The sequence below is a fragment of the Phoenix dactylifera genome, chromosome 2, assembly GCF_051530095.1.
Source record: "Phoenix dactylifera cultivar Ajwa chromosome 2, Ajwa_hap1_PhDact_Kaust_v1.1, whole genome shotgun sequence".
In the NCBI taxonomy this organism is placed as follows: domain Eukaryota; kingdom Viridiplantae; phylum Streptophyta; class Magnoliopsida; order Arecales; family Arecaceae; genus Phoenix; species Phoenix dactylifera.
Window position 1 is genome coordinate 15866675 of NC_143191.1, and position 71614 is coordinate 15938288.

The window sequence follows — 71614 nt, forward strand, 5'->3', positions numbered from 1 at the left end:
CAGCAAAAGGAGTATCATGGAAGTGCTGGATCAATACCTGCCATAAGGTTGAATCGGTGGGCATGCGGATCAACCCGTGGTCCAGAATCAACCCATCTCGGTCCTCCATGTCACGCCCCCGCCTCTGCGAGGCACGTGAGGCACCTAGTGCTCACGTGGGGGCCATATGAGGGGAGAACATGGGGCTCCCCTGCCAGATATTGTCCGGTTCTAGGGCTTCATGCAAACGTCCTTCACCCCTCCCCGGTTTTGTTTTCCACCCAAAACGCGTCTGCAGAATTTGGAGACACCCGCCTCATATGCCCAGGCTCGCTCTGGAACGAGTCTTTCCGATGTGGGACTATTGGGCCTCACACTCCATCTCGGGGTGACTGCTCGGGTCTGCTGCCAACTCCCTCTGGATCTATACTAGGTCCGGATCCCGGCATGTGGCAGTCCTCAAGTTTGAAATAAAAAGGAAAACCGGCGAAGTCAAAGCCGCTAACTCGCCGGACTCGGGTTGGCGCGATAGTGCATCTGCCACTCGATTTTCTGCGCCCTTTTTGTACACCATCTCATAGTCATAGCCGAGAAGCTTCGACACCCATCTCTGCTGGGCTGGAGTATGTATGCGCTGCTCAAGAAAAAATGGGAGGCTCTGTTGATCAGTCTGAACGATAAATCGGCGGTCGATAAGGTACGGCCTCCACTTTGTGACTGCATGGATGACCGCCATCATCTTCCTCTCATATGTGGACAGCGAGCGGGTCCTAGGGGACAACGCCTTGCTCATAAAAGCAATTGGCCGTCCCTCCTGCATCAAAACAGCACCAATGCCGGCACCGGAAGCATCGCACTCGACTACAAACGGTTTGGCGAAATCGGGTAGCGCCAAAAACGGGGCTGTCGTCATGGCTTCCTTGAGCTTCTCGAACGCTTCCGTCACTGCCTCGATCCATCTAAACTCATCCTTTCGCAGTAGCAGGGTCAGTGGCGCGGCGATCTTTCCATATCCCTCCACAAACCGGCGGTAATAACCGGTTAGGCCCAAAAATCCTCGCAGCTCCTTTTGGTTCTTGGGCAGCGGCCACTCAGTCATGCAATGTATCTTTGCTTGGTCTGGCTCCACACCTGCAGCAGAGATGACATGGCCTAGGTACTTGACCTTCGGCTCGGCCCATAGGTACTTGGATCGCTTCACCTTCAATTGATTTCTGCGCAGAATTTTAAGCACTTCCTCCAAGTGCTCTAGGTGCTCCTGCCATGAACGACTGTAAACCAGTATGTCATCGAAGAATACAAGGACATACCGTCGTAGTAATGGTCTGAATATGTCATTCATGAGCCCCTGAAATGTCGCTGGTGCATTGGTGAGGCCGAACGGCATCACCCGGAACTCATAATGGCCATCGTGTGTCCGAAACGCCGTCTTGTGCACATCTTCGGGCCTGACACGGATTTGGTGGTATCCGGCACAGAGATCAAGTTTGCTGAAGTAGGCCGCACCAGCAAGCTCATCCAACAGCTCCTTTATGACTGGAATCGGATACCGGTCCTTAACGGTGATCGCGTTAAGTGCCCGGTAGTCGACGCAGAATCGCCACATCCCGTCCTTCTTGTGTACCAGCAGCACTGGCGATGAATATTTGCTTCTACTAGGCTGAACTTCTACTGGGCTGAATGACGCCGCTCTCCAACATCTCTCGTACCATCTTTGAGATCTCCTCCTTCTGAATGTGCGGGTAGCGGTAAGGCCTCACATTCGCCGGTTCCGCTTCCGGTACAATCTCTATGTGATGATCATGCTCCCTCTCAGGTGGAAGGTCATGAGGCTCCTCAAATAAATCAGCGAACCCCTGTAAGAGATCAGCCAAATCAGTAGATATACCTGCCTCCGTCGTGGTCTCCGTCAACAGAGGTAAGAGCTGCATCAAGTAGCTGCGTGCGCCGGGTCCGGGCAAGCCGACTAGGGGCTGAAGTGCAGCTTTTGGACTAAGCCGAATGCCATCCAATCTAACTCGCCGTCCGCTCCGTCTGAAAGTCACCCACATCTCGGCGATGTCGAATGTAACCGGGCCAAGACTCTGCAGCCACTGCATACCAAGGACCAAATCAGCTCCTCGTAATGCCAACGGGTAGAGATCGAGCTTGAATTGGCTGCCCTGGAACGTCAAAGTGATGCCTCGGCATATGCCCTCCGCCCTCAACGTGGTTCCATCATCCAATGCCACATCGAAGCCCAATGTCGGCTCTGCTATGAGACCGATTTGTTTGACGAGCCTCTCGTCCAAAAAATTGTGGGTGCTGCCCGTATCTATGAGGATACGCACCACACGTCGTTTGATCATGCCGTCCACGCGTAGCGTTTTCGGTGTCGCTGATCCGGAGTAGGCATGCAATGAAATATGAGGTGGCACGTCCTCTTCCTCGGCCTCTAAATCTTGGGGCTCGTCCTCAGCAATCTCATCACCATCTTTAGCCACGGCCTCGTCCTCCAATCCTTCGATCAATATCACCGCTCCGACGGGCCGCGCACACCGGTGTCCCGGTGTAAACTTCTCGTCGCAGCGAAAACATAGGCCTTTTGCTTGACGTTCCTCCACTTGTGCCGGTGTCAAGGTCCTCTCCGGTGGACGCTCAACCCTCTTGATGTCACCTGACAAGCGAAGAGGGGTCCTCGGCCCTGTGTTGGCTGCTGCAGCCGTCGGCGCTCTCGGCTGGCCGATGGAGCCCCCTGCGGTTTGGCCAGCCCGGGGGTTGGTCCAGCTGCCCCATGCCGCTGCTCGAGTGGTCTTGATCTTCTCTTCCACCATCAGGGCCAAGGCAAAGGCATCCTCCAGCGATTGTGGCTGCAAAGTCCTCACCTCGGCTTGAATGTCGATACGAAGTCCTCCGAGGTATACGTTTTTCAGCGCGGAGTTGCTCCATCCCACCACTCGGTTGCTGATCCTCTCAAACTCCTCTTAAAAGGATCTAATAGTAGTCTTTTGGGTGACCCTTGATAGCATAGACTGGAAGTCATCGTACTCGGTAGGGCCGAAATGCCGACAAATTGCTGCAGAAAAATCCTCCCAACCGTCGAAAGGTCGGGCTCGGTCGGCGGTTTGAAACCATCGCAGGGCGGTCTCTTCTAGGTGGAAAGATGAGATCAGTACCTTTTGGTCCTCCACTGTGCCATGGTAGTGAAAGAACCGCTCAGCTCGATACACCCAATCGAGAGGATCGCCGTCTTTAAACTTGGGAAATTTTAGCCTAAGAGTCAGTCCGTGATTTCCTCCCTCTCGATCTCCATTACGGTCCCGATCTTGTTCATATCCTCGGCGTGGGTACTCCCCCACACGCTGGTTCCTCATCTGAAAATTCTGGATGGGATCATCCTCCATATCCGACCCGTCGTCGATGCCAATCGGGCTCATCTCCCGAGCCCTAGCGCGTGCGCCAATCGGTATGAGCTCGGGTCGGGGTCTAGGTTGATCTTCTCCTTGGTCCAGCTGCATCTCCTCTGGTGGGTTGGGAAGGAGAGGCTCACGAGGAGGGGGTCCCCTCCGTCCTGGTCGTCCACAGGTAGGGGCCGGAGATTCCATCCGGGTTCGACGCGGAGCTTCCCCCGGTGGAGTTTCTTGCCGCTGATTTAGCAATAGTTGCAACATCATCTCGATATGGCGTTGTGTGGTATCCATCTTCTCCATCAATTGCTGTTGGCTCTGCTGCATAGTTGTTTGATTCCCACGCAAGAACTCCAAGAGACGGTCGGTGGAATCAAGATCGGGTCTCAGGTTCGCCGAGGCCGCGGGTGATCGCGAGCCTTCTTGATGTGGGTCGACGCCCTTTGAAGATGCCGCTTCTTGCTGCTTCGAGGTTGTAGAGCGGGTGTTCACCATCTTCCAAGGCCAAGGATTGAACTGCTCTGATACCAAATTGATGCGATCCGATAGAATTTGATTTGTATCCCAAGATTCTTGATTTGTAGGAGGGTGGTTCCGACCTGATTGCGGACATGACTCCTGAAGATCTGTCCGTCAGATCGATCTTAATTTTGGATATGTTGTAGGTCTCCGTGTTAGCTTTCCAGCGGTAGGTCGTAGTCTAGAGAGAACGTCGGGATCTCAAGATATCAGCCTCCAACTGACGACTGCGCAGGGGAGGACGGGTTGATAATCCAACGGGATGGAGTTGTTTGTAGAGGCTGGTAGGGATCAAGGAGGAGAGGAAGAAGAGGGAGAAGGTGGCTGGCCTCTCGGGACAGAGGCGGTGCAGCCGGACGAAGGAGGGGGCGGCGGCCTTGGACAGCGGCCTAGGGAGAGGGGGAAGGCGTCGCAAGAAGAGAGGAGAGAAGGAAAGAGAGCTAGGGCAAAAGCCTTTCAATTAATTTTTGCATACTGAAATAGGTGCTCACCACATCTATTTATAGGTGGCTACCTGACCCCTTAACTTGACTTGATCTAATTTAATTCAAGAAACAACTAAACCCAAAGCGACTCTAATAAAGACCAAGTCGGCTAGCCCGAGTAAGGCTATGCTGAAATAAAATTAACATCAAGGACTCAAAAGCAAAAATAACCAAATGATTTAGTCCGAGGCGGTCTAGTGGATCCAACCGCATCATGTTTCTTATAGGTTCTAATCCCCGAAGGTTAAATCTCTTTTGGGGTTCTTCATAGAGTAATCTTCAGAGCCTATTCGATGGGCATTCGAAGATTAGTTGGGTGTTAGATTAATTAAGTTTAGAACTTAATTAATAATCTCATTTCAGATCTGAAATTGTTCATGCAATGATTTTAGCATAATCGTTTGAACGATTCCGGCATATTGATCCTGAATACTTGTAGTGGTACTTTGAAATTTGATTTCTTATGCATGCTAGAATTAAAATGTTTAATTCGGTTTTTCCGCATTTCAAAATTAAAAGAACTACTTGTGGCTTGATCCTTCTTGAGAAGGGGTACGTAGGCAACCCGAATAAGTACAGCCATTGATTTTGAAAAATTTTAAATTTCAGCATGCTATCACTACTAGCATGATAGGTTCGCTTTCACTTTCTTGGACTCCAAATCAAGTAACTAAAGGAAGGCATTTTCATTAACCAATCCAAATGCATAAAGAATTTGCTTAAAGGTTTGAAATGAAAAATGCAAAACCAATTGGAACCCTAATGAGTCCATCAACTAAGATAAACAAAGATGAAAATAGTAAGCCCATAGATGATAGAAAATATCGAGGTATGATTGGCTCTTTACTCTATTTAACTGCTTGTAGATAGGATATTATATTTATTATTTGTATGTGTGCTAGATTTCATTCACGTCCAAAAGAATCTCACATGATTGCCGTGAAATGTATTTTTTGATATTTATTGGACACTCAAAACTTAGAATTGTGGTATCCTAAAAATGTTTCTTTTGATCTTATTGGTTTCTCCGATGCGGATTTTGCGAGTTGTAAAATTGATCGAAAAAGTACTAGTGGCTCTTGTTAATTTTTTGGACATTCTCTAGTATCTTGGTTTAGTAAAAAAACAAAATTCGATAGCTTTATCTACGTTCGAAGCTGAATATATTGCCACCTGTAGTTGTTGTGCTCAAATTTTATGGATGAAACAACAATTAGAAAATTATGAATTTCATTTCTCTCATATTCCTATTAAATATGATAATATTAGTGCAATTAATTTAACTAAAAATCCTATTCAACATTCTAGAACCAAACATATTGAAATTAAACATCATTTTATAAGAGATTATGTTCAAAAAGGGGATATTGAACTTAAATTTATTAGTATTGATTATCAATTGGCGGATATTTTTACAAAACCTCTTAGCGAAGAAATATTTTGTTATATTAGGAGAGAACTCGGTATGTCCAATCCTTGTGAAAAATGATATTTTTTTATCCTATATATATAGATAGGGGGAGATATTGTGCATAACTTTGAGTCTTATCAATCTCTCTATATCTTGATGAATTAGAATTCATGTTATTCTCTTTTCATGTGCTAAAATGCAATAATTTAGGGTGAGAATAAATGTCATCAAATAAGATTGATTCATGAACAATTATTTGATTTACTTTGCTCTCACATCTATATTTTTTTAGATTTGATATTTCTTTTTGTTGATGCCAAAAGGGAGAGAAGATATATGATTAATACCAAGAGATACTATTTAAACATAATAATAATAATAATATATAAGTTTGCATCTATTGTTTGTCATCATCAAAAAGGGGAAGATTGTTAATTTTATGGTTTCAATGGTTTACTATTTGATTTTGATGATAACAAACAAGTGAATTTAGTTCATTATTATGATTATAGCAAACAAATAAAAATTAGGAATTGAGATTTCTTTTGAAGGCAAATGCTAGAATTCTAAATACGTATTAGTATTTTCAGCATAACTTTTTATTAAAATATAATATTAATACAATTCTTGATGATCTAGAAAGAAGTCATATTTATATAAAACTTTTATATTCAATATATTTTTAAATTTGAACTTTAGCTATGAATAATAGAGTCTACAATCTATTTATCCATAGCTGTAATTCAGGCTAATATATGTTTACTCTTTTAGCTGTATCTTTTCAACCAAATATCTTTTTGAAATTATTCTTATCAGATTGCAAAGTTATTTAAAGGGATACAGCTTTTATATTAAATATATTTTCAAATTTGAACGTTAGTTGTGAGTAATAGGGTCTGCAATTTATCTATCTGTAGCTATAATTTAGGCTGACATATGTTTACTCCTTTAGCTGTAAATTTTTAACCAAATATTCTTTTGAAATAATTATTATTAGGTTGGACAGATAACTTAAACATATACAACTTTCATATTAAATATATTTTCAAATTTGAATGTTAACTATGAGTAATAGGGTCTGTAATTTATCTATCTATAGATGTAATTCAGGTTGACATATGTTTACTCTTTTAGCTATAACTTTTCAACAAAATGTCCTTTTGAGATTATTCTTATCATGTTAGAAAGATAACTTAAAGGGCTACAACTTTGTCTGTAGACACTAAGTCAAATTCAGCTTTTTGATTTATCAAAAAGGTGCTGCAAAGTAGGAAACCAAATCTGACCCAAATCTGCCTACATTAAATGTGTTGAAAAAGGATTTCCAAAGCTTCAAATTATTTCAAACAGAAAAATGGCTTCTTAGGCTTATAAAAGGAGGTTCATACCTCATATTGCAGCAAAAGGAAAAAATAAAAGAAGAGATTTCCATAGAGAATTGAAGAGAAATTAAGAGAGTATTATGCTTACAAGTAAAAAAGCCTTTCTTGTTGAAAAATTGAGTGTAGTGCTTTCATTCTTATTATTTTGATTAAGTATTGTAAGAGAGTTGTTGAATTCTTGTTAGCTTGAGTGATAGAGAGGATTGCTTGGGAGGATCATACTCTAGATAAAAAAAGAAGTGTTTAAGGGAGTAGATCAACCAAGGGTTAGCTCGGATATCACCAAGTGTAAAGGTTGCTTACACGAAGTCAAGAGGTTTGTAAAGCTTTGGATAAGCATAGTGGATTAAATCTTGAGTTGGAGTCTCGGAGAGTGGATGTAGGCTCACAAAGAGACCGAACCACTATAAATCATCGCATATTATTTTTTTTTTTCACTCTTTATTTTTTCATACTTAGTTGCATATTTGTGATTATTACTTACTATACTTGTTGCATCTAGTTTATTTCATTAGATTTAAAAACTTGAGGAGATTTAATTTTATTTTTGCAAAATTTTATAAACCCAATTCACCTTCCCTCTTGGGTTGCCTACTTGGGCCAACAGACTCGAACTTGTTATTATTTTGCTATTTTCTATCTTTCTTCTACAATCATTGTGGAGTTAGCTATCTCAGTTCGGGGCTTATCTTGTTTGATGACAGGGGTCAACGTAATATTTTCAAGGGTTGACTCATCAACGGATTGAGATTTACTACCTTTTGTCTTTCCACTATGGTCATTCAAGGGTTGACTCACTTGTTTCTGGGGTCGACTTTTCTTTGACTAGAGTTGGCTCATATTTCTCAGAGGTCGACTCGCCAATGTATTAAAATTTCTAGCTCTCTGTCTTTTCTCCAAGGCTATTCAAGAGCCGACTCATTTATTTCTAGGGTCGGCTCATGTTAGGCTGGAGTCGGCTCGTATTTTTCATGGGTCAAGTCGCCAATATGATAAATTTTACAGCTTTTTGTCTGTCTTCTGAGACTATTCTAGGGTCGACTCAAGATTTGCTGGAGTCGACTTGCAAAAGCTTATCAATCAGTAACAGTGTGCCAGGGTCAACTCATTGCAAACTGAGGGTTGAATCTTCAGAAAGCTCAAAACAAAATTTTATGTATTTGCATGTGAGCTTCCAAGAATTACTTTGAGGTCTTTTTGGAGTTGTATTTCTTGTTGTAGAGCTTCAAATAAATAATCTTTATTAGAGAGTTATTGAAGGCTTTCTTTTTGATTTTCTGAAATCAATCAAGCATACTCGAGGTAATAGATTAGCAATCCATTTACTCAATTATTTTGCATCATCAAAATCAACCCTTTAGGGTCAATAGATCCAAACTTTCAGTCCTCCCCAAAAACAACCTAATATTGATTAGGACCTCTATTCTATGAGATTACAAGGCTAAGGAGTGACCTCGAAGGTTTGAACTTCCGGTCCTCCACGAGAAGGCTCGGATGGGAAGACGCACACCTGGCCTAATCAACCAAGTGCTAGCTATCCAATAACCCAATCGATTGAAGATCTGACAAGTCGAATTCCTATAACCCAACCTCTTCAGGCTAGAAATGGAGAACCTGGGATTAGAAACCGACCTCAAGCGATGACTTCGGAAAGACTTCAAGTCCAGTACCTCGGCCTAATAGTACTGAGAGCAAGGGAAAAGGTCTGAGCTAACCACAAACACTTTGAGCCTCCCAAAGCCTACTCCTAAAGGCACTTTGGGCTCACTAAACCGAGCTCAATGACCACAAGATGATCTGAAATACTTGGGTACAAAATCAAACACTCGGACACCACAAAAGAAATAAGGTGCGAGCAGAAATAAATTTGCTTTAATTAATATTCAAAATGTTCGATTGCAGAATAGGTTAACTTGGAGATTGAACAGACTTCATTACAAAAAAAGAAGGTCAAGCTTGTCATTCTACATGATTGACAAGAAAAGAACCTACAACAAGACCAAGGAGATTAAGCACAATAAGAAGAAAAATTATAGGAGTCTTGAAGGCCTACTCTTTGGGGCTTGGGAGAGGAAGCTCGATCACAGCATCCGAAGGCGGAAGCTCTACAACATTTTTTTCTTACTCCTACTCTCTAGCACCATCCTCTTTCTCTTCAGCGTCATTGTCACCATCCACTCTAGAAGGGCTGAGGCTGCTGAGGTCGACCTTGGGGAAGAACTTTGCCACTTTGTTTTTCATTCGTTGTAGCCCTAAACAAGTCAACCATGTTGTCAGTGAGCTTTGCATGATACTCCATCAAGGCCTTGTACTCGAAGGGCCTTCTCCTCACCCATGGCAACTTGATGGTTGGCTGCCTATAGCTCTTGCTCAGCTTCAGCAGCTCGGAGCTCAGCCATCTCCACCTGGCCTTCTACAACCTCTAGTTTGCCCTTTGCGGCCTTCATCTTGGCCTGCAGCTCAGTTGCTTCCGATTGGCCTCGTGCTTCAACTTGTACAGCACCGACTCAAGCTTCATAGCCCGACAAGAGATTGCTACATAGTATTTTGTTGCCCAGAGGTGCAGCCCAAGGGGGGGGGGGGGGGGTGAATTGGGTCTCTAAAAAAAATTATTAACGTCGTATGGAGAGTATGAGTTACTAATATCTTATAGATTCAGCAGCGGAAATGAGATTGCACAAATATGACAGTAAATAAAAGTTAGAAATGTAGTAAGGAATATGCAGAGGAAAGAAAGAGAAGAATCGCAATCACAAACACCAAGGTTTATAGTGGTTCGGTGCACTCCCAGCACCTACGTCCACTCCTCAAGCCTAGCTTGAGATTTTCACTATAACCCAGCAGATTACAGCTTGATTGTTTTTCGGGCTCACAATCAAAAATTCAGTTGGTTTTCTCAGGCAACCAACCGAAAGCCTTTTGTTTTTTGGGATCACAAACAACCCAGTTGATTTTCAGACAAACCAACCAAAAACTTTACACCGTTTATTTTTCCGGGCTCACAAACAACCCAGTTGGTTTTCAGATGAACCAACCAAAACTATCACCCTTGCTGAATACACCTGATTCAGCAACTCCAATCAAGGCTTGGAAGAGCCTTTACAAGTTTCAAATCAATGAAACTGTTACAGCAGCAATTAATCCAACTAAAAGAATGCTGTAACTTGAGAACTTAAAGCTTCAGAGCATATAAAAAATAAAACAATGAAAGCAAAAAGCTGAAGCCGATGAAGTAGTTTGCTGTGGAAGGATGTTCCAATGTCTGAACAGTAGCTCTTCACGATGCAGTGAGAAACTTCGACGGATCTCGTCACAAGAGAAAGTTTATGATTACAGTGCTGGTGAGGAAGATGAACTGTTAAGCTTTTCTTCTCTTTTTCTCAGCGGAAACTTTTTGTTTTCAATGGAATCTGTTTTCTTTCCTTGTTGTTTCCATTCTGAGGTTTCCTCCTATTTATAGACAAATTCTTCGGCAGGATTTGAATTCCTTTCTTCTCGTTCTGATGAGAATCTTTTTCTGTTACAGAAGAAGACAAAAATCATTCACAGCTTCCCGTTGTGGTCCCAGCAGTACAAGGGTCGACTCATGTATCTCAGGGGTCGACTCATGTTCTTTCTGGATCGGCACTTCAAATTGTGGAGAGAGCTTTTGCTGTGTCAACTTCAAAGGGTCGACTCTTAATTCTTAAGGGTCGGCTCATCTTCATCAGGAGTCGCCTCTTTAAACACAAGGGTCGGCTCACGCTTTAGTTTTTCGGCCGGCGCTGAGACTAAGCATGGGTCGACTCTTCAAATGCAAGGGTCGACTCTTCAATTTCGGAGGTCGACTTATTTTGAACAAGGGTCGACTCTTCAAGCTTTTCTCGGGCGATAAAAAACTTTCTGTTTACTACACAAGGGTCGACTCATGTTTTGCGGGGGTCGACTCTTTGACTGTGTTCCTTGAATAAAACTTATTAGAATCAACTTAAACTTGTCCTTTTTGCTTAGAAGTTGACTCAAGTCTTTCAAACAGAAAACTTTAGACTTCTTCTCTGATCTCCATGGACTAGATTAAGATCAATTCCTTTTAGAACATGTCCAATGAGATATTTGCGAAGAACTTAAGATTTTGCAGTGCTTCAATGAACACAAGGGTAACTATTATCAGAAGAAACTTCAACCAACCAATAAAAAAAACTTCTTACAAGATGCGAACCTATGGCACATCTTCTCAATAATCAGATGGAGAAAGACAGCTTTTAATGGGTGTAAGAGAAGAAGCTAAACATCAAAAATAAAACAAAAACTTTTCAAAGTTTCAAACAACCAAGTTTTCTTTTTTTTATCTTTCCTTTCCTTCCGAAATAGCGGATGCCAGCCATTAATTACAGAGAGGACTGAGAGTAGAAATGGAGCAGCTTTGTTCAGCTTAGTTTGGCTCTCACAATTACATCATCCATGATGGAATTAATTCTCCTCCTTCTGATCCCAAAGAGGCCCCATATTCTGTTCTTGAATAGTCTGGTAATAATGGTGCACGAGATCATGAGGCATCATAATTATTATGAGGCTTTTTTTTTGTTTTCAGGGATAAAACAGCAGATTAAAAAAAAAAACTAAAACAACATAATTATACACCCTCAACTGGTGAACAAATTTTCCTACAGGATTCTAAATGCATAATCTAGGAAAGTCATTAGATATGTTCACAGCAAGCAGTTATGCAGCTTAACGGAGAGTATGAGGATCACTTACCTCAGACGACGGCGATGTCGACGGCGGCGGAGTAGCTAGGGCTCGCGCGGGATGGAGGTGAGATGTCGGCGCGCAGCTAGGGCATCGACCGACAGAGGATGAGGAGACGGGGCCGGGCGAGCGTTAAAGACAAGAAACAAAAAAAAGAGTTGGAGGAGGAGGAGGAGGAGTAGGAGGCTTACCTCAGACGACGGCGAGGTCGACGGCGGCGGAAAAGCGGAATCTTCGATCGCAGATCGGGGCTAGGGATGGAGGTGAGATCAGTTAGAGGACGAGGAGGAGGAGGAGGAGGATGAGGAGAAGAAGGAGGCTTACCTCAGATGAGGGCGAGGTCGACGGCAGCGGGGAAGTCGGCGATGGTGGTGAGAAGTCGGCCGGGTGATGGAGCTAGGGCATCGAGCGATAGAAAATGAGGAGAGGGGGCCGGGCGAGCGGTTGGGGGGTTTTATGTTTTCTAACGACGCTTTTTAGCGTCGTCGTTTCTAAAAGTTTTAACGACGCTTTAGAGCGTCGTTGTTTCTGGAGATTAACCGACGCTAGGAAAAAGCGTCGGCAAAGGTTGGGTCGAGCCAAACTTTACCGATGCTTTACCCTAGCGTCGGGAAAAGAAAGTCGCCAAAACCCACATTTGTTGTAGTGATTCTTCTGATTTTCTTGACTTATAAAACTTCACAATTAAGCCAATATCATTAGTACACAACATGATCTCAAGTATTTTGTGATCATCAAAATTCATCCTTTAGGGTTGACATATTCATATACCAAAGCTATTACGTTGGCCTTCTACAAATAAAGATAAGGTTAGTGAAAGAATCAAGGTTCTAAAAAAACTAAAGGGCCACAACATAGAAACAAACCTTGACGACCATCCTGAATGCCATGCAAAGGAAGGTGTCAGTTGTACAATTTGATAGTTTTGACCCTATCCTCAAGGAGGACAATCCTTTAGTCCAACTCTCAGGCAACTCGAAGAGTTTGCCAACTTGATGTTGTTGAGCTTCACCGACCAACCAGGCTCATGCACCTTGGCCTTCGGCATGTTGAGGAGGAAGAGATGGAATAACTTCCACCTTGGGATGCACCTTCGCCCGAGGGGCTTCGACTGCATCTTGGACCTCTTGAGAGGTCGAAGCAATATGGATCTTCTTAGTAGGGGGAGCATCCCTACGGTCACCATTCACCCTATTCTTGGGGTTAGTAGCCTTCTTAAGCAATGCTGGATCTAAGCTGCAGATATCTACACAATAAAAAAGAAGCAAATTAGATAGCTTGTACTGATTACAACTCATATAACAAAAAGAAAAAGAAGGTCATTACCGTTGGGCTTGGGTAGGCTCAAACTAATGCTCACTAGAGTCTACTCGATTGGCTAAAAGTTTCCATACAGAAGGAACCTCGGTTCGACATTGATCGTCTAGTACCTTTTGCTTCTCATCGGACAGACTAGGGGTCTGATTCAAAGCTTTCCTGGGCAACCCCCGTATCATGTTAAAGCCCCAAGACTGCTCAGACAACATGAAAAAGTAGCCACCCTTTCATTCGTGGACTGAAGAGGGACCACCCTTGATCAACTAGCAACCCTTCTGAGCTAAGAAGTACCACCAGCCATGCTCCTTGGGGTGCTCTTTCAAAACGTATAGAGCTCTGAAGAGCTCAACGGTGAGCTAGATACCATGTAGAGTAGAGAAGGACAAGAACTAAACTATAATCCTCCAAGAGCTGGGGACTAGTTGGGCAGGCACCAAGTGGTATCGATCTAAAAGCTGACCTATGAAAAATAAAGGGGAAATCTCATCCCTTCCTTCAAAGTGTCCTTGTCCAGGCAGAGTTGAGCTGGAAGACAACTAGAGGCTCTTTCATTAGGTCTCGATAGCCTTAAAAAGAAGCTACGAGGAATAAAAAAAAGATATCCTAATCCTATCTAAATTTATTTGTTGCCCTGCAGCCCAAGAGGGGGATAAATTGGATTTTTTAAAACTTTTCTTCTAAGTACAGCGGAATAAAATAATTCTTAAGTAAATGACTGAAATATAAATGCAATAATCAAAGTAAGCAATGCACACACACAAATACAAAGGTTTTATAGTGGTTCAGTGCTATCCTGCACCTACATCCACTCCCCAAGACCTCTTAAAAATTTTCACTATAAGCCTTTCTAATTATAGTGCGGTTGTTTACCGAGTTCACAATCCAATTTGTTATTTTTCCGGGATCATAACGAACCCAGTTGGTTTCTTCCCAAAGGCTCACCAACTAAAATCTTTTACACAATCTAATTCAGGTTTAGATTAAACCTCCCCCAAGTTTCAATACTTAAAACTTGTTACAAGAATGATATGAAAGGATTAGAACATATAAATTATTACTCGAAAAATTAAATGCACAAACTCAGAAAAAAATGAGCAATAAATTTGTTGCTGGCACTTTGAATGAAATTGATGAAGATCCGCTAACTTCCAGAGCTAAGAACTTGATCTTGATTGCTGAAATGTATGCTTTGAATGCTTCAAACTTGAATGCACACTTCTTGCTCTATCTTCGATGGCTCTCTTAATAATTTGAATTTGAGGTTGTTGAGCCTTTTTTCCTCTCCTGTAATCTTCTTAATCCAAGTATAGTTCTCTTGTATTTATGGCTTCTGAGGATGAGGGAACACTCTCCTAGCCCTTAGACTCCAAGAACTAGCCGTTAGAAACAATTTTTCTCTGTTTTCACACTCTGCAAAAGTAGCCGTTACGCCTTCTAGCAAAATTGGAGTCAGCTCTTGAAGACCTGAAGTCGGCTCGGCTGAGTCGGGAGCCGACTCGAGCTCGGGCTCTTCAAAATTGAATTTTTGTCTTTCTTTGAGAGAGTCGACTCACGGACTGTTGGAGTCAGCTCGTCTACTGTTCATTAAAAACTATGTTTCTGCCTTTCACTAAGGGAGTCGATGCATGGACTGCTGGAGTCGACTCGAGCTCTGTGCCAAAGTTACTATTTGTGCCAGAGTTGACTCGAGGCTTCCAAGAGTCAGCTCCTTGACTATTCTTTTAGCTTTCTCTTTGAAAATCATCAGATCTCTTGCTATGCTGGCTACAAAATAACATTTTTCTTACAATATAAACATTAGTAATTATACCACAAAGTTTTGTGATCATCAAAATCAATTCTAGGATCAAGACTATTTGGTCCAAGATATTCTCCTCGGCATTACGACCATAAGGGGTGACTAATGGGGCTGTCTTCGAGCTAGAGGAGGATGAGCCCAAAGAACCCAACCTAAAGTTGGAGCTGGACGACAAGCTTACCAGTAAGCCACTAGACATGGCTCGTTTATCAGCTCATATTGTTATTCTACTCTTTAGATCTTCTTTCTTTACTCTTCTATTCTACCAAAGCTCTACCTGACTTAGGCATCGAACTATCTCCCATCGGATCGGTTCCGACCTTTGATCTTCTCTTTGCTTGCAAGTTGAACTCCCTCTCTGAGCGGATCTATATTGATTGTCAAATCTCCATCTTCATTAGACTGGTTTTGGTGGCAGCATAATCCATCATTAGTTGTCATCCCTCTCCTAAGCTTACCAACCCTAAAAATACTAGACGCAACTCATTGTAAGAATGCATCATCCAAATTCCTTTATTGTGTGAAATATGTATTCCAAGAAAATGGCATTGTGCTATTAATCATGTATAGCAAATGGACAATGGTTGTATCTTTCATGCGAGAGAAGGATTCACATTGCTTTACACGAATCCATCATTAGATCGCACAACGGTCAATTCAAGACCAATGCAAATGGATGAATGAGGAAGTTCGGAGTGTTTTGAGATCTATGGTGTGAACCAATAGTTGATGTTGCAAGAGAAAATCAATTACTCTTTCGCGTGAAAGACAAAACCCAAATGCATAGCAAACATGGAAATCAACTTAACATGGATATTTGATTCCATCGAGGCCGTATTATAGGAAGAAAAACTTGGCATTAGGGTGTTTTGATGGCATTCAAGCTTGTTCCAAGTTAGATAAAGAGCTACCTATTTCTTAACAAGTAGCGCTATTTCTTTGTACCACCTCCTAGACCTGAAAATGGTTGAAACCTGACTCGACTGTAAACCTAAGCTAATGACCCGAGCTCAATCCTACACGGTGTCACGCCGTCTTAGTCGTGTCGGCTTTGGTTCCATACCCAACACGTGGAAGGATCAGCCTAGGGTCGACAACCTCCTGCGGCGAACTTCTCCGGCGCCTTGAACTCTCCTTCCGGCACCTCTGCCTCCCTCTCCTCCGTTCACTTCCGTCTCTGTGGCTCCTCCACCCATCCTCATCGCCGGCGACTATCTCCTCCGGCTTCATCAAGAGAAGGTATCCCGGTTCACTCTTTCTTCGATTTTTTTTTTCTTGTATGTTTGTTTGTTGGTTAGCGATCTTGAGAAAGATGTTGGGATTTCACATAGTACCTTGTGATATAGGTCAAATTTGTTAAAGGAGATATATAGTTTTTAATAAAATAGCGATCTCTCAGTACGACCTAGTTTGACGGATGAATGCATTTCTGGGGCTGTTTGTATTTTTTAAATCTCAAATGATGATAATGATCTGTAGGATAATGATTTTGTACCACTTTTTTTTTTCAACCTAATTTTTAAATTTTTGCCTAGATATGGGTAATTTGTTGTCATGTGGGATCATTCTGGTACAAATCATTGATCATAAATTTATCGAAGAATCTATGAGTCAGTTAGGATGTGTTTTGTCTTGCATATTCTTGTAAGTACTTCTAGGAAGACTTCTGTTTTCTTGTGGCTATCTATAATTTAAGTTCTACTTCTGTTTGGGTGCTATCTATGGAAGGCTTATGATTTGTGGGTGGCTGCATTAGTCGCTGCATCTTTTTGTTGATCGTCAACCTCTTTTATAAGCTTGACTTGGACGGATCAAGGTATGATCTGTCAAAGTTTTAAATGTTGTTACTACTGGCCATTGACCTGACATCAATCCCATGACTTTGCATTGAATTCCTAGCTGAGGTAGCACTATACAAAAATGAATTCCTTCCATGAAACTTAGAGCACGAGTTTGTGGGTAGGGTACCTAACTTATTGGATTTGTATATGCTATTAAGAAGACATGTTTCATCTATTTGGGCATGCTCATTTACTGGGAAAACACTTGTACGTTTGTATGAAAGCAAGGGAAGGAAACTGAAAACTTCACAAAAATATCGCTTATAAACTCTGTAGAGAGTTGAATGCATGAATAAGAAGCAGAGAAAGGGAGTTGGGTTTTTGAAATCTATGGGTCTCTTTAAGGGTCATCGTTGTTGATTATCTTGGAAAAATGGGTGAAGGTGATCTTTACCCTTATTTTCTACATGGGAGGTTGGACTTACTCATCCTAGGTAAATTTAGAAAGGATATTTCTATATAAAGTGGATTTCATATGTTAATTTAGATCATTTGCAGAAATTTTGTAAAATTTTCATGGTACATAATTCAAAATCTTTGAGTTGTGTAACTGAGAATTGTTTTTACTTTGATGCAGTTCAATATGGCTACCCTTAGAAATCTGAAAATCAAGGCAGCTACCTGCAAGCGCGTTCTTAAGGAGCTTCATTCTTACGAGAAAGAGGTTGAGAAAGAAGCTGCAAAAACTGCAGACATGAAGGAGAAATGTGCTGACCCTTATGATCTTAAGCAGCAGGTATCTGAAAGAATGTTTTTCATTTTTATTTTACTTTTATATCAATATTGTATTGCTTTCACACCATGGTTTAGAACCCTAAAGTATCACAGGCTTTGCAGAATTATTAATTTGCATATTTATCTCTTCTATTTGTTCGCCTGCCACTTTCATATGATTATTCCACTAATCTGAAAACCATCCTCTTGATATAAGTTTTACTTAAACAACTTGCTAGATCAGTTTTCCTTAATGGAATTCGCAATTTAGCAAACATTTGAGGCCAACAGCTCAGCTGGTTGGCGCCTAGCTCTCCCCCCATATGAGAGATCTTAGGTTCAGTCTTGGGGTGTTGGGAATAACCACAATAGTGCTCAAAAAATTATTAGTGAATACTTAAGTGTGTATTTACAGACATTTGCGACATATATTTTTGTTACATTCTTTTTAAAAATTTTCCTCATGTTCCTGGTTTGAGTATCTTTCTCTATATTGAACAATTAATCTGCCATACAACAGAATCTGGGAGTGACATTCATCGTATAGTATATCCTTTAGTTCTGCACTCTGTGTCATCATGTACCGTTTTCTGCTTCTGAGTGTACTTAATGCTGGACCCTGCTTAAGATAAATCCACACTTTAGTTTAAGGGAAATGTGTTACATCATATAAGTGGAACTACCGGTGGATTAGGTGATGTCAGCCTTGTAGATACTTCGAATGTACAAAATATGAATCTGCTGCACTTTTTTTGGTCCAGAACTTATTTGGGAGGTTAACTAAAAAAAAGATGATCTGTGCAGCAGATTTAATAAATCTGTTTGCCAGATCTGATAGAACAAACTGGTTCTTGCTGCATAACTGCAGTGATTCGGAGGAGGAATACGACAAGTAGAAGTAAAAATTGAAGGAGAATATTAATGAGAACTAGTACAATAAGAAGAAAAGTAGACGAGAGATCAGAAAAAGAAGAGAAAAGTGGCCATATTCCTTTCAAATAAACTCATATAAAACATCAAAATTCACTGCCAGGATCCAATCATAACAGCCTTTTATTTTGTTTAGTCGGCTACCTATCCTACTCCAAACAGGACTATTCATTTTGGAATAACATTTAAACTAAATATCTGACTATGTCCTGGTTTTAAATTGACCAATTGAACCTCTTTTTGTTCCCTTTGAGGACTCTCAAAATTGATAATTTAAGCACCATTTTGACCAATTTCACCCAGTTAGAGTTATAATTTTCTTGAAAGAAGCCTTCATAACTTTACATGGCTGTGTTTTCCTTGTATGGGTTAGCGAAAGTGGTGTGTTTATTCTAGTGAAAAAAAGAAGAAAAGGAGTGAGAGTAATCATTCCTGAGGTTGATTATGTATTTTCATGGTTTCCAACTATATCAGAAAACAAGGATTTCTTATGTCCACATCTTTTTGATGTAGGTATCCGATGGTTGGTTTGATGGATCTACCTAGTTGACCTCTATGGGTTTCTAAAAACTGCACAAGACTTCCCTTGTGTTAGTCTTGATTTTGGCGAAGCATGAACCAATAGTCAAATGCTGCTAATGGTACACTTCGTATCTACATGCATGGATTAATAGCATGTGTTCTACTAAAATGCATGAAGCAAATACATGCCAAAGATCCATGCATTTGTATTAATAATGATATCATGACAAGCTGGACATTATCACAGCTATTGCAAAAGAAAGAAGGCATCTAATGAAGTGAATGTTCATGAATGTTTGTCTCTTGGAGTTTCCAAGCAGTACCTCTTAGTATTTTCTTGTAAGTATTTATTGCTTTTCTTTTGGTGTGATATATCATATTAACATAAGGGAATAAAAAGGGTTGCTGCATGTCTATGTTAAGTCTTTGTATGGAGTCGTTTTGCAAGTAAGAGAGCAACAAATGGAGTAGAGAAGCAATAGAGCGTTTTCACCACCTATAGTCTTATCCTTACCACATCCATATCTACTATAGAGGGATACGAGTAGTTGTATGCTTATGCTGCCCTTAACATAGTGGTATCAGAGCTAGATAGTCTGGCAATGGCAAATGGACAAGTAGCTATCCCTTGTCTTACCAACAATAATCTTGGGAACTACACTATCTAAATGAAGGCATTGTTTGGCTTCCAAGATATTTGGGATTTGGTAGAGAAGGTATATGTTGAGCCAGGATGAAGCAGTGCCGCACTAAGTTCAAAAGAACTCTTATACGGTTGTACCATCAAATATTTCTGAAGTATACCAATGAGATCAAGAATATCCTTTATTGGATTCATTATCATTGTAATCACACCCAAATATTTTGTTATCCAGCTATAGCTACATCTTTGAATATGCATTATGTACTTGATTGGACATGCTTTGGAAGTAGCTATGGCACCCTTAAGCTCAATAGTTCATGTGAAGCACCTTCATCAATATGCTTGTATATAGGACAATAGAGATGCTTTTAAGTTTGTGATAATATTCCTGTATCTAGAAACCTAAGGAATAATTTCTTCATTTGAATTAAATTTTAGCCAAGAGGTCTCTCCCAATTGGCATACTTGGGGGATGTATTTCCTAGTTTCATAGCAACATGCTACCTTTTGAGCATTTTATACTGACATATAATAATTTACAACTATGCATGGCAATTCAAATTTTTCTACAATACTTTTCTTTCTAGAGGGTGGGGTAAAGTTCTATAATACAATTCATTATCTAAGTGATTCAACCGCGAGATGGGAAAGCAGGAATTTTTTCATCTTCAATTCTGATTTAGTAGGGGCTAAGTTCCTCAAATAGGGAGAGTTTTGATCAAGAGGATCGGCACACTTGATGTGGACCACTATGGTCACTATAGGGAGGATTGGATAGGTTCCAATAGTGAGTTCCACCATATTGGAAACTTGAATTGTGCACCAAACTTTAGAAGGCCCAAACTTGCCAGTATGGTGTCCAATTGAGGCGCTCTTTTTTCTTTTGAAATTGGGTAAGTTTTGAAGCTCTATGACATGGTGCTACCTCATAAGCGTGCAATGTACTAAGCAATTTAGGGCCAAATTCCATTATTTCAGTCTCAAAATGGGCAATCAAAACAAAAATTTTCCATTAAGAAAAACTTTGGCCGAGCATATCCTCTAATCCGAGAAGAATGTGGCAAAGCGACTAAACACAAAGTTCATGTAGAACTTGAGACCTGCCTTCTGTGAAATTTTTGATTTTTATGATTATTTCCATTAATCATGTCTATTTCGGAAAAGTATATCCTCTTTTAACTGGACGAGGAATCCAACCAGAATTGTACAAGGGCAGACCTCACTAGTATAAATAAAAGCTTGTAACTTAGTTTTATTATTTATGGATGGAAAAAAGGGGACTTGGACCTTACTTTCGCCAATTTTTCTATTTTTTATATTTTCTTTGAGAGATTTGAGTTGAGCAGGTTGAATAAAATTCTTCTTTCTCTCTCTGGTCAAATTATTTACACTCTTATCCAAATTCTTTTTATACCCAAGCATCTCATAGAATGGTCAAGAAAATTGCTATTTACATAGATAGAGGTGTGCTTCGGTTCATTTTTTAAGTTAAAAGCTTTGGCAAGCTTTTGAGCAAGGAGTATGCAGTAATAATGGATCTACACTTGATAAATGCAGCTTGATTCAATGAGATCAAATTACCTAGTTTAATTTGAATCTTGAAGCAAATTAGTAAAGTGGTTCCTGACTTTTCCTTTAATCAAATCCAAAGAATTTTGACATAAAGCTCCAATGAACATGTGAAGCATAGAAGTTTTATGATGGTTGGTAGACACATGCACATTCTCAAGCTTCTTAAAACTTACCTCCTTAGATAGCTGTAGATTGGCTCCAGGAGATGGAAATTTAATTCAGTTCTTGAAAACTTGGTGGAATGCGGGAATAATTAAAGAGTTCGCTTAAAGAATTCCAGTGCTATACCTTGAATCAGCCAAATCAGCCAAGTTTGCTAGCATTCTCAAGTTTGCTAGCGTTCCCTAATCAAGCCAAATCAGCCATCAGTTTTCAATCTCTCTTCATAACATACCTTTTCCTTGGGTTCCATAAAGACTTTTGAGATTTTGTTCTCTAAACATAGCCACTCAAGCTTTACTCTGAATAATTGATTTTTCTCCGTAACCAAGCAAGAAGAGTCTTTCACCTTCATTGCAGCATGCCTGCTCTTAAAACTCCATAAGGAATTTGGCTGTTTTTTTGACCCGAATATTGCCAACCAAGCATCCCTCAGCCTTAATCGACTGACTTCAGTAGCGATAAGCGAATTCATTTTCTCCCTGAACTAAACTTCTTGTTTGCAGAAATGATCATCCAATAGGGAGACCATTAGTTCAGATTTAGTAGAGCTTAACTCCAGCCTAACTTGCTCATTTTGCTGAACAGGAAAGTCAAAATAATTCTTGCTCCAAGTTTTTGTCCCTACTTTAATGGCATTTGGCTTCATAACAAAAACACAGAGGACAACCTTTAATTTACAATTACCATGCTTCGCTATTGCTTTACTGATCTCTAAGGTCACTTTGTTGAATACTTGCTTATGATAAATGTTATATCTTGTATTAACCCAAGCTGTTTCTGCAATAATTGATATCCATTATCTGATGTTCAAGATAATAAATCCTATTTGCTATATATGTCATACAAGTATCCATTGTTTCAGCATAAGTGCATACCAGTGCTTAAGTTCTTTGAATTCCATGACCAAAATCAAAAAGATCATCAAGACATGAAATTTCAGCTCAAGGTTGGAAGTCTGCTGTAACTACTTTTTATCCGAAATATTTCAACTGGGCCAAACATAACAGGATGATGAGTTTGAACACAAATTGATAAAAAAATATTTTGTTTCTTCAGATGTGGCCAAACAGAACAGGATGATGAGTTTGAACACAAATAGATAATGGCTTATTTTGTTTCTTCCAATGCGCAAAGAACTTGGTTGAAGCTAAAGCCATAATAACTGATACAGTGATAGCTGTAAAACCTGCTGCATGGTTCCAGAATGCTTTGGTCGGTATGTGTTAAGATATTCTTGTTTTGGCAAATTTTTTGGATTCTAAAGTCACTGAAATGAACTGCAAAATGAAATTTCAGATCTTGATCAGTAAAGATTAAATTTTATAATTTAGGCACTACCAAATTACTTTTCTGATCCAGTCATGCCAAGACTGTATAATGTTGAAGTAGGCTCATGAAACTTAGAACCATCGATAATTCTATCAAGACGATTATGCATATTCACCAAAAACTGGATTACGACCTCCTCTACAAACTTCAAGCATATAGGAAAAAATGTTAGTTTGCAACTGAATTGCTCCAACCATACTACTATACCAAATGCTTCTATCATGCTGGATGATATTTCCATCATCAATAAATTAATGGTATATTTCTCACTTGGATCATGTATGTATATCAACCATGAGTGACATGGTCTGTTGAACCGGTATGTACCGGCCGGTTCAGTACGTATCGATCCCCACTGGATGGTACAGCCACATAAAACAGTTCGGAGCCGGAACCAAGTGGGGAAGAAGAAAGAAGAGAAAGAGGAAGAAAGAAGAGGAAGAAGAAGAGGAAGAGGAGAAGAAGAAGAAGAGAAGAAGAAGACGGCTCGGCGTACCTCGGGCCGACCCCCTCCCGAGCACCCCGATGTGTGCCGGCCCTCCCAACGGTTCCTTCCATGCTCGCGGGAGGGGGAAAGAGAGGAGAAGAGAGGAGGAGAGAGGGGAAGAAAGGAGAGGAGGAGAGAGTTCGGGAAGGAGGAAGAAGAAGGGAAAGGGAAAAAAAAGAAAAGAAAAAAAAATCTTTCCGCGAGCGGGGAATCGCTCGTGCTCGCATGCGATTCCACGCGCAGGGAACCTCGCTTCTGCTCAGTTCCCCGCGTTCACACTGTTTCCTTATGCCCGCGCGCAGTTCCTCGCGCGGGGCAGCGAGCCCACACGGTACTGCGCGCGAGTCCACGTGGGGCCGCATGGGCATTTAATGCCACAGAGTGGCATTTAGCTAAAACGCGGGCGCACGCGCGCGTCGGCTTTTTTTTTTTGTGGTTCCGGTGCCGAACCAATACCGGAGCCCACCGGTATGCCGGTTCGCTCGGCTCAGCGGATACTGATGAGTGATACATATCATAATTATATCTATCTAATAAATAGCACTGCCTTAAGAAATGTTGAAATCAGCATTTTATTTTTAATTTTCTGTTTTCACTTTGTGTATCTTCTTTTTCATTAATATTATGCTGATGGATAATAATCTTCTATCCATCCAATCATGCATAATGATGAAGCTGAGCAGCCTTAAATCTAACCTGTTACTTGTGGCTATTTCCATTGCATGAAATTGCTGTGTTCCACCATTGATATGGGGTAGTGCAGAAGTGAACTAGAAAATGAACTGGAAGCACTTCTTTATAAATCAATATACATACTAGTTCACCATGTGAAGCACTATGAAGGCCCAAAGTTTTGATGAAAATGGAAGGTGATATTGGCTTTTAGTTTGGAATTTAAGCTTCAGACACAAGCCCACCTTGATGAGCGCTTGAAAACCATAAAATTTATCATTTTTTGTTGAGAAAAACCTTACAATTTTTCTTGATTCTTGAACATTATCTGGCTGATCAGTGCTTAAATCCCCTAAACTTTGGTTATTGTTCTTTCAAGCAGAGGAAAATGCAATCTTCAAATCTGATGATGGTAAACTTTAAAAGTTCTCATTATGGCAACTAAAAGGTTTGCAAGGAGCCTTCATATGGTTTTATTTGGGTAAAAGTGTTGGTAGTAGGCTGTTTAGTAGGCACTAAAAGCAATTGTATTACCGATGCAGGGAATAGCCCCTTCATCAGTACATCATTGCTTTTAATGCCTACTACTAAGGGTAGTATTATATCATGGTGGTAGCTATTCCACAAAGCAAAAAAAAAAAAAAAGGAAAAGAAAATACAAAATATTTTTTGTATGAAGTTATGTATTCAAACAATTTTGACCATTTTGGCTAACTGATAAAACAAACTGATTGTATTACTTGACATCATACCACATTTTCTGAGGATGGTTTTATCTTTTATCCATCGAACTAGGAAAACAAAGAAAATGTTTTCTTAATTTTTCCCAACATGCATGAGGTTAATCAACATAAGAAAGGGGCATATATTCAACGTATTGTAGCATGTGTTGTTTTACTTAACTTCAATATATCATTGATTGAATTCCAATGATTTGGGCAGGAGAATGTGTTGGCAGAGTCAAGGATGATGGTTCCTGATTGCCACAAACGACTGGAAGCTGCACTTGCAGACTTAAAAGGAATATTGGTATATATGCTTTCTCGCAGACAACTACTGTTAACATTGTTAATTAAACCTTACTAATACTATTCTATTGCAGGCTGAGTTGAAGGAGTCGAACCAGCAAGGCATTGAAATTGAGGAAGCTGATAATATCATTACAGAAGTTGAGGCATTATTTCAAACAGCAGAGGATTAGAAGTTAAAAATGAAATGAAAATGTTGTGATATTTGATGTTCTGGTATATGGGCTGCTCCATATATACTGAAAGCTTTTTAATGAATGCTGGTCATGTCGGCTGCTGGATCTTTGTAGTTATCCAATTTTACCAGGAATATGTTAGTAACTTCCTTTTGAAATCTTTTTATGTTAGTTTGACATTATCTGAAATTATTTTTGCCCTCCTATCTTGCTTGCACTGCAACTATTACAAGAAAGCACGTTCACAATAACCATCCGCTGAGTTTATTTTGCAGAATAGCTATTATTATTACTCTTTCATTAATATGTTTCCTAATCTTTGATTGTTAGACCATTCCCTCAAGCATTTTGTCAGCTATGCTACATTGCAGAATCTCACTCGTTATATCTACCTCTTTTCTATGCAGATCAAATTTCAACAGTTTCATTCATCATGAGTCTATGAGCGATTCATCTCTAAGATGCTGGTGAAAGGAGTCCATGGCTGGCATTGCTTGCTTTTGTTTTATTCCTACATCGGGATGAGTCTATGTCAGCCCTAGGTTCAATATTTTCTTGACAACAGGGTAGAACTTCAACTATCACTAGTAGTAGATACATGAAAGATAATCAATTTGAATTTATACCTGAAAGATCAATGAGGAAGTTTTTTTTTTACTTAGACAAATAATAAAAGATGTAAATAGAAGGAAAAAGGTTTTTTTTTTTTGATTTAGAGAAAGCTTGTGATGGGGTGTCTAAGTAGGTAATTTGGTCTGCTTCAAGATCAAGAAGGAAATTATTCATAGAAGACATACTGAAATAATGGAAGATGTGCATGCTAGGGTATCGCCATGGTATGGCAACTATTTTTATGGTCATAATAGGTTTATACTTAATCCATATCTTTTTGTATTAATTATGGATGAAGTCACAGCTAATATTCAGGAAGGTATAGTACTGTTCATATTATTTGTGGGTGATATAATATTGATTTATGAAAAAACAAGATTAAATATTTAGTAGAACAAATAAAGAGTATGGGAAATGTAAATGAGAATGAAAATAAATATATAATATCAATCAAAATTGACCAATAATAGATACCATGGAGTGGCTAATTTTGTTATTTAGAACCTATTGTATAAAATAATGGAGAGATAGATGAAGATTATGTTATAGAATAAGAGTGGGTTGGATAAATTAGAGATGTATTTGGAATATCATGGGATAGGCATATACCTTGGAGATTTAATGGAATATTGTGTGATAGGCCTATAATGTTGTATAGTTTAGAGTGACTTATGAAAATAAAATGAGAGTTGCACAAATGAAAATGTTAAGATGGATGTGCAGTCAATTTAGGATGGAATGATTAAGAAATAATGATATCATATAAGCTATAGCAACTGCAGAAGTTAAAGAACTAAGTGATAAAAAATTAATTGAGATTGTATAGATATTTACAATAAAGATATGAGGAGGTTTCTATGAAGATTTTTGATACTTTAGAATCTCTTAAAGGTTGGAAGAAAAATACAGAAAAATCTAAATTAATATAGATGGAGGTTATGAGGAAGGACACGAAGAATCTGGTCTGAGCGATTAATAAAATCATGGGGTATGGATTCGATTAGGGCCAAGTTTAATCAACATGATTCATTAATGAAGGTTTTAAGGACATTAACAGTGCTGGGGGGATCAGTCTAGCAGGTGATCCGGACACCAAGGCGGCTTAAGGCCATTTATATGGGTCCACTTGAATTTGTAGATCAGGTCGATCGGACTCGATATCGGGTTTCTTTGATCTTCTAGAGAGGAGAGAAAATGAGAGGGAGAAAGAGAGGGATGGTTCTCTCTCTCCTCTTCTTTCTTTCTTTCTTTCACGGTAAACAGGGGAGAAAGGGAGGTGGGCTAGTGGCCGTCATGGTCATGGTCCGACAGTGTACCAGCAGGCAGTGGCGGCGGCCAGCAGACGGCGGCCGGTGGCGGGGGGTGGCTGGTCGGATTCAGCCCAAAAATAGAGCCGGATAAGGAGAATTTTGGCTCGGTTGTTCTCGAAAGAAGGGGAAAGAGAACTAAAACAGGAGTACCCTATTTTGGATGTAAATCCGGCGATTGCCAACTCCAAAAAGGCTAAGAACAACGGCTAGAAGCCTAAGAAAGAAAGGGAAGGCGAAGAATTCTCACCTCGGTCCGATGAGGTTCCGACGACCTTTTTTCAGCGACGAATTGAAAGGGATGCTCGGAGAGGGAAAGCTTGAATCGAAGGATTTTTAGCCTATTCTTCTATGGATATGAAGGAGGAGGATGCACAATCTTAAATAGATAAAGGTCCGAGCTTTCGATGTTCGACTAAGCTTGAAACTCAGCTTTTTCCAATCGCGATCGTGATCGAAATGGGGAGGAAGGAGACTCCCAGCTGGAGTCCTCCTCTCCCATTTTCATCACGTGCGGGGCACGTGAAAGGCTGGGTTGGCCTCTTCGGGCCGGCCTACAAGCCCAATTCAAGTGCGGGCTGGTCAATGGACCGGGCCCTTACAGGAAGACTATAACTTGGGCTAACATAGATGTTGAAACATGACCATTGGACTTGATTGATTCCATTCCCAAGCAAAGTGATGTGTAAGTATGTTAGTCTTTATTGAATCTAACTATGCTCTTCTATCTAGAAGTGGATAATTTACATTGTTCTTATTTGTTATAGGTCTTCATGTGGTGTGTTTGCTATGATGTATGCAGTATTGGGATGGCATAGGCTGGAATTGCTGGTTGACGCAAGTAATGACTATTATGCTTTTTAGTGTTAGTTATTACATGTTTTCTTTATGCTTAGGTGCATGATGGCATAAACTAGATAACTTTCTACGGGCTATATTTAGATCCAAATTTTGGCTGAACTTATTTTTATTGGATTCCAATCAACAAGGAGAGGTCAAGGATGATGTGCCTATGTTGGCTGACCATATGAATGGTCCCACCATTCTTTGACACTTGGGTAAGATAGTTGATATCACTCTAAACCCGTAAAAACTTGAATTACAATTTTTATTATTTTTAGTCTTGTCCTAGTTTCAGTTTGAACATAACATTCATTGATCCACAACTGCATCATATTTGGTATAAACTACATTCTAGAAACTACCAATATCATACTCTTGATGAAGCATTGCATTGATTTAGATGATGCTTTATTGTGTCAATCATACTATACCGTACTGGCCCGGTTCGGTACTGGTATCCGGTATGGATGGCGTACCGATACTTAGTACAGAGGATACGCCAAAAAAACTCTGTCTTGTACCATACCGATACCGTGCTAGTGTGGTACCGGTACGGAATCCGATGCCGGAACCACGAATCTTGGTGTCAATCATGCCAATTCCAACTAGGCACATTGAAATATAATCCTTGACAACTACGTAAGCCAGTCAATTTAGTTGGGCACCATTGACATAAGCCCCAGCATAAGCCTATTCAGTCCATGCCGGCCTGTACCGGTACATATATGGTCAACCTGAAGTAGCATGGGTTTCACTGTAGGACTGAATAGTACACTTGAGTAGTTCAGTGCTATTACTTGTTCTTGTTGTACAAAGCATTAAGAAGAACTTAAAAAGAAAAAAAAATGCATGCATTGAAAGCAGGGGTCGCAATTCAACAGTTTGGATGCATTTCATCTATCTGAATGAATTCTGACGAAAAAGTTACGGATAAACATCAGCACAAAGATCTTCTCGTCACCTGATTTGTATTTTAAACACGATTATATATACTTATCCAGAAGAAAGATGTCCAACCTGAGTCATCTTCATATGCACAAGAGATTGTTATAAGTTTATGTGGCAAAAAAACGATACAAGATATTTCAGAAGAACTCTTAAAGTTATGCTTTGACAATTGGCAGAAATATAAAGCAAGAGATGATGTCACATACATATTACAGATATGCTGTAGCATAATCCAAGCCTAAGAACATTGTGAACATAAGTAACACAAAGCTATCAATACAAGTTTATGGGATCAGTCATACAGAACACAAGCAAACCAAATGAAAAGCTTGGATGGGACCTAGAGCATAACATGAATCAGGTCTCAGCCAAAGTTCTGAGCGAGGAGTATGTGGCATGACGAAATCACATGATATTAAAATCATGAAGCAGGAATACCTAAAACTGTTCTGCCTGTGAATAAGTTTAGAGCACGGATGTTGTGGAGATGCCTCCATGGGAACAACAGCAGAGCACATTGCCTTCCCTTTTTCCCCCCAAAACAGATTGTTGCCTTAGCTTTTTTATCAGAAAGTTTGAACATCTTTAATTGCTGAAAATCTGTAAAGCTAAGAATGGGTTGTTCTTCTCTTCAGAGAAAAGGGCAGATGGATCGTGAATGTTGTTATAAATGACAATTTCACAAAGTCTAGTTACATGTAATGCACCATGGAACAGAACATCCATTTGATTTAGATTGCTAACTGGCTATAGTCTTATTTTTATCGATCCTAAAGATTGAATAGTTACTCCAGGCAGCTTACTGTTTGATGTATATATGCTTCATTTGAGCGTTCCATAACATTTTCCTTTTTGATATGTATAGCTAAATAAGGTTTAGAAAGGAAACTTTCTATCAAGTCACTCAATTGGTACTGCATACAGTCTCATTAACACATTTTTCGTGTCATGTTTTATATTGGTTGTTTGAAAATGCTCTCATGCTTACTGGATCTACATACAGATGGTATGTTACTAAAGACTCTATTTTAAGGTAAGCTCAAACATGACATTGAATTGCAAAAATAATTTCCAGCAGGATCTGAGTCTATTATGTTTAGGATGCATGTTGTTTTTCCAATGGTACTAATTAAATGCTGATTTCTGCTTTCTATATCACTTTATGTCACTTGGACACCAGCATTCCATCCACTTGCCCAATCAGCAAGATAGATTATTTTTTATTACATTTCAAAAGAGAGGGAGAACTATTGGTTTGCAAAGCAATTAAAACTCACTTGTTGGTTTTCCTTGGAGCTAGTTTGCATGATCTACAGCACTCGTTTTCCAATTTCACTGCAGCATCATAACTGAGCAATTGGAGTGTAGCAAGAAGTATGGGTTCGGGTTGGGTGTGATCTGTCGGCTTTCGATTGGGAAGAATGTGTAATGTAACCAGAGCATCAAATTGCTGCAGTCTAGTTTATGTTTTTATGACATATATCATCGAAGAACAAGTGAGCTTGATTGGGTTTGATTTTATTAATGATTATAGACCATAATAGTTTAGACTTTCTGTAAGATCCAGTTTGGTTCCCATTTTGCAAGAAAGATTGGCTAGTGGAACAAAGAACAGTAGTTTTGTAATCTATGCTATGTTGTTTGAACTACACAAATTTTTTCTTGATGGATGCTTTGAGGCTCAAACAGAAGACTACAAATGCTCTAAATACAGATGTGTGGTTACCTTTTTCTGTAAAGCTTCCCATGTAATGGTTTGAGAGGAGAGAGAATGCCCTAATCTTAATCTATATTGCTAAATATTCTCATGAGGTAGGGTGTCCAGAGTGGATGTACACGATCGTTTCTGATTAAGCAGCCTTTTTATGATTTTTGGCCATTCCAGGTATTGGTTGGGCCATTCAGTGTAGAATGGGATGCAAATTATGGCATGCATGACATCGTAATAAACCATGAACCATGTCTCGACTAATGGACGTAATTCAAATATTCCTAATGATTCTAAATTAGGAACATTGACCTCTGCATGGATTCACATACAAGTTCCCAAGCCATAAAATGTTTGGGCTGAATGGTAATGAGCCAAGCATTTATATTACATTTAGCTCATCCTTCGTAGCTCAATAAACTAGTGAGAACCACATATGGAATTCTAAACTAGCGTTTGTTTAGAGTTGATGCAGGAGATCCAGTGGCTTATAGTATTTGTTTCTAAGATAGTTAAACATCGAAGTCAAGCTGGGGCCCTTTTTTTTGTTGAAACCCAGCCTGAGCTATTAAAGTAAGAAAATAGATAAATGTGGCTAGTATTTTAACTATAGCTGGAATCAAATCCTATTCTTAGAGAGAAGGTTAGAGGAGTATTATTCATTTAAACATTATTTCAGCTTGTATGTGTATATTGGGTGAGATTGGTTGGTTTACATTTCATTAAGCAACATTATGTTGAATTGCACTGCATCAAGAATAGATTCAACTGGGATCTAACCATGTAATTGTGTAGGGGCTGTCTAGGGGCTGTCTAAATCACTGTTCTCACTGTTCCCTCTGTGGACGGGGACTAAATCTCTTTATGATTGGACCATCTCTCCTCTCTTCCTGCTATTCTCTCTCTCTCTCTCTCTCTCTCTCTCTCTCTCTCTATATATATATATATATATATATATATATATATATATATATATATATATATATATATATATATGTATGTATCCTTTTTTTCTTTATAATTAGGATGTGGTCACATATTAGGATAGTGTTCCAAGGGATATGGTACCATATTAGCATTAAGCCCTACATGGATATATCTTTCAGCTAGACTAGAATATGGTTCCATATTTAACTTAAATTCAAATCCAAGCTTAAAGATAAGGGAAGAGATAACAATTAATACAGAGATTAAATTACTCAATGTCCCACTATCTCTGTAGATATCTATCATCCCTTCTCAACTTGGTAATGAAATTTGACCTGAATGGTATTGTACCAAACATTTATATCGGGATGGTAATAGTATTGCAAATTAGGGGGTGACCTTCATCGCTAAGCACATTGGTAACTGTTACGGGGGAATTTAGCCACCATGCCCCACGTGACCGACACGCGCGCCCAGGAAGACTACGGCAGTCCCTTGATCTAGCAATCCGACCCCGAGTCGGATATCTTCGGCTCCGCAGCCCGACCCCGAGTCGGCTGCCCCTTGATCCAGCAATCCGACCCCGAGTCGGATATCTTCGGCTCCGCAGCCCGACCCCGAGTCGGCTGCCCCTTGATCCAGCAATCCGACCCCGAGTCGAATATCTTCGGCTCCGCAGCCCGACCCCGAGTCGGCTGCCCCCTGATCCAGTCATCCGACCCCGAGTCGGCAATCTCTCGACAACAACAGACTGTTCCTCTGAGGCACGCCGCGGCCCCCTGCTCCACTACTCCCTGCAACGGCCGTATCCGGCGCTGCCCCACGATCCCCTGTAACAGCCGTACAAAGCGGAGCTCCACTATGCCCTGCCAGGGCCGTACCCAGCGCTGCCCCACGACGCCCTGTAACGGCCATGTCAGTGGCAGCCCCATCGTGCCACACGATGACGAATCCCCGGAAAAACCCCCCAGCCTGATATATATGAGGCTGGGGGGGAAGGGGGAGGGTAAGCAAAGATTTTCCAGAGTATTCTCTTATCCGTTACTACTATCTCTCCTTCTCCTTCAATCTCCTCTGACTTGATCGTCGGAGGGCCCCCACTACCCCAGTGGTGGTGCGAGGCTTGCCTGCAGGTTATCCGGTGGAAGGTGGAGCGCAATCAACCCAACTCCAAGGGAACCCCGTTCACACCGCTGTGCCAATCGTTCTCGGTTTGGACCACCAGCAACAGTTGGCGCTAGAGGGAGGGCCACCGGATCTCAGAGCGATCGTAATGGCACGGCGAGGTGGTCGTGGAGCTTCCAATGCTTCCGGTCGCGGGGCCTCTCGCGCCACTGGCCGGGAGGCCGCTGCATCCCCAACACGCTCTCAGCAACACTCCACCGCCCCACCGCCCATTCAGATGGTCGAAGCCGCCCAGTTCGACCAGCTAACCCAGCAGGTTCGCACCCTCGCGGAGGCAGTGCAGAATCTGCAGGGTGCGATGTCCCGGGCGCCGCCGCTGCCTGAGCGTTCGCCTGTCCTCCCCAACCCGCGTTCCTTCCTCTCCCATGGGGAGGAGCGCCGACGCGAGGAGGATTCTCGAGCACGCTCCATTCTGCCGGGACCTTCCCACCGGAGCTGCGCGGGGTACGAGAGGCGGGCCCGGGCGCGTTCCCAGACCCCCCAGTCCTCGAGGAACCCGCGCTCCAGTCGATCCCCCTCTCGCCGCTCCTTGTCTCCCACCCACCGGTCGCGTTCCCTGGACCGGCGGGTGGACGATCTCCACCGACAACTCCAGGTCCTGAAGGGCCATTCCAAAGATCCCTTCGCCGACTTAGAGATCTCCTCCCAGCCGGCGCTCGCCTCGAGGATCCTGCGGACCCCGAATCCGCCGGGGTTCAAAATGCCGGCGATCGAGCCCTATGACGGGGCGGCGGACCCGCGGGATCACGTCGAGAGTTTCAGGACCCTTATGCTCCTCCACGGAGCATCAGATCCCCTTCTCTGCAAGGCTTTTCCGGCAACCCTCCGTGGCCCGGCGAGGGCATGGTTCGCCGAGCTGGAGGCTGACTCAATCCGGTCCTTCGACCAGTTCACTCGCCTCTTCATCACTCATTTCGCCGTCAGTAGCCGGCGGCGACTGGTCTCCGACTCCCTCTTTGATGTCCGGCAAAACGAGGGAGAAAGCCTGCGGGATTATCTTACCCGCTTCAACAGGGCTACGCTGGAGGTCTGAAACCTGAGTCAGGAGGTAGCTCTTTCAGCCCTGAAGCGTGGCTTCCGAAAGGGCAGACTCACCTTCTCCCTGGACAAACGTCTGCCGCGGAGCTTCCCAGAGCTGTTGTCCCGGGCGAACCAGTATGCGGACGCCGAGGAGGCGGCCGCCCACCGGAGCAAGGAGGCCGCCGAGATCCCACAAAAGCTTGGGAAGAAAAGGCGGAAAGAGGCACGCCAGAGGAGGAGCCCGACGCCCCAGCGTCGGCGCAGAAGCCCGTCGCCGGCGAAGAACCACGGCGCCCCACGCCCTCGTTCCCCGCCCCGACGTTTCAACCGGTACACCCCTCTCCTGACTCCCCGGGCCCAGATCCTTATGGAGATCAAGGGGCGGGAGGACCTCCCGGCCCCGAGACAGATACGAAGGATCCCTGGAAAGAGGCCCTCCCGGGCGTACTGTGAGTACCACCGAGACCACGGCCACGACACAGAGGACTGCTTCCAGCTTCGGGACGAGATCGAGGCTCTTATCCGTCGGGGGCGTCTCGGTCGGTATGTGAGCGACCGACGTCCCCCCGCAGACCCGCGTCCGGCCGACCCGGCTCCTCCGGAGCCTCGGGAGCAGAATCGACCCGTTGCGGGCGTGATCCACACTATCACTGGGGGCTGCTCTCGGCCCGTGAGGAACGCAGGGGGCTCGACGGAAGCGTCAGGGACGGCCGTCGTAAAGAGGCAGAGGGTCGGCAATGTAATCACCTTTTCTGATGAGGATGTAAAGGGGGTTCAGACTCCCCACGATGACGCCATGGTGATCTCCCTCACTATGGCAAACTATGATGTAAGGCGTGTTCTTGTGGATAGTGGAAGCTCAGCTGATATTTTGTTTTACGAGGCCTTCCAAAAGATGAGCTTGTCCAGACAGTTGTTGCACAAAATGTCCACCCCCCTCGTAGGATTCACCGGTGACGCTGTCCCGGCAGAAGGTGTCGTTGAGCTGCCTGTGACTGCGGGCGTCGCACCCGCAGAAGCCACGGTGCGACTCGGGTTCTTGGTCGTCCATATCCCCTCGGCCTACAATGCTATCCTCGGGCGACCCGGGCTGAACGCCCTTCGCTCGGTGGTCTCCACGTACCACTTGCTCATGCGGTTCCCCACGGCGGTCGGGATCGGAGAGGTCCGAGGTGACCAACCGACCGCACGGCAATGTTTTCTAGCAACCCTCAAAGGGAAGAAGCCCGTGGAAGCCCTAAGCATCGAGTCCCTTGATGCCAGAGACGAGGTGGCCTTGCGGCACAGGGAGCCGGCCGAGGGAGTGGTCGAAGTCCCCCTTGAGGAAGGCCGCCCCGACCGGGCGGTCCGGGTCGGCGCCAATCTCGACCCGGGAGCTCGGGCCCGGTTGGTGGAATTCCTCCGAGCCAATGCCGATGTATTTGCCTGGTCGGCGGCCGATGTACCTGGGATCGACCCGGAGATCATTTCTCACGCCCTCAACGTCGACCCGACCCGAAGACGAAGAGCCAGCGCGGACGAAGAAGAAGTGGACGAAGGAGGAGTTCCCGCTGCCTCCAGAGAAACGCCACCTCCAAGGGATATTCCGGTCCTCCCCAGGAGAAGGGGAGGGAAGGAATACAAGGGAGAAGAGCGCGAGGAGGCGCGATCCCGGATGAAGCGTCTGGCGCAGAGCTCAATCGGGAGGCGGGGCTGAAAGGAGGGGGGATGTGATCCCGGATGAAACGCCTAGAGCGGAGTTCCGCCGGGGAGAACCTCCTTGTTGATCCCAGATGAAACGGCTAGTTGGCGGAAGTCGCGAGGGGCGCGCCTCCCGTTCCTCCGGCGGGGGTTTCCCAGCCACACGCCGGAGAGGAGGTCCACGATCCATGGTAACCTGAATAGCTCCGGCTTGGCAGGCTCCACCGCGCCTGCACTTATATTTATAGCCAAACTGTGGCCCCCCGGTCGTTCCGATGCGGGTGGCTCCAATAAAGGCGGGCGCACCGAATCCGGAGCCGTTCCAGCTCTCGAGGCGTATCCTCCCACGATCTCCTAAGCGTCGTTCTCCTTAATTGCATTCTTCATGCAGAACACTCCGGGCGGTGTGTATCCCACGGCCCACGTATCTCCGCTCGCGCCCAGGCCGCATCCGCCTCGAAGAACGCGCGTATCGCGGCCGCTTAACTGACACTCCTTGCAAGCAGCAACTGGCGATCCGATTCCCCAGGTAACGCCTCAATTAGCATTTAATACCCTTCTGGTGTTCCCCAGGCGACGCTTGGAGAAGAGGAGAAACACGATCGTAGCTGGCCACGGAGAAATCTCGTCGAGCGGCAAGCGACAGGCGCGTGACCAACGAGCGGAATTTCCCGAGGCTCGGCCCTCCGATGCCAGGCTAACCCGATGATCATCCCGGGAGCAGACTAGCCTGAAGCCCCGACCGGTCGCCTCGGCTTGCGCCAGCCTTGGCCGACCAACGAGCGGAATTCTCCGAGGCTCGGCCCTCGGATGCCAGGCTAACCCGATGATCATCCCGGGAGCAGACTAGCCTGAAGCCCCGACCGGTCGCCTCGGCTTGCGCCAGCCTTGGCCGACCAACGAGCGGAATTCCCCGAGGCTCGGCCCTCGGATTCCAGGCTAACCCGATGATCATCCCGGGAGCAGACTAGCCTGAAGCCCCGACCGGTCGCCTCGGCTTGCGCCAGCCTTGGCCGACCAACGAGCGGAATCTCCCGAGGCTCGGCCCTCGGATGCCAGGCTAACCCGATGATCATCCCGGGAGCAGACTAGCCTGAAGCCCCGACCGGTCGCCTCGGCTTGCGCCAGCCTTGGCCGACCAACGAGCGGAATTCCCCGAGGCTCGGCCCTCGGATGCCAGGCTAACCCGATGATCATCCCGGGAGCAGACTAGCCTGAAGCTCCGATCGGTCGCCTCGGCTTGCGCCAGCCTTGGCCGACCAACGAGCGGAATCTCCCGAGGCTCGGCCCTCGGATGCCAGGCTAACCCGATGATCATCCCGGGAGCAGACTAGCCTGAAGCCCCGACCGGTCGCCTCGGCTTGCGCCAGCCTTGGCCGACCAACGAGCGGAATTCCCCGAGGCTCGGCCCTCGGATGCCAGGCTAACCCGATGATCATCCCGGGAGCAGACTAGCCTGAAGCTCCGATCGGTCGCCTCGGCTTGCGCCAGCCTTGGCCGACCAACGAGCGGAATTCTCCGAGGCTCGGCCCTCGGATGCCAGGCTAACCCGATGATCATCCCGGGAGCAGACTAGCCTGAAGCCCCGACCGGTCGCCTCGGCTTGCGCCAGCCTTGGCCGACCAACGAGCGAAATTCCCTGAGGCTCGGCCCTCAGATGCCAGGCTAACCCGATGATCATCCCGGGAGCAGACTAGCCTGAAGCCCCGACCGGTCGCCTCGGCTTGCGCCAGCCTTGGCCGACCAACGAGCGGAATCTCCCGAGGCTCGGCCCTCGGATGCCAGGCTAACCCGATGATCATCCCGGGAGCAGACTAGCCTGAAGCCCCGACCGGTCGCCTCGGCTTGCGCCAGCCTTGGCCGACCAACGAGCGGAATTCCCCGAGGCTCGGCCCTCGGATGCCAGGCTAACCCGATGATCATCCCGGGAGCAGACTAGCCTGAAGCCCCGACCGGTCGCCTCGGCTTGCGCCAGCCTTGGCCGACCAACGAGCGGAATTCCCTGAGGCTCGGCCCTCGGATGCCAGGCTAACCCGATGATCATCCCGGGAGCAGACTAGCCTGAAGCCCCGACCGGTCGCCTCGGCTTGCGCCAGCCTGGGCCGACCAACAAGCGGAATCTCCCGAGGCTCGGCCCTCGGATGCCAGGCTAACCCGATGATCATCTCGGGAGCAGACTAGCCTGAAGCCCCGACCGGTCGCCTCGGCTTGCGCCAGCCTTGGCCGACCAACGAGCGGAATTTTCTGAGGCTCGGCCCTCGGATGCCAGGCTAACCCGATGATCATCCCGGGAGCAGACTAGCCTGAAGCCCCGACCGGTCGCCTCGGCTTGCGCCAGCCTGGGCCGACCAACGAGCAGAATCTCCCGAGGCTCGGCCCTCGGATGCCAGGCTAACCCGATGATCATCCCGGGAGCAGACTAGCCTGAAGCCCCGACCGGTCACTTCGGCTTGCGCCAGCCTTGGCCGACCAACGAGCGGAATTTCCTGAGGCTCGGCCCTCGGATGCCAGGCTAACCCGATGATCATCCCGGGAGCAGACTAGCCTGAAGCCCCGACCGGTCGCCTCGGCTTGCGCCAGCCTGGGCCGACCAACGAGCGGAATCTTCCGAGGCTCGGCCCTCAGATGCCAGGCTAACCCGATGATCATCCCGGGAGCAGACTAGCCTGAAGCCCCGACCGGTCGCCTCGGCTTGCGCCAGCCTTGGCCGACTAACGAGCGGAATTTCCTGAGGCCTAACCCTCGGATGCCTGGCCTAGCGCCGGAAGAATTTCCTGAGGCCTAACCCTCGGATGCCTGGCCTAGCGCCGGAAGAATTTCCTGAGGCCTAGCCCTCGGATGCCTGGCCTAGCGCCGGAGGAATTTCCTGAGGCCTAACCCTCGGATGCCTGGCCTAGACCCTCGGATGCCTGGCCTGGTGCCGGAAGAATTTCCTGAGGCCTAACCCTCGGATGCCTGGCCTGGTGCCGGAGGAATTTCCTGAGGCCTAACCCTCGGATGCCTGGCCTAGCGCCGGAGGAATTTCCTGAGGCCTAACCCTCGGATGCCTGGCCTAGCGCCGGAAGAATTTCCTGAGGCCTAACCCTCGGATGCCTGGCCTAGCGCCGGAAGAATTTCCTGAGGCCTAACCCTCGGATGCCTGGCCTAGTGCCGGAAGAATTTCCTGAGGCCTAACCCTCGGATGCCTGGCCTAGCGCCGGAAGAATTTCCTGTGGCCTAACCCTCGGATGCCTGGCCTAGCGCCGGAAGAATTTCCTGAGGCCTAACCCTCGGATGCCTGGCCTAGCGCCGGAAGAATTTCCTGAGGCCTAACCCCCGGATGCCTGGCCTGGTGCCGGAAGAATTTCCTGAGGCCTAACCCTCGGATGCCTGGCCTAGCGCCGGAAGAATTTCCTGAGGCCTAACCCTCGGATGCCTGGCCTAGTGTCGGAAGAATTTCCTGAGGCCTAACCCTCGGATGCCTGGCCTAGCGCCGGAAGAACTTCAAGAGTTAGGAGTCGGCGAGACGCTACCAAGAGTTAAAAAGAGGAAGGACGAAAGTGAAATGAAGAAACACTCTATTTGCATTAACTTTCATTGTTTCAGGGCCGAGACCCATACAACTTGGCAAAACGCCAACATACAAAGAAAAGGACAAAGAAAGGTACAGAGGGTCAGCTTGGAGGAACCCCTGAGTCGGGAACGCCGGGCACGTCCGCAAGGGGTAGGGAGGCGGTTGGAAAATCAGCAGGCAATGGCGCCGGAGGGGAGTCGAGGAGGGAGACCCCACTCAGGTCAATCCCGGGGTATTTAGCCGACACCCTTGCCAAGCCTTCATCGAAGCCTAAGACAAAGGAGTCGGACCCCGCGTCCGACATGTCACGGACGAACTCATCGGACTGACGATAGGCCTGTACCGCCTCCGACATGTCACGGATGAACTCGGCGGACTGACGATAGGCCTGTACCGCCAGACGCCCGATTTCCGCGCTCTTCTCGGCCAGCGCCGCCTCTGCTCGCTCCGTAATCTGAGCTTTTGCCTCCATGACCTTCGCCACTATCCGGTCGTCCGCCTCGGAGGAGACCCTCAGCAGATCAGCCCGAGCCTCCTTGTGCTTCGCCTCGGCAGCAATGCGAGCAGCCTCAGCCTCCTCCAGGCGCGAATGAAGCTCCTGGTCGCTCGCGCGGGACTCCTCCAAGACCGACTCCAATTCGCCCAGCTTGGCTTCAAGAGACCGGGTTCGGTTGCGGGCGTTGTCGGCTGACCGCTGGGCCTTCTCCCACCTCTCCCGGAAGTCGGCAGCCTTCCGGGACTCCTTTTCGGCCCGCTCCTCCGCCTTCCTGACCTCGCTTTCGAGACCCGAGGCAACCTTGAGTTGCTCCTGAGCCTCCAACAGTTGCCTCTCGAGGGCGGCGAAGCCGAGTGCCCGCTCTTCGGCCACCTGGAGCCTCGTCTCGAGGTCCCTGGTCGTCCTCCCCACCGCAGCCTGGCCTCCCTCCTCTACTGCTTTCAGTTGGCTCTCGGCCCTCGCCAGGAGCCTCGCCTGTTCCTCGTGGCTCTCCTCCAGACGAATCATGTACTGGGCGAGCTAAAAGATAGAAAAAATGAGAGCGTCAGACGGGGATCAATAGAGCTTATGAGTGGCGGAAGCGACCAAAAGAACACTCACCGACATAAGACAGACGCAGCTGGCAGCCCCGACGTCAGGGATCCTCATCTACCGGACCTGCCTACGGTCCTTCTCCAGCAGCACCGTCTCGATGAGGTTTCGGGCGCCGGCGAAAGTGAAGGCCGACCCCGACTTCGCCCCGGAGCCGGACGGTGGTTCTACAGCCTTACCCTTACCCATCGCTTGGGGAAGAGTCATGCTGACCGTGCTCGGGGCGGGGGCCGCTCCAGGAATCGACAGGGTCCCGCTCGGCCGGGGCCTCGGCGCGCCCCTCCTTCTCGTGTCATCCGAAGCCGACCGAGTCGAAGGCCGGGTTGGGGACCGATCGCGTCCAACCCGGCCGTCTCGGGCGCGCTCGGATGACACCTCCGGAATAACGGTAGTCTCATCACCGGAGGGCTGATACAGCGCCAACTGTCGGTCCGAGCCCGCGGCGTCCCCCCGATCGGTGGGTCCGGACCCGTCTGTCGGCGTCGGAGTCGCCTGCTGGCGGGACTTCTTCGCCGGTGGGACCCCGCTCGGAGGAGTCCGTTTCTTCCTCCGGACCGCTTCCAGTAGGGACGTCCTACCAACAGCCATCGCCTTGTCCGACCGCATGACGTCGTCGATTTTTGCAAAAAGGACGAGATGGTCGGAGACTGAGAAGCTGATGGAAAGAAGAAACGAAAGAGGAGAAAAAAGCCAAAAAAGAAGTGGTGGCGGGCTCACGGTCAGCGGGGACCGAGCTCAGGCCGACGTTCTCCAAGGCGTCCTCAGAAATAAGGCGAGACACCGGGGGGAGCCGGCCCTCGGCAACCAACCCCTTCAAGACGGCGACGCCATCGGATTCCTCCCTCGACAACCTCGATAGGCCGATCGGGGACTTCATTGGCGTCTCCCAGGTTGCCCTGATTCCCCAAGAGGGATCTACGTCAATGAAAAAGAAACGCTCCTTCCAGCCGTGAATGGAGGAAGGAGCCTCCTTGACGAGGCCGCACCCTCGCCGCGCCGCAAAGCACCACCACCCTCTGTCCTGGGGGTGGCCGTTCAGGCCGTAGCATTCCCAAAAGACATTCAGGGTGGCGGGAACCTCGTGCATGCGGCAGAGAACCTGGAAGGCCGTCAGGGCGCGCCATGAGTTCGGCACCAGTTGCGTCGGCGCCACTCTTAAACCCCGAAGCACATGCACAACTAAGTCCGAGGGGGGAAAGCGGAACCCGGCCCGAAGGATGTCCTCGTTGATGGCGACCTTCCCTGGAGGAGGATGGGACATCCTCTCCTCAGGCCCCGGGAGCGTAATGTTGCAGGCTTCGGGAAGGTGGTACCGGGCCACGAACCTATCTAGGTCTTCGGGGACCAGATCCGACTGAATGCGGTCCGCTCTTACTTCGTCCATACCTAATGGCCAGTGGATCTACGGTCAGGACGGGGCCAAGAAGGGGGAAAGGACCGGAACGACTGAAGTACACTAATACGGAAGGAGAAAGTATGGAGAGCCCTAAATTGAAGAATGGGGCAACTCACCGGAAGGGAAGGAAGAACGGCTCCGAGAGCGTCAAAGGAGGAGCGAGCAAACAGTCCGACGGCAACGACAGCAGCGCAAGGGAGAAACTCGAAGATGCCTGCGAAGAGAAAAGCGGACGGGGGAGGGCCCCCGGTTAAATAGGCGGAAAGGCGGGTGACGCCAGAGGACGCCTGGCTGCCGAAGGATCGCTCGCGCCCCATGTTAGATGTATGCCCTAGAAGCTAATTTGGCTGACACATTGTTGATTCTAGGGACATAATTTTGTACTTGACTATTTATTATTGAATAAATAAAAGGCATCTTTTCATTCATATTGTTTATGTGTCTATGAATCGTCCAAGAAATTAATAAGATGATGATACATATTCTCAAGAGTTGAGAATTTGAGCCATGTATCATTGGTGATTAGTTTCTAAATGCTCTTGATCAATGGATCATCACGAGGACGGTGATCGATCCGATCAGTGCACAGATCACTTTCCTTCTGGATGGACGAGACTTGAGTCCACAGTGTAGGGACACTGAAGTGATAGTGCAGGTGCTTGTTAGAGAACAAGGGTACTGAGCGTGACCAAGACAAGAAGTCACTTGGATGTCTATCCACTCGTCAGTGACTTGCTTGATGTTGCAGTAGTGTGACTGGTCCTTTGACCTGCGGTGCTTCGGCTACTCACAGTGAGGTTATTGTAGTTTGACTGCACACATACATGGTCTCTAGCCATATGGGTCCATGCAGTGTAGATTGGCTGCAGTAAGTTTACTGTAGGAGTAGGGTATGCACCTATATGGAATCTATCGACCTTGATAGATAAGGAGAGATCCTATGTGATTTATAAGACTGAGTTCGTAAGACCTCGGCCGGGGCAGTATGCACAGTGGAGAAAGAGTTTTCCACTCTCGAACTTAAGTCGAATAAATTTTGACATATGACAGACGAAGGGGTTTGACGAGTTATCCATGACCTCCGTCTTGTAGGGATCCACGATAGAAGGACTGTAACACATGACAACTGCACCTAGAGGTTCATCATTCTATTCTGCTGGGTAGCCACTACATGCTGCTAGGTGTCACTGGTGGATGGTGGGACTCATAGGGATTATCTTGATGATCGATAAACCCTAATGAGTAGAGTTGGAATCGTTCCAACCCATTGAAAGGAGTTTTCAATGATACTGAGATGGAGATCTCAATATGTCTCATTACCAGTCAGATTAGAACCTATGAGGTCACACACATTAGAGGTTCTGATTATTAGGATTGTCGATTTGTGATTTGGAATCACAATGTCAATTGTCAATAAGATTGATGTACAAAATAACCCACTAAGAGTTAGTGAGTTAAATGGAAGAATTAAATAATTATAATTAGATTATAATTAAGTCTTTTGCTGATTAATTGAGTCAAATTATGTTGGGTCTGACCCAAAGAAATTTGACTCAAATCCTAGTCAAAAGTTGGCTAGATCGAGTCCTTGAAAATCCTGCCAAATTCAGCCTTTTTCCTATTATTGGAGCCTCCCTCTTGATGCCTTATTTTGAGGGGTCAAAATAGGCAAGAGGGGGCAGCCAAGAGGACAAGGAGGGGCGTGGCCCCCTCTCCTTCTTTGCTGAGAGCCAACGCCCCTTGATTCTTTCCAAGAATCAAGGGGCCCGCCAATAAAGAAAGGCACCAGGAAACCTATTAGGAATAGGTTTCCTGGCGCATAGGGTTTTGAACCCCATAAAAAGGGAGCCCCACGTCCCATGTTTGAAGAGAAGAACTTCTCCCAGCCGTGGGGCAGCAAGAAGGAATTTTTGGGATTTTTAAATCAGCAAATAGGGAGAGAAAAGAATAAAAAAAAGGTGAAGGGTTTTCTTCTTCTTTTGAAGGCTGCACAAGGTGGGATCCTTGTGATTTCTTCTTCCTTCTTCTTCGACATCCAAGAGAGGCTTTTGCAAGGAGCTAGCACCCCGGTGAAGCCCCATCTCTGATCTTCAGCAACCTCGTGTGGATACTTGTAGAGGCCGGACGTTTGTGCGGCTACAAGGAACCAAACCACGATCATCGGTTGCGGTGTTCTTCTACCCGCACAAAGGTGAAGATGAGATCTTCATTTGAAATTTTATATTTCTGATTTTCTAGTAGTTTAACAATTCATAATTAATTATTAGATCTTAGTTTAGTCCCCATCTTAATTCAAAAGGGTTCTGAATCGTTTTGATTCAGAAAAATTGAAATCTACCCGATCCTGTTCCGGCGTATGCGATGCACCGGGCCCGGCATGCGGATTCCGCCGCGAACGTCGCGCCGCTGTGGGGCAATCCAACAGTGGTATCAGAGCCATGGTTTTGGGGATCCAATTAAGATAATAGTTAATTAATTATGAATTAGTTCTGATTTTTTAATTATTATGCATGCTGAAAAATTCTGCGTGCTGAAATTTTGTGTTGCTGAAAATTTTCAGCATGCTGATTTTGTTAGATCGATCATGTGATGTTAGTTTTAAAATTATGATATAATTATGATGTTTAAAATTAAGGTATTGCATGATCTGGATCTCAGATGGTTGCATAATAAAATTAAAATCAGATTAGATAAAATCATGCATGAGATGCATGTGGTGATGATCATAGGATTCAAACCCTTTTGGTATCGAATGTAATGACCTGCGATGTGATCTGTAATGTCATGTAATTTTGTAGATGCTTGCATGCATCTTATTTTATATTTTGAGAGGCCTGCGTGCCTCCTAAAAGGAGATGTAATTTATTTTATTTTTATTTTACATCTGGTTGTATTTCTGTGATGTGATGTACATCAACGATCAAGTTGAAGCAAAGGCATGAGATGAAAGGTGATCTAAGCAGTTGATGGCGATGGGATCAAGAGTTGATCAAGGATCGAATCAAGGAGGCTTGGAACCAATTCAAGAGTTGAAGACCACTTGATCGATTGATGTGCATGTGCTTGTAATACGACCTAATTAGAATCCATGATCATCACCTAGTTAAAGTTTAGCTTTAATTTGATGCTGCGATTATAACTGCCTGTGATGTACCGTTTGCATGTGATGTGAATGAGAGTCGGGTAGATAGGTTTACATGTGATGTAGCAAACCCAATTGAGACCTAAATCAAAACCTCCTCAATCAAGTCGAGAGTGAACCGACATGAGCAAGTCATATTAGATTAATTGATCTAATTGGTGTCTAGGAAAGCATGAAAGGTGGTTACTTAATTAGGACCTTACTCTCTGAGTAAGGGGAGCCTCCCACCTGCTTACCTGGCCAATTGTTCGATTACCTCTTATGAAGAGCTCAAGTTGCAAACACTAAGACCTGATTAACCAATATTAAGTCAATAGGTCTTCCACTGTAGTAGAGCTGCTAAGGTCTTTCTGATGTTGATTTGTCTCGGCTGGACACAGTGGTCAAGTTGCATCGGGGGGCTGGACCTCTCTATAGACATGAGATGTTGTAGGGTAAAGGTGGGGTTGGGCACCAATAACTGTTAGGTGAGGACCCAATGACGACTTTATTCCTACGGTTATACGGTGGGTCTGACTTAACTAAGAAATGGGACCAATAACTGTTAGGTGAGGTTTTCATGGCTTAGAGACCAAGTTACACTGCAACATGCTTGAGAAGCATTGTACAAGAGTTGTACATTCATCAATCTATGTGTCACCAATAACTGTTAGGTGAGGTGGCATGTAAATTGGTGGGACCGCAATACCCACTAGAAATCCTAGTCGTGTGGGATTTCCGTTTTCCTACTAGGGGAGTGTGAGGGATTCGAGAAAATAGTGGGAGTTACATTTGTTCTAAAAGACCTTAGAACAGATTAGGATCAAGTACAAAAGTCTAACTAGAATCTTTACTCTCTGCAGATACAATGTCGGCTTCAAACCCTTTGACCCGTATTCTTGAGACCAACCGACTGACCGGAACCAATTACAAGGACTGGCTTAGAAATCTCAAAATTGTTTTGGACTGTGAGAAAATAGGCTACATACTCGATTCAGATATCCCCACACTACCAACACGTCCTACTGATGTTCAGCGTGAGATGCATAAAAAGTGGTTGGATGATGACATTAGAGTAAAATGCTATATGATGGCATCCATGTCTAATGAACTCCAATGCCAGCATGAAAATATGAAGACTGCTAGGGACATACTGGCACACCTGCAAGAGTTGTATGGTGAGCAGAGTCGCACAGCTCGTTTTGAAGTGTCCAAGAGGCTCTTCAAAGCGAAGATGCGCGAAGGGCAGTCTGTCCATGATCACGGTCTGACCATGATCAAGGACCTAGAGGAGCTTGAGAAGCTCGGTATGGACATGCACAAGGAATTACAAGTGGATTTGATCCTACAGTCACTTCCTGATTCATTTGGTCAGTTTATAGTAAACTACCACATGAATAAGATTGAATGCACTAAGACTGAACTAATCAACATGTTGGTAACTGCTGAGGGAGCCTTGAAAGGTTCAAGGGGCAATGTCCTTGCTGCTGAGTTGACTTCTGGTTCCAAGAGAAAGTCTACTTGGAAGAAAAAGAAGCCTGCTAAGAAGCAGAAGAAGGACAAAAAGCCAAAGAAGGAAGTTCAAAAGAAAAAGGCTAACGACAAAGGAAAATATTTCCACTGCAATGTCGAAGGCCACTGGAAGAGAAACTGTCCTTCATACCTCGAGAGCCTGAAGAACAAGAAAGGTGACACACTTTCAGAAGGTATAGACTTGCTCATAATTGAAACTAATCTAACGGTTTCTTCTACTTCTAGTTGGGTTATAGATTCTGGTTCTAGTGCTCATTTGTGCACTACCATGCAAGGTCTAAAGGAAAGTAGAAGGCTGGCGGAAGGTGCGGTAACCCTTCGGGTTGGCAACGGGGCAAAAGTTGCTGCTGTGGCTGTGGGCACCTACCATCTGCGACTACCGTCTGGATTTAGTTTAATACTTAGAGACTGCTATTATGTACCTGCTGCTAGCAGAAATTTGATTTCTGTTTCATGTCTAGCATAGGAAGGTCATGTTTTTACATTTGACAAAGACTGCTGTTCTATTTATTTAAGAAATAAAATAGTCGCACGTGGTTTCATGATTGACAGTCTCTATCATTTACATATGGATGTATCTGTGAATGTTACCGAGCAAGATGTGAGTGCCAAAGGATCCAAAAGATCCAGAGATGAGATAAATCAAAGATATTTGTGGCACCTCAGGCTTGGCCATATTGGAGAAGACAGAATGAACAAAATGGATAAAGATGGGCTTCTCGGCTCATTGACTTTCGAGTCATATCCAGTTTGCGAGTCCTGTCTTCAAGGAAAGATGGCTAGACTGTCCTTTGTAGGACATGGGGAGAGGACCACTGAAATACTTACCCTAGTACATACAGATGTATGTGGCCCATTCGATGTGCTAGCCAGGGGACGATATTCTTACTTCATTACCTTTACCGATGATTATTCACGGTATGGGTATGTGTATCTTATGAGACACAAGTCTGAGTCTTTTGAAAAGTTCAAAGAGTTCAAGAATGAAGTAGAAAAACAAACTGGAAAACCTCTTAAGGCTCTTCGATCAGATCGAGGAGGAGAATACCTTAGTGGGGAATTCCGGGACTATCTCAAAGAAAACGGCATAGTCTCACAATGGACACCTCCAGGTACACCTCAACTCAACGGGGTGTCAGAGAGGAGGAATCGGACCCTATTGGATATGGTCAGGTCCATGATGAGCTTCACTGATTTACCTATGTTCCTTTAGGGAGATGCCTTACTCACAGCGATTTATTTATTGAATAGAGTTTCCTCTAAATCCGTTCCTACCACACCGTATGAGATATGGCATGGTAAGAAACCAAGTCTGGGTCATCTCAAGATTTGGGGATGTCCGGCCCACGTCAAGAGACTACAGGCAGACAAGTTAGAGGCTAGGACCATAAGTGCTCGTTTTATAGGATATCCTAAAGAGTCATTAGGATACAATTTTTACGTCTCAAAGGATCACAATGTGTTTGTGAGCCGTCATGCCATCTTCTTGGAAAATCAGTTTATCCTTGATAGAGGCAGTGGGAGGAAAATTGAGCTTGAAGAGAAAGTCTCTGAAAAGCAACGAGTCATGGATCCTATAGAACCTATTCATAAGGAGCCAGTACACGATGTCCCTCGACCACCTCGTAGATCTAGTAGGGTCTCCCATCCTCCCGATAGATACTTAGGTATACTAGAAGAGGATACCGAGGAAATGTTCCTAGTGGGAGATAGGGATCACATACAGGATCCCAAAACCTACAACGAGGCGATATCTGATATCGATTCCGAGAAATGGCTGGAAGCTATGAAGTCAGAGATAGACTCCATGCATTCCAACCAAGTCTGGACCTTAGTAGACCCACCAGAAGGTATTGTACCTATTGGATGCAAATGGATCTACAAAAGGAAAATAGGTTCGGATGGAGAGGTAGAGACCTATAAGGCAAGGCTTGTGGCGAAAGGGTATAGTCAGCGCGAAGGCATTGACTATCAGGAGACCTTTTCACCTGTAGCCATGCTAAAATCCATCCGAACATTGCTTGCCATTGCAGCATTTCATGATTATGAAATTTGGCAGATGGATGTGAAAACTGCTTTCCTGAATGGATATCTTGATGAAGATATCTATATGGAACAGCCTTTGGGTTTCACTTCCAGTGATAGAGATCACAAGGTCTGCAAGCTGCAAAGGTCCATCTATGGACTAAAGCAAGCATCTCGGAGTTGGAACACTCATTTCAATGAAGCAATCAAAACGTTTGATTTCATCAAAAACGAAGAGGAACCGTGTGTTTACAAAAAGGTTAGTGGGAGTGCTGTCGTTTTTCTCGTACTATACGTAGATGACATTCTCCTGATTGGGAATGATATTCCCATGCTAACCTCGGTCAAGGTCTGGTTGTCAAAAGAATTCTCCATGAAAGACCTTGGGGAAGCATCCTATATTTTGGGAATAAAGGTCTATAGAGATAGATCTAAAAGGATGCTTGGCCTGTCACAGAAAATGTACATAGAGGAGGTGCTGAAGAGGTTCAGCATGGAAAACTCCAAGAGGGGTCTCTTACCCCTTAGGCATGGAATTCATCTCTCCAAGAAGATGTGCCCCAACACATCTGAAAAGATTCAACGCATGAGCAAGATTCCCTATGCATCGGCAATAGGAAGCCTCATGTATGCCATGCTGTGTACACGACCTGATATAGCTCTTGCTGTGAGTGTCACAAGCAGATATCAGTCGAATCCAGGTAAAGAACACTGGACAGCTGTGAAGAATATTCTTAAGTACTTGAGAAGAACTAAAGATTTATTCTTGGTTTTTGGAGGATCATCGGAGTTAAAAGTAGAAGGGTACACAGATTCAGACTTCATGACTGATGTCGATGACAGGAAGTCAACATCTGGATATGTGTTCTTGTGCAATGGTGGTGCGGTAAATTGGAAGAGTTCTAAACAACCGATCATTGCTGATTCTACTATGGAAGCCGAATACATCGCCGCCTCTGAAGCTGCTAAGGAAGGCTTCTGGTTCAAGAAATTCATTGCAGAGTTGGACGTGATGACATCAGATGCCATAACACTCTACTGCGATAATAATGGCGCCATAGCCCTTGCTAAGGAGCCAAGGTCTCATCAGAAGTCTAAGCATATAGAGCGGCGCTTCCATCTCATACGCGACTATGTTGAGAAGAAATATGTAGAGGTGCAGAGAGTAGACTCCGCGGATAACGTGGCAGACCCGTTCACTAAGCAGCTGAGTCAGCAAAAGACTGAAGCCCACCTTGAGAAGATGGGCCTAAGATATATGACCAATTGGCTTTAGTGCAAGTGGGAGATTGTTAGATGTATGCCCTAGAAGCCAATTTGGCTGACACATTGTTGATTCTAGGGACATAATTTTGTACTTGACTATTTATTATTGAATAAATAAAAGGCATCTTTTCATTCATATTGTTTATGTGTCTATGAATCGTCCAAGAAATTAATAAGATGATGATACATATTCTCAAGAGTTGAGAATTTGAGCCATGTATCATTGGTGATTAGTTTCTAAATGCTCTTGATCAATGGATCATCACGAGGACGGTGATCGATCCGATCAGTGCACAGATCACTTTCCTTCTGGATGGACGAGACTTGAGTCCACAGTGTAGGGACACTGAAGTGATAGTGCAGGTGCTTGTTAGAGAACAAGGGTACTGAGCGTGACCAAGACAAGAAGTCACTTGGATGTCTATCCACTCGTCAGTGACTTGCTTGATGTTGCAGTAGTGTGACTGGTCCTTTGACCTGCGGTGCTTCGGCTACTCACAGTGAGGTTATTGTAGTTTGACTGCACACATACATGGTCTCTAGCCATATGGGTCCATGCAGTGTAGATTGGCTGCAGTAAGTTTACTGTAGGAGTAGGGTATGCACCTATATGGAATCTATCGACCTTGATAGATAAGGAGAGATCCTATGTGATTTATAAGACTGAGTTCGTAAGACCTCGGCCGGGGCAGTATGCACAGTGGAGAAAGAGTTTTCCACTCTCGAACTTAAGTCGAATAAATTTTGACATATGACAGACGAAGGGGTTTGACGAGTTATCCATGACCTCCGTCTTGTAGGGATCCACGATAGAAGGACTGTAACACATGACAACTGCACCTAGAGGTTCATCATTCTATTCTGCTGGGTAGCCACTACATGCTGCTAGGTGTCACTGGTGGATGGTGGGACTCATAGGGATTATCTTGATGATCGATAAACCCTAATGAGTAGAATTGGAATCGTTCCAACCCATTGAAAGGAGTTTTCAATGATACTGAGATGGAGATCTCAATATGTCTCATTACCAGTCAGATTAGAACCTATGAGGTCACACACATTAGAGGTTCTGATTATTAGGATTGTCGATTTGTGATTTGGAATCACAATGTCAATTGTCAATAAGATTGATGTACAAAATAACCCACTAAGAGTTAGTGAGTTAAATGGAAGAATTAAATAATTATAATTAGATTATAATTAAGTCTTTTGCTGATTAATTGAGTCAAATTATGTTGGGTCTGACCCAAAGAAATTTGACTCAAATCCTAGTCAAAAGTTGGCTAGATCGAGTCCTTGAAAATCCTGCCAAATTCAGCCTTTTTTCTATTATTGGAGCCTCCCTCTTGATGCCTTATTTTGAGGGGTCAAAATAGGCAAGAGGGGGCAGCCAAGAGGACAAGGAGGGGCGTGGCCCCCTCTCCTTCTTTGCTGGGAGCCAACGCCCCTTGATTCTTTCCAAGAATCAAGGGGCCCGCCAATAAAGAAAGGCACCAGGAAACCTATTAGGAATAGGTTTCCTGGCGCATAGGGTTTTGAACCCCATAAAAAGGGAGCCCCACGTCCCATGTTTGAAGAGAAGAACTTCTCGCAGCCGTGGGGCAGCAAGAAGGAATTTTTGGGATTTTTAAATCAGCAAATAGGGAGAGAAAAGAATAAAAAAAAGGTGAAGGGTTTTCTTCTTCTTTTGAAGGCTGCACAAGGTGGGATCCTTGTGATTTCTTCTTCCTTCTTCTTCGACATCCAAGAGAGGCTTTTGCAAGGAGCTAGCACCCCGGTGAAGCCCCATCTCTGATCTTCAGCAACCTCGTGTGGATACTTGTAGAGGCCGGACGTTTGTGCGGCTACAAGGAACCAAACCACGATCATCGGTTGCGGTGTTCTTCTACCCGCACAAAGGTGAAGATGAGATCTTCATTTGAAATTTTATATTTCTGATTTTCTAGTAGTTTAACAATTCATAATTAATTATTAGATCTTAGTTTAGTCCCCATCTTAATTCAAAAGGGTTCTGAATCGTTTTGATTCAGAAAAATTTTGAAATCTACCCGATCCTGTTCCGGCGTATGCGATGCACCGGGCCCGGCATGCGGATTCCGCCGCGAACGTCGCGCCGCTGTGGGGCAATCCAACACCCCAAAGGCGAATCGACGCCATTAAGGAAGGATGTCCGCCGAAATCTGCAGACTGCCAGATCAGCGACAACCGCTATACGCCATAAAGGAGGCGGGGAGCTCGAAGCGCGCGCGCCTTTCCGAGGGATGGCGGCAATCTCGAAGCATCACTCCTTTCACCCGTTCCCCTCCTGGTTCCAGGCTCGGAAGTGGGGGGCTACTGTTACGGGAGAATTTAGCCACCATGCCCCACGTGACCGACACGCGCGCCCAGGAAGACTACGGCAGTCCCTTGATCCAGCAATCCGACCCCGAGTCGGATATCTTCGGTTCCGCAGCCCGACCCCGAGTCGGCTGCCCCTTGATCCAGCAATCCGACCCCGAGTCGGATATCTTCGGCTCCGCAGCCCGACCCCGAGTCGGCTGCCCCTTGATCCAGCAATCCGACCCCGAGTCGGATATCTTCGGCTCCGCAGCCCGACCCCGAGTCGGCTGCCCCCTGATCCAGTCATCCGACCCCGAGTCGGCAATCTCTCGACAACAACAGACTGTTCCTCTGAGGCACGCCGCGGCCCCCTGCTCCACTACTCCCTGCAACGGCCGTATCCGGCGCTGCCCCACGATCCCCTGTAACAGCCGTACAAAGCGGAGCTCCACTATGCCCTGCCAGGGCCGTACCCAGCGCTGCCCCACGACGCCCTGTAACGGCCATGTCAGTGGCAGCCCCATCGTGCCACACGATGACGAATCCCCGGAAAAACCCCCCAGCCTGATATATATGAGGCTGGGGGGGGAAGGGGGAGGGTAAGCAAAGGTTTTCCAGAGTATTCTCTTATCCGTTACTACTATCTCTCCTTCTCCTTCAATCTCCTCTGACTTGATCGTCGGAGGGCCCCCACTACCCCAGTGGTGGTGCGAGGCTTGCCTGCAGGTTTTCCGGTGGAAGGTGGAGCGCAATCAACCCAACTCCAAAGGAACCCCGTTCACACCGCTGTGCCAATCGTTTTCGGTTTGGACCACCAGCAACAGTAACCATTTGCTGCACGTCTGTATCTAATATGCCATAAGTTCTTAGTGGTATTCTATATGCTAACTATAGCAACTACTCCATTACTCATGTAATGTGAGGCTTCAGGCTCATTGTTAAAAAAAAAAGACATTTACATGTAATGTCTGGTATTATTGTATCCGTTTATATACAATTATATACATAACAGACATTGTTTAAGGTATGCAATTGTATTAAGAAGGTATAATTGCACACAGAAATAGATGTAATAATATGCAAAATATTGGCCTGAGTGCACATTAGGACTAAACATAAGGTGCTTGTTTGAACAAAGTTAAATGTGCCATTAGTAGTGGAGCCAGGTATAAAACTAGCATGCATAGTTACAAGGAACATATACCTAAATCATGTAAACAACTAGCTCGATCCATCATACCTAAACCATTCCGTCAAAGCTTTAACCAGACTTAAGTTATGAGGAAAGAGTTCTATTCATCCAAGAATAATTGAGGTTCGGTTGGGTTGTAATCTTTCCAAGAATTTTTTGAGTGGTTAGTCATACTTATTATGTTGCTACACTCCCCTAGCAGTACTAGCCAAATAATGCATTTATTGGATCAAGTTAGACCCAACTAACAACACCTAAACCTATCCGGACTAAATTGGATGAAAGCCTAGCACTAGAAGCCCAAATGATTTGGCCAAATCTAAACCATCATATCTAAAGTTTTTGAACTCAATTTGACCCGAACTATTTTAATTATTGGATTGGGCTTGACCACAAATAGACGGAACCGTTCAAAAATTTAGCATAAAAAAGAGGCGTTAGCACCTCCTTTTTCCTACAGGGTTTTGGACCTATAAACCCCAACCAACCTGACCCTATTTCTTCTCCATCCTCTCCACCATCCATCTACCCTAGTAGCCCCCTCCTCCATCCTATCATCCTTCGACGGTGACTCAAAACTCTCTTCTTCTTCCTGGCTCCCTCGATCTTGAGCTTCAAGTCCGAAACTCAGACTTCTTAGTGCTCAGCTATAACTCTCTCATAGTCTCGATTGGTTACCATGGGTAGCGGCTTGAGATCATGACGACCAACAGCGGCCACGGGGGTGTCATACACTGATATTGTGAGGGGTGGCAATTCTTAACTATTTAATCTGTTTAACTTGATTCAACTTATCGTAGATTGGCTTAGGTTACCTTTTTAAAATAAAATGGTTAGGCTCGGGTTTGGATTTTTTACCCGTATAATGAACAGGTTCGAGTTGATAGAGTTTTAATCTATCCAGTATCCAACCCACCCCATATATGGTCTGACACGACCTGATTGCCGCCCTTATATCAAAGTTTGCTAGGGTTCCCTACCATTGCATATAGTTATTAAGGTTCAAATTGATGTCGTACATAAACATTGCATGCGGGTCGTCTCTTCTGCTTCCCAAGACGACCAAGATCCATCTGATGATGCCATTTCTAGTAACCTCAATGTGATCTTCCCTTTTCCCCAGCGTATGCCGAACCGGCCTGTATCGGCCGGTACGGGCCGGTACAAACCGGTCCGGCCAGCTACCGGTACGGCGGAGCCGTGGAAACCGGTACAGGCCGGTTCCTTGCCGGAGACGAAGAAGGCGAGGAGAAAAAGAGGGAGCACGGAGAAGAGAGGGAGGGAGCCCACCTTCCGCCGCCATCGGAGAGCCGCGGAGGGGCGTCGGAGGCCGGTGGGGGGCGGCGGAGCCGGGCGGGGGACGGGGGAGCCCGCGGGGGCACTGCGGAGGCCGCGGCCGCGGCCGCGTCCCCTGTTTCTTTCGAAACAGTGGCCGCGGCCGCGGCCTCCGCAGCGCCCCCGCGGGCTCCGCCGCCCCCCGCCGGCCTCCGCCGCCCTCCACCGGCCTCCGACGCCCCTCCGCGGCTCTCCGATGGCGGCCGAAGGTGGGCTCTCTCCCTCTCTTCCCCGCGCTCTCTCTGGTTCTCTTCTTCTTCCCCGGTTCCGGCGGGGAAGAGCTTCCCGGTTCGTACCGCCCGGAGCACGGTACGAACCAGCCCGTACCGGTCCGGTAGGCAACCGGTACGCCTACCGGACCCAGTACGGTGGACCTTGCTTTTCCCAATTCAAAAGTTATGATTTATTTCGTTGTTTTCCACCAGAGTTGTGAAGCCCACCTCAAAAAACCCAAACCAAGCTCAATCCACTAAGCAGCCTGGAGTGGCCTGAAGGACCTTGTAGGATCCGAATAGGGCATAGCCCTGCTTAAACATGGAGAGAAAGACTGCTCCTCTGCTTTAAAAACTGCTAAGACTAGGAAATCATAGTCTGAGGCATGGTCTACTAAACTAGCCTGTACCGGCCGGTTCAGTACGTACCGTACCGGTACCGACCCCCACCGATACGGTACAACCACATAAAATGGTTCGGGGCAGGAACCGAGCGGGGAAGAAGAAAGAAGAGAAAGAGGAGAAGAGGAAGAAAGAAGAGGAAAGAAAAGGAAGAAAGAAGAGGAAGAAGAAGAGAAAGAGGAGAAGAAGAAGACGGTTCGATGTACCTCGGGCTGACCCCCTCCCGAGCACCTCGACGCGCGTGCGGCCCTCCCAACGGTTCCTTCCTTGCTCGCGGGAGAAGGGGGGAAAGAGAAGAGAAGAAAGGAGGAGAGAGGGGAAGAAAGGAGAGGAGGAGAGAGCTAGGGAAGGAGGAAGAAAAAGGGAAGGGAAAAAAAAAAGAAAAAAAAAAACTTTCTGCGCGCGGGGCAGCCCGTCCGCGCAGGCGTGATTCTACGTGCAGGGAACCTTGCTCCTGTGCGGTTCCCCGTGCTCGTGCTGTTTCCCTGCACCCATGCAGGGCAGCGAACCCGCACGGGGCAATTAATGCCACAGAGTGGCTAAAACGCATCCGCGTGCGCGTGTTGGACGGAGTTTTTTTTTTTGTTCCAGTTTGGCACTGGTACCGAACCAGTATCGGAGCCTACTGGTATACCGATTCGGTCGGCTTAGCAGACACTACTCTCAGCACTATATAAAGGCCTCCTAACTCCTCTTTCGAGCACCACCAACGATCGCACCATCATCCCTCTTTTCCCTCTTTCTTCCTCTTTCCTGCCATTTACTAGCACTATGGCCACTAGAAATTGGAGTTGGAAAACGTTGCTAGAGCTGAGGTAAAGCCCTGGCCTTCCTCCTATTTGCTTTTTCTTCCTTTTATGGCTTTAAATCACCGCCGTCGGTGGAGGAATTCACCATAAATCAACTAAAGCCCACTTCCCTTATTTTTTGGCCTTCTTTTCACTTTTTCGGCCATCGGCGCTGCCGTCTCTTGGTGCCGGACCTCCAGTTGAACTCCTCGACTTTCTTACCTTCCTCCATGGCGGAGCCATGGCCGCCGCTGAGCAGCCAACCACTGTGAGGCCCAATAGTCCCACATCGGAAAGACTCGTTCCAGAGCCTGGGCATATGAGGCGGGTGTCTCCTAATTCTGTAGACGCGTTTTGGGTGGAAAACAAAACCGGGGAGGGGTGAAGGACGCTTGCGTGAAGCCCCAGAACTGGACAATATCTGGCAGGGGAGCCCCGTGTTCCCCCCTCATGTGGCCCCCACGTGGGCACTAGGTGCCTCACGTGCCTCGCAGAGGCGGGGGCGTGACATTTGGTATCAGAGCCGAGAACGGCTCTTGTCCGATGGTGGGAAGGGTGTGAGGCCCAATAGTCTCACATCGGAAAGACTCGTTCCAGAGCCTGGGCATATGAGGCGGGTGTCTCCTAATCCTGCAGACGCGTTTTGGGTGGAAAACAAAACCGGAGAGGGGTGAAGGACGCTTGCGTGAAGCCCCAGAACCGGACAATATTTGGCAGGGGAGCCCCGTGTTCCCCCCTCATGTGGCCCCCACGTGGGCACTAGGTGCCTCACGTGCCTCGCAGAGGCGGGGGGCGGGGGCGTGACAACCACAACCACAACCATTTCACTGGACCACCACAACCACAACCATGGTCCACCCTCCTTCCCCTGATTTTCCAAGAAAGAAGAAGAAGAGAGAGAGAGAGAGAGAGCCCATCCCTCTCTTTCCTCTTGTTTCTTCTCTCTGGTTTTCCTCTCTTTTTTCTATTTCTCTCTCTAAATTGACCTATGTATCCCAGTATAGGGTCTCGTCGACCTAGTTATGGATTCGTGTTGATCCCTGCAAAGAGACCCTGAACCACCCTGGTGCACGAAAAGCCTGCTGGACTAATTATCCCCTTCCTGTAGAGTGTTCCTAAAACCCAATGATGATGAACCCTATCTAACGATCTTCGCCTTGATTGAGTCCACGCCCCATGAATCATTGTTCGAGTCGCTTAGACCTAACCCACCCAGAGTTGCCGAATGCCATCATCCAGCCAACCTTCTTCCGTCTTTTGTTGTTTTAGTACTATTAAAGTCATCAGATAGAAATTAATTTTATTTTTAATATTTTAAATAGGTTTAGTAGATTCGTCTAGTGAAATTTAATGGTCTAAAGTGGAAAAGATAAGTAGATCTTACATTTCTTATTAATTTTTAAATTATCATGTTTTCTATGCCTAAGGTTTGCCTATGAAGATATCATGTTTTTTTAAAAATTATGGATTAATATATGTCTTATGAAAATTATGTTTTATTATGAAAAGTAGTTTCATGAGCATTTTTCATGAAAATAACATGTTTATGTAACACGAATCTTATCATGCCATATAGTCAGAGGTAGCCCAATACATTTGGAGGCCTAAGGCAGATACAGTGAATGAGGCCTTTTTTTTAATAATAAATTTTTTAATAAGTATAAAATATTTTAAAAAAAAGATATGAATTACGCTTAAGGAAGGGCCCATGAAACTGATTAAATAACTGAGATAATGCTTGGCAGTATTGTTTACCAAGTCGAGCAAGAGTAGAATAGGAAAAGGTTATCCCATGGCACTTCATGGCCCATCCCACCATCTCCCCTTCAAGTGAGTACCCAAGCAGCAACTGCAACATCACAGCACCGCAGCCATTCAATCTCCCCTCCCTCCTTTTCTCTCTCTACCAACCAAGAGGGGAGAAGAAACCGAGAGGAGAAAATTAAAAGAATCTCCACCCTCCAAGAAGTCCATCTCCAATCCCCCTATCTTTCTTCCTGATGGCCCAGCTGGATCAGGAGTAATGTGAGGGAAGGAAAACCAAGACCAAAACCAAAAAAGAGAAGGGATGAAAGATAAAGAGTGGCTTCAGACGTGTATCAAGCCAACCAAATCCCTCCTCTCTTTCTCTCTCCACCCAAAACAAAACTACTGTCCCCAACTTCGCAAATTGCCCCTCTGTAGGCCAGGAAACTCTCCTCTTCCCTTCCATCAAGCGGGAAGACTCGTAGCCAGCTCCTGTTCCTGTATTATATGGGGCTTTTGCTTCCTTTTGGTCACCTCCCGGAGGCCTTCCATTGGCCCGAGGCCTTAGGCTCAGGCCGGCCCTGCATATAGTATTTCTATTTATGTGTATATTTTAAGAAAAAAATATAAGTATTTCAAAAACTCTCAGATAGCTATGAGCAATATTCTGTTTTTATTTTTCTCTCCAGATAAATAAGATCAGTAGGGATGAAGGTTGGTCTAGACTTGGAGTTCACACTAGCAAGCTTGACAATTTGTAGAAGAGTTTTAGTAGTATATAGCTAATGATGGACTTGGCATTGATGTTGGATTTTAGATGCTCTACACTCCTTTATCTTTGAATTGCAATAGAAGTTGGACAAATACTATTTTTCTATGATTTATTATTGTGGGTTTCGTGTTATTGTGGGGAAATACTCTACGGTAGCACGGCCATGTCACGCTCCAGATTTAGGGTGCGACAAATAATGCTCCGGATCTAGGTAGTGACATCCATCGCACTACTGTCCAAATGATGGATACGATTGGTTTGGGTCCTCTAATCTTATCACAACCGCCAGCTAGATTGTTGAGATTAAATACTGTCCAAACCTGTATAGTTATTATTTCTTCTAGAAAGAGATATTTCGTTATTTTTACATCATATTATCTTTTTGGAGAAACAATTAATTTGCTATCTTGCATGCACTTATACTTGTCTGGTTGTAATTTACAGGTGTTTGCTTTGATCCTGCAAGCTAATCTTGCTTTTTATCTTGACACACTTCTCTGCTCGTTCTTTACATGCAAGGAAGCGATTGAAGCTGAATTGCAACTGTTGCAAACTTGATATATTTTATTCCAATTCTATGTACATGTTGCATATTGTTACATTGAGTTTAGCTATCTTAACTGTAGATGCAGAGGAGATCACACATTTTTTTGACGACTCATGTTGGACTTCATTTTCACAAAGCAATCATGTATGAACGAATTCATGGCTGAATGACCTTTATGAATATTTTTTGTCTAAACAATTCTAATCAATCGCTTGATTTTGATCATTGTTGAATTATAATATTTTTCATGAGATAATTGAATTTTTGGAGCCAATGTATACCAACATATGAAGTAAATCTAAATGTTAAACAAGATTTGCAATCTTCCAAGTCTACATTATATGCTTGGGGAACATATAGTACCTGAATTCATATCAATAATCAGTTTTGTATGGATTATTTAGGAATAAATCATTCAAATAGGTATGGCACAGGGGGCATGAAAAGGCAGGATTGCTGGTCCAAAAATTGTATTTAGCAGTAACCCACCAGCCTTTCTAGTTTAGTGGGATTAATTATTTTTAGTAGGGCCAAGAAGTTATTGCTAATGGTATAGAAATCTTTAGCAACGGCCAAGAAGAACATTTCGTGACAAAGTTGTCACTGAAAGAATATTTATGAGGAGCCACCACTTGTTGCTAAAAGTAAAATGGATGGCTTTCAGTGAGAAAATCGTTTAGTGCAAAAAGTTGTTTCTGGAAATGGCAGACTGCAAATAAGTGAACATTTTGCGGCCAATGCCTGTCCCCGGCTAGTATTATTTGCAACAGGTATTTAGTGATGATTGTCAGGTTGTTGCTAAATAGTTTTAGAAACAAGCTAAACTTCAAGCAATTCCTGGGTAGGTTCAATAAACTTTCAGAAATGATGCATTTGATGTATCATGGTGCATGGACTAGGTTGTTTGGTTGAACTTACATAACCATTTAAGTTGCACTTAGTTGTGCATGCCCCTCATGCTTTATGGATAGCCTTCTATTAGATTTGTACATGACAAAGTATGCCATACTGTATCGGACCGGATAGTCCAGAATATACTGTACGGCATGGTACGCTGTATTGGCCCAAACTGGGCGGTACAGAGCATAATGTATCATATAGGTTCGGTACCGGTACCCCGTACGGATGGCGTACCGACACCGTTAAAAATATCACGTATCGTACTATACCGACACTGTGCTAATGTGGCACTGGTATGGAGTCTGGTACCGAGATGGCGAACCTTGTCATACGGTACCGACACGTGGTAAGGAGGGCGCAGCCATACTTGGTACGCCAAACCGATTCCCATACTGGGCATACCGATACAGTAATAGAGTGGCATCGGTTGATAGGGGAGCTTGATCTCGTAACTGTCCTCACGATGTATACTCTCATTAGTCGAGGTAGCTTGTTCGGTATTAATTTTCTAAGAAAGTACAGGTTGTGTATACTCTTTCAATACCTTCTATTTTATGCACTATTAATATAGATTGCACATATATACAATATATATTATATTGTTTACTTTATTTAGTTGACGTATTCCGATATTGGCATATCTGCACGAGCATCTCTGTCAGTTTCTCACACATCGAGCTGCAAGAGTTATGCGAGGCATAGAAACGAATTTATATATTTTTTTCTGAAACTCTTGGTATATTACAAATTTCTTTCTAGGCTTATTTGCTTTATATTGATACTCTTATGCTTCTTAATTCTTATTGAAACTATGTATCATATATCATGATAGTCATGAGTCTTATTGAAACTCTTAGACTTCTTTACTTCAAATTAAAACTTTAACCTTTGTATTATACTATGTATCATATATCATATACCATGTTTCATGTATCATATAATGTGTATCATGAATCATGTATCTTTTATCATATATCATGTATCATAGATCATTATCCTATAACATATACTTTTTTTTGTTAATGGAAGAGCATGAGAGGGAGCCTGGCAAGGTGAAGTTCTACAGAATGACTCATATCCACTAAGATTGCAGCTTTGTCTAAAAGGAGTAGAGAGATATAGTCGTATGTATTGATAATAAATTTGTGCAATAATTTGTAGTTTTATTTTTCTATTATTAATATGCGACTTTTCTTCTTAATTTAGAAAAAATGGATTAAGAAAAATTTGGAATATTATAGATATATTAAGAAAAATCTGAATCAAGATGACTTTTTTTCTATCATTAATATGTATTTATATATTATTATTATGGTCTGAGTGGAGCTGAATACAGCAAAGATGAAGAGATGAGAAATAGTGGTGGTTCTCGAAGAGCCAAAAAGTGATTACGTGGATCATCTAAGTGTAGTGGCTTTTTTGGCTTCACCATTGATAAATTATGTATCGGCACATGAGCATCGGCCAATCTGACAAAGTTTGGAATAGTTAACATCTCTTATCTTGGTGAATCACTCCAATAACCTAGACTTTTCCATCTTTTATTTATGGGCTTCACATGAAATATTCTCTCTTTTGTAAAGCTATAGTTGCTGAACTACTGCTAATGGCAATTGTTATTTTGGATCCGAGATTGTGGCCCACATATGCAAGTCTCTGATTCATTGCGTTCTTTTTATATATATTTTCATATCATTATAACTAATTCAAGTAAGTAGTCACATATAATTTATTAAAAAGAAGCAAAATTAGAGTAGGGTTGTTGCAAACATGTTCAATGTGCATATTGGTGCTTCTTGCAATCCATGTGAATATCCTTCTTAGCCAACCATGCTTTTAAGTTTTTGTTAGTCAGACTCAGTATCAAAAGACTGAACGCCTTTTAGAGTCTATTTCTCCTTGGGGAATTAAATTGTGTTATAACAATTCTTATACATACATACATTCATACATACGTATATCTATCTATCTATCTATCTATATCTATATCTATGTCTATATCTATATATATATATATATATATATATATATATATATATAATGAAGAGTTGTAGTTTGTTTCAAGTGCTCTATATGGTATAGATGATGAGATTAAACAGAAGATGTATTGCTTCATATTTTCAATGGTTCTTAGTATCTTCAACGATAAGACTATTTTCTATGCTGAGAGCAAAAAATTTGTGCTACTTATGTGTGCTTTTTTGAGATATTCTAGCCCATATTTTATGGGCGGGGAGATATTTGTTTAAACTTTGGAGGCATCAAATTTTAACCTAATGTCAGGCAATCCCATTGTTTATTCTTGCATCTGTTTCAGCATTAAAATTTTATTTTAACATTCCCAAAGGATCAATCATTATGTAACGAGTATTTTTACCCCCTAATCTTTGTAACGATAGGAGGATGGGACCTGTAAATTGGATTTCTTTCAAGTTAGGATGTATGAAATTTTATTTCTAAGTGCCACAGATTGGTACTAAAATGTTTACGTGAGGTTCGAATATTTGATGTCAAAAATAATGACCTGCTATTCTGTCTTCACATCTTGTAATCACTTTTAGTTTGTTCAAAAGCTTTTACTAGATCCATCAATTTTCCATATTGTTGTCACTGGGTTGAGATTGGATACATCTCTGACGGTTAGAATATTGATGGTATGTAATGGATAATTCAGGATACTGTTGCAAAGATCAAATGGATATTGATGTCTCGTTTGAGTACTTTTTTCTTAGACTCTATAGCATGCCTCTTTTCCTGAATATGTTGATCTACTTGTGCTTGCATTGGAAGTGCAAGTAGCACAAAAACCATTGAAGGAGCCTGCCCATGCTCTGGTTCTCAATTGGAGTCTTATGGATCTATGGGATGTCTTCGGTCTTCAACTAGAGACCTGATGGGGCAAAGCTGACAATTTAGAAAACTCGTATTTTAGTCTACTTTTACAGGTTATTATTAAATGCCAGATGCAACAACTACAGGTCTCTGAAGCTTGTAGTGTTATTTTCCTGAGCCACAAATCATCGAAGAGTTCGCTCTGCCCCATACCACCGTTTTATGATAAATATTATGGAGACTGACTTCCAAAATGATTAGGTGTATCAATGTGCTAAACATTTTCAGGTTAAGTGATCATTTACAGTCTCCATGAGGGAACCATGCACTCTGGCTAAGTTGGAAAAGCAGTTTCTTGTTGACTTTGTTTATTGTATCACATTTTCGAAAATTGAATCTAAGATTACATTGCCTTAGCATCAACAATGAAGAAGAAAACACAAAATCACCTAATATAAGGGTTTAAACTGTTATTCGACCATATTGATTTTTTATATAATTTAAGCATATTATTTAATATGCTAAGCTTACTGCAATAATCTAGTGTTGCTTAATAAATGCTTCCACTTAGTAGGTTTGCAAATATAATCATATTATAACATCATCAGAACCTCAACATACATGCCCAATACATGGTTTTTATGTTTATTCGCCTGGAGAAATCGTAGACTTGCTCATCCGCAAGTTTTCCAACATTGTCATCAACACATGGCTATTGATCATTGCCTTTGCAAGGTAGAAATGATTCACTTTCTGAACAGCTAGTAGTGGCCTATGTATCGCTGAAAGTGGATCTTCTGGATCCCATAAACCTTTGTCATCATGTTACCCAATGATTGTAAATCCTAGTGAGGAATCTTCCCAAAAACTCCTAGTGAGGAATCTTCACAAAACTCGCGAATCTGAATTTCCATTGTTACTTAACCTATTGTTTTGCAATGCCAATGCTAGCAAACAAATAGTGGGGTGACAACTACAAACAAATCAATGTTCTGATATTACTCATAGGATGAGCTTGCATGCAATTATTGAATGAGTTTATAAGAAATCCAACCGTATGTAGAGGCTTCCTGATGCATATCACACGGGCATGCATGATGCATATTGGAAGCAGACAGCACATTGCACTAGTTGGCTAACATAAAGAAGAGGGAATCATGCTGCATCAAATCTCAATGAAGTCGATCAACTGCAGCTATTTTATGTTTGAATGTAGCACAGTTTCAGTCAATATCATCCACAGCCTCTGGTCCATCCCAGTTTTCCTTAGCTTCATCTTCACATTCACTATAATTTTCCGCTTCCTCATCGACATCAAATTTATCTTCATCCAGCCCTTCATCATCCCAATCGTCATTCTGCAAAAGAAATCAAGAATTATTGTAATTGGGAAGGAAACTACAGTCCTTGATTCAATAGTTTGTAATAGATTTGAGTGAATCAAAGCTTTTGATTTCTCTATGCTTAATATTCTAATGGAAAGATTTAGCAATCAAAGTTATCCTGAATTTGTATATGCAGAAGCCATGAAAAGGTAGTAACTGATAAATCAATGAGTCTAGTGGTTTAATATGTTACCTGAACTTGTTTTATTCCATGCCTTTGGCACCATTCAGTCAACCCTGGGCATTCCATGATATCTATATCCACATTGGAGGATCTTAGCTGTTCATCAGTTGAGAATTGGAGCAAGGGACAGAAGGATATCTCCATACACTGGAGGGAGGCAAGGTTGTGAAGCCCCACCACTGTTGCAAGCTGCTGACAGTCCTCAATCTTCAGCTCCTCGAGTGCTGAAAGGTTCTCATGCAGCAGAGGAAGGGAATTCAACTTATCGCAGCTGGAAATTTCCAAGGACTGAAGAGAAGGTGGCAGCACTTCCTGTAATGAGAGCAAGAGCTCAGGACACGCGGATATAGACAAGCTTTCGAGGGAGACAAGGTTCTGCAAGCCCACCACCGACACAAGCTGTGGGCAGTTTATTATTGATAGTTCCTTCAGGACAGGCAAATGCTGATGTAGAGGAAGTAGTGTCATGTTAGCACAGCTTGTTACATGAAAGGTCTGAAGTGATGATGGAAGCTGATAATCTGGTGAGATCTGGAGTTCAGGTAATGCATACAATTCCAAGCGCTCAAGGGAGGGGAGTTCATGCAAACCCACCACTGAAGTGAGCTTCGGGCAATGCTCAATCTCCAGATTCTTCAGTTTAAGGAGGATCTCATGGAGGTGAAGGATTCTCAAGTTCATAGAGAAGGAAATACGCAAGGACTGAAGAGTTTTGAGTTCTAAAGAGGAGGACCAGAGCTTGTTATTCCATTTGCCTCCCAAGTCTAAACTTTTGAGTGATCGAAGGGCAGGAAGAGCAGTGAGTCCTTCAACATCTTCCATCTCCAATTCCTCCAGTGAAGATGAAAGGAGGGGCAGTCCCTGCAACTTGGAGCAGTGTTTGATGACAAGCGAACGGAGACAGGGGAAGTCCCCATCCTTGACCCCGTTCCATTCCTCCCATTCTTTCATCCATTCAACATCCAGCTTCTTCAGTGCTTGGAAAGCCTTGGAAGAACTTGCAGCAATGTGGCCTAAGAACTCGGACCCAACATTTTGAACTCCATTCATTTTGCCAATCAAAAGATCTTGGAGGCATGGGAGCTGGCCAAGCGGCGGGAGGAATTTGCAATTATGGCATTTGGAGAGCACAACAGTGGTCAGTCTGGAGAAGGTTTGGTCACCCAACCAGCTAGGAAATTTGGTACCGTAATAACCTCTCACGATTAGTTCTCTGAGGTTGCTATTTGGTTCGAGGCTCTCAAGAACACAATCAGCCACAAACTTGTCGACGGTGAGACTCTGATCGGTAGCCTCCATGGTGCCTGCCATGTTTAGATTGTCTTCATCATCACCCTGCTTAAACATATGCTTGTTCTTAGAACTACTAGGCCGGTCGCCGTCTCGAACACTCCATGACAAGGCCAGTGTTTGAAGGTGCTCCTTGCCCTTTAGCTTGGCTTCCCTGGCTTCCTTGCCGCTGGCCACATTTTGAAGCCCTGCAATGCCAAGCTGCCCTCTAAGGTTCCTCAGTTGCTTCAACTCATCAATTCTGCAATGCCTGCTGTCTCTTCCCACATTAAATGCTGAAAGTGTTTGAAGGCTCGTTAGTTTTCCAATTCCAGGTGGCAGACTGACTTCAGAAGCAAAATCCTTCATCGGAAGTTCAAGATGCCGCAGATTAATAAGCTTCACAATTCCTTTCGGCAACTGTCGCAGGCTGTTGCAATACTTCAGGTCCAACGTCTGCAGATAGTAAAAGTTACATATGGAGTCAGGCAGACTTTGGATTTTACTACCCTGGAGGCCAAGGTAGCAAAGGTGTTTCAGTTGGCTGATGGAATCCGGCAACTCCTTTACTCTTGTATAACTCAGATCCATCACCCGCAAGCATCCCAAATTCAGGAACAAATCCTTGTGCATGTTAACATCCAAGAGTTCGCCATCCCCCACAGCACCTCGATCCCATGTGTTCACCATCCTGTTTATATATAGCAATGTTCGCAGCACTCTGCTTTCAAACATGGCCGATTTAGTTTGCTCCTTTTCCTTCCTACCAAATGGGATTAGAGATAAATGGCGAGCTTCAGTAGTTATGTTGCTTACCTTCTCATCCTTTATTATGCAACACTCTTTCCCTGCAATCGATTGTGCTAGATCACTAATGAGATCATGCATAACAAACAACTCGTGATCCCCATTCCCTGAGAGGACAAGGAATTTTTGCAGCAGCTCATCACCATCACTAACTTGGGAGAAATGAAGACGATCCCGGATTTGGGGCAACTCATCCAAATCAATTTGAGAGAATTGGAAGAATGATCGTCTTAGCAAGTCATCAAAATACTGCCTTCCAGTGTCTTCGTCACGCCTGTTTTTCTTATACTGGATCAACCCTTCACCCATCCACAGCTTCACCAAATGGTCCTTCTTGAACAAGTAATTTTTGGGAAACAAGGAGCAATAAATAAAGCATGGTTTGAGATGTGTTGGCATCCAATGATAGCTCAGCTTCAGAGCAGGCAAAATATCATCTTCTTCTTCATCTAGCTCCCACAGATCACTATGCAAGATATCCTCCCACCTCTCCTCGGCTGTTTCAAAGCGTAGAAGGCCACCGAGGGTTTTCAAAGCCAATGGCAAGCCATTACACTTTCTGACTATCTTCTCCCCAATTTCTACCAAGTTTGGATGTTCTTTGGGTTCTAGACCATCAAATGCACACTGTTGAAATAGCAACCAACTTTGGTCTTCTGGTAAGCAGCCAAGGCGATAGGGAAGAACTGTCTGCATGATCCTCGCGACCGATTCATTACGAGTGGTAACTATAATTTTACGCCATCCTCCGCCTGTCAATGCCACCCTGAAGTTATCCCAAAGATTTAGTTTCTCATTCCAAACGTCATCCAATACAAGCAATAACTTCTTTCCTTTCAATTCCTCCTTCAGAGCTTGTTGAACTGCACTTAGTTCTGTCAGCTCACAAGGTTCCATTGTGATGGATTGGATGATTGCTTTACATAACCTGACTACATCAAAATCTAGTGAGACATTGATCCATACCCTTGAATTGAAATACTGGCGCACCCTTGAATCATTGTAAACAAGACGGACAAGGGTTGTCTTTCCGATTCCACCCATTCCAACAATTGGAATGACTGAAAAATTCTCCCCCCTGCCACTCTCTGATAACAACGTATCTACTATCCACTTCTTATCATCCTCTCTCCCATAAACACAGGATTCATTAACATAAGGGGTGGTCGGCGGCGGCCGCAGCTTACTGTCAACCTTTCTCACTCCATCATCCTCTCTTAGGCGAAGGTCCTTGCGAGCCTCCGCAATCTCATCAAATTTCATTCTGATTTCCTGGATTCTACGTGCCATGCCATCTGGGTCTGAAACTTTGGTTGGAATAGAAATTGAGGCAGCAGCGATTGTTTGACTTACCTCTTCTAGCTTCCGCTTGCCAGTAGTAGGCCATGGTAGTCCTTGGCCCTCAGCTTTGGCTCGTAGCATTTCATACCCATAATCCCTCAATACATCCTCAGCATCGTAAGCTAAGCCTTTTAACTCCGTCAGCCAAAGCTTCACGGACTCGTCTCTTATCTCCCTCTCCTCTGCATCACTGAGGACGGCTTGAATCCTTAGCAGGGTCCTCTCGAGCTTCAGTAGATCCTCTTGTACTTCACATTGCTGGGATGATAAAGGCCAAGAAGCCGTAGCTATACTTGGAGCCTTTACTACGTTGTTGATCATCCATTTGATTATGGAGGATAAGATCGCAGCAGCCATCGCAGTATCTCACCTTCCCTCTCCCAGTTCAGAGTTCAGAGGCAAATGAGAAGAAGACCTAGTTTTACCAACCAGAGATGAGCAAGTCAACCGACGCAAAGCTCTGGATGCTTTATTAAAGGTGTAAAATTTAGAATTGGTTCTTCGAGGAACCATCCAGGTATATCTTTAGTTTTATATTCATTATTTATTAGATAAATTTTGAGTACTAGAATTAAAAAAATTAAATAATATTTTTTGGCTATTTTTTTTAAAATAAAATGTTAGATTATGATGAATGATATCGAAGAGGGCAAAAAGTGTTTTTTTATTAAATTTGAATAGATTTAATTTTTTAGTCTGACGAAAATTTTGTTGGATAAATTTTAGATATTTATATAAAATTAAAAATTTAAATAATATTTTTTTATTATTTTTTTGAGTAAAGTATTGGGCTGTGACGAGAATTCCATAACGCCACCTTGTTTTTTCAGATATGAACGTCTGATCTCTTCGGAAAACACATCACTTGTATAAGATATTTGATGCCAGTTGCTGGTCGCATTAGGCTGTAGTGCAAGTGATGGTTTATTTACTTATTCTCATGTGCCAACTGGGGAACTGAATAACTAGGCCAGCTACATCAGTGGTCATCAATTTCATAAAAAATTCCAATGAATAGTTCCATCTCTAGATGGGCAACTCTTATTTCGTCTTCAGTGCATCATAACATTCAGGATGCTCTTTAAAAATTCCAATCCATTTTATTTATTGCAGCCAAGTCCACATAGATATGACAAAAAGCTTAGGTTCCATCTGGACGGCCAACTAACTTATGCGATGATCTCTTCCGCACAGATAGAAAGGTGGGAGAAGACTAGGCTAGAGGTTCATGGTTCGTACCGTTCCGATTGCTTCAGATAGCAATTGGAAGGAAGGGTCATAAAGTGGCGGAAGAAGGCAATTCCTCCCACTTGAAGAGAGTGCAATTGCACTATTGCAGGAAGGCAGAGAACTTCCTTTTACCTCATAAAGTGAGGTAAAAGGAATTTATGTGGTAAAAGGAAGGCAAGAGTGCGATGGCAGCTGGAGTTCAGGAATCAAAAAAGAAAAAGCTCTACCGGTGGAGCCAAGTTGGAGTGCAGAGAACGCGTACGCTTCCATTATATCTTTTGACTCCTGGCTCAAGCTGGTGGGGTTCCATCTTCCTTGTTTTTTTTCTCTTTGTTCTCTTTCTTGGAAGCGCAGAGAATTGGAGAAGCGTTAATTAGACGCCTCCTCTTCCTTTGTTTTTTTCTTTGTCCTCTGCACTCCAACTTGACTCCAACTTGGCCGAACTAGGCCGAGTTGGGAGGTCATACAATTGGGAGGAACATTATCTACCCTCTTCAATTGGGAGGAAGGCAAGAGTGCAATGGCAGGTGGAGTTCTATCCTCCGTTATACAGGCAATTGACAAGTTGGCAGCACACATCCGACAATTGTCTGGGTCATCATCATTGGAGCCATGCAGCGTTGAAGATCTGGACAAGCTGAAGAAGACACTGCTGAGGATTCAAGACAGTGTTCAGGATTCAGAGAGGGAAATAGGAGATGCATCAACAAAAGTATGGTTGAGCGAGCTCGAAGTCTCAGCTTATGATATAGAAAATATATTGATGGAGTCTCAATTTCTGGGATACGGTGCAGAGCAGCGGACTCGGATGGATGCTCCCAGCAAGAGAAAGCGAGACCAGGTATGTAACTCTGTTAAAGCTCCACTTCCAGATGACGTAGCACATAAGATTATGGAAATTAGAAGAAGAGTTGATGAGGCAGCAACTGAATGGGCTGCCATCCATTTGACACAGAGTGATGGAAGGAGGTGGCTTGAGAGTACAGGAGGGCATTTGCTTTCTGGCTTCCAAATAGATGAGTCATTTGTTTATGGAAGGGAGGATGATAAAGAGAATGTAATTAAATTGGTCTTATCAGATGACTGCAAGCGAGATGAAGTTTCTGTCATTCCAATTGTTGGTATGGCAGGTGTAGGGAAGACCACACTTGCTCAGCTTGTTTACAATGACTCAAGGATATGTGAGCATTTCACAACAAGGGGATGGGTCCATGTATCTCAAAATTTCGATGTTACGAGGCTAACAAGGGCAATTTTAGAATCTATCACTGGGAAACCTTGTGATAGCAACGAACTAATTGAGCTTCAAGGAACACTAATGGAAGTATTGAGCGGAAAGAGGCTCTTGCTTGTTTTGGATGATGTATGGAATGAGAAAGAAAGTACCTGGGCATGTTTAATGTCTCCGTTCAGTAGTGCAGAGATGAGTAAAGTTGTTGTGACCACCCGATTTGTAAAGGTTGCTAAGATCATGCAGACTGTAGTTCCCTACCAATTGCACAACTTGACTGAAGATAAATGTTGGCAGTTATTCCATCGTTTTGCATTTGATGGCCAGGATCCTAATGAGCACCCGAACTTGATAGAAATTGGCAAGAAGATTGCAGCAAAATGCCATGGATGGCCTTTGGCTGCAAAGACATTGGGAGGGCAGCTCCGCTTTGAAACTGATGAAGAGAGCTGGAAGGATATCTTAGAAGGTGATCTATCTGAGTTGGTGGGAGAAAACCAATGAGAATTCGAGATGTTAATGTAACGAACTTGTAACATTAATAGAGTTGTTATCCTACTCAAAATCTGTTATAATTATGTTTTTATATACATGCTGTAAAAACTTTTGTAAACAAGCAATTCATATACAATTCAATATATAGAGATTTCATCCTCTTCTCCTCTTGTGCTTTCCTCAACATGGTATCAAAGCCGTCCTTTTGAATGGTCATCACCGTGGATTCTCCTTTGATATCCAGATCCAACCTCCAATCTCGAGGCGTTCTTCTCCTATAAGTCCATGACTGCACCATCGCCAATGATCTCTTCTCTATACTCTGCAGGACAATAGGTGGCCGTCCCTCATTGCAGTCATCTTCCTCACCATGGATCTGGTCAAATCACCCAATGACCGACAACAAAAGTCAGTCTTCTCTCATTGCGGTCATCATCATGGATCTGGTCAAATCGCTCAATGAGCATGCAAAAGGCGGCCGTTCCTTATTGTGGTCATCCTCTTCTTATTGCTCAATGATGATTTCATTTTTGACATTGATTTCTGCAAATTCTGCCTCTACAATATGTTTCTTTGTTGCTCCTCTGGGTTTTTATTTTTGCTATAATAATGTCTATGAGGGACGCTTGTTCTGAGATTTTCAAACCTTTTAATATAGTCTTAAATGGTTCCAATCATGGTCCTTGGTCTCAAGCTATGCGTAGCTTTCTCAATGCTAAGAAGTTGCAGCAGTTATTTTTTTAAGGGACGACAACCTAGGCCACCAAGCCATCAGCTACATACTCTGATCGACTTGAAGACTAGGAATGTAAAAGCCATCAGCTTTACCGACTGTTGTAAAGCCATCAGCCACAGAAAAACCAAGATTTTCTGATGCTTTCTTTCCGATGCTAGAGAGAAGCGTCGGAAAATTTTGGTTCAGAATCGACGACGCTTAAAAAGCGTTGTCGAAAGGCTGGACCTATGATGATGCTTATAAACGTTGTAGGAGGCCAAATCCATTCAAATATCAGCCCCCTCTCGATCGATACCCTAGCTCTTATAAGCATCTCCTCTCCTCTCCTCCTCCCTCCGGCGTCGACATCAATCCACCGCCTCCCCCCGCTCTCTCACCTCCTCCGGTGCTCTTATAAGCACATGCTCGGCATCGTCTACCGCGACCTTAAGCCGGAGAACATCCTCATCTGCTCCAATGGCCACATCATGCTCTCCGACTTCGATCTCTCCCTCCAGCCCACCTCCTCCCCAACCCTCGAGGCCGCCGCTGCCTCCGCCGATGCCTCCGACGGCACTGACCACCCCTCCTGCCTCCCCGACTGCCTCTTCCGCCCTCGC

General features: G+C 44.3%; 4 protein-coding genes across 5 annotated transcripts in view; 3 read left to right on the plus strand and 1 right to left on the minus strand.

Moving 5' to 3' along the window:
- Positions 1-16030: 16030 nt before the first annotated feature.
- Positions 16031-30446, plus strand: LOC103718351 (tubulin-folding cofactor A-like). 2 transcript variants are annotated; one of them, XR_015975149.1, is made up of 7 exons: positions 16031-16244; positions 17424-17582; positions 24820-24906; positions 24980-25218; positions 25489-27685; positions 27768-27841; positions 30133-30446. XR_015975149.1 is itself a non-coding variant. In XM_008807135.5 (4 exons), the coding sequence occupies exons 2-4, from the start codon at positions 17430-17432 to the stop codon at positions 25076-25078; spliced, it is 339 nt and encodes a 112-aa protein (XP_008805357.1). In that variant the 5' UTR covers positions 16031-16244; positions 17424-17429; the 3' UTR covers positions 25079-25270. The 2 variants fall into 2 exon arrangements, 1 of the variants encoding a protein (XP_008805357.1); XM_008807135.5 differs by lacking the exons at positions 25489-27685; positions 27768-27841; positions 30133-30446 and having other exon boundaries at positions 24980-25270.
- Positions 30447-63327: 32881 nt separating this feature from the next.
- Positions 63328-68167, minus strand: LOC103718350 (putative disease resistance protein RGA3). The gene is made up of 2 exons (XM_008807133.5): positions 63916-68167; positions 63328-63695 (listed from the first exon to the last, which is right to left on the minus strand). The coding sequence occupies exons 1-2, from the start codon at positions 67678-67680 to the stop codon at positions 63561-63563; spliced, it is 3900 nt and encodes a 1299-aa protein (XP_008805355.3). The 5' UTR covers positions 67681-68167; the 3' UTR covers positions 63328-63560.
- A 906-nt stretch (positions 68168-69073) lies between these two features.
- LOC103718357 (putative disease resistance protein RGA3) lies at positions 69074-70288 on the plus strand. Its single transcript, XM_008807141.5, has one exon. The coding sequence runs from the start codon at positions 69074-69076 to the stop codon at positions 70286-70288; it is 1215 nt and encodes a 404-aa protein (XP_008805363.3).
- A 1128-nt stretch (positions 70289-71416) lies between these two features.
- The window catches only part of LOC149768220 (protein kinase PINOID-like), a 1775-nt gene continuing 1577 nt past the window's right edge, over positions 71417-71614 (plus strand). The window contains exon 1 of the mRNA XM_089927774.1: positions 71417-71614. This exon is cut by the window's right edge and continues 295 nt beyond it. Coding sequence (XP_089783900.1) covers positions 71417-71614 — 198 coding nt within the window.

What these genes read in the sequence shown, in the direction of transcription:
- LOC103718351 (XM_008807135.5), top strand. Translation starts at nt 17,430, where the DNA reads ATGGCTACCCTTAGAAATCTGAAAATCAAGGCAGCTACCTGCAAGCGC. An exon ending in CTTATGATCTTAAGCAGCAG is followed by an intron (nt 17,583 to 24,819) that starts GTATCTGAAAGA and finishes TGATTTGGGCAG; the next exon opens with GAGAATGTGTTGGCAGAGTC. An exon ending in CAGACTTAAAAGGAATATTG is followed by an intron (nt 24,907 to 24,979) that starts GTATATATGCTT and finishes ATTCTATTGCAG; the next exon opens with GCTGAGTTGAAGGAGTCGAA.
- LOC103718350 (XM_008807133.5), bottom strand. Translation starts at nt 67,680, where the DNA reads ATGGCTGCTGCGATCTTATCCTCCATAATCAAATGGATGATCAACAAC. An exon ending in ATGGAATAAAACAAGTTCAG is followed by an intron (nt 63,696 to 63,915) that starts GTAACATATTAA and finishes TTTCTTTTGCAG; the next exon opens with AATGACGATTGGGATGATGA.
- LOC103718357 (XM_008807141.5), top strand. Translation starts at nt 69,074, where the DNA reads ATGGCAGGTGGAGTTCTATCCTCCGTTATACAGGCAATTGACAAGTTG.